Source organism: Ctenocephalides felis, unplaced genomic scaffold (genome assembly GCF_003426905.1).
Source record: "Ctenocephalides felis isolate EL2017-DRISC unplaced genomic scaffold, ASM342690v1 CF-g0.4_SCAFFOLD_03571, whole genome shotgun sequence".
In the NCBI taxonomy this organism is placed as follows: Eukaryota; Metazoa; Arthropoda; class Insecta; order Siphonaptera; family Pulicidae; genus Ctenocephalides; species Ctenocephalides felis.
Window position 1 is genome coordinate 8,993,073 of NW_020539725.1, and position 63,380 is coordinate 9,056,452.

The 63,380-nt window shown below is 29.2% G+C and overlaps 6 protein-coding genes across 6 annotated transcripts; 3 read left to right on the plus strand and 3 right to left on the minus strand.

Annotated features, from left to right (window-relative positions):
• Window positions 1-4,777: 4,777 nt before the first annotated feature.
• LOC113384934 (7-methylguanosine phosphate-specific 5'-nucleotidase-like) lies at window positions 4,778-5,814 on the plus strand. Its single transcript, XM_026622712.1, has one exon. The coding sequence runs from the start codon at window positions 4,883-4,885 to the stop codon at window positions 5,759-5,761; it is 879 nt and encodes a 292-aa protein (XP_026478497.1). The 5' UTR covers window positions 4,778-4,882; the 3' UTR covers window positions 5,762-5,814.
• Window positions 5,815-7,773: 1,959 nt separating this feature from the next.
• LOC113384935 (high affinity copper uptake protein 1-like) lies at window positions 7,774-17,346 on the minus strand. The gene is made up of 3 exons (XM_026622713.1): window positions 17,089-17,346; window positions 10,140-10,345; window positions 7,774-8,256 (listed from the first exon to the last, which is right to left on the minus strand). The coding sequence occupies exons 1-3, from the start codon at window positions 17,182-17,184 to the stop codon at window positions 8,055-8,057; spliced, it is 504 nt and encodes a 167-aa protein (XP_026478498.1). The 5' UTR covers window positions 17,185-17,346; the 3' UTR covers window positions 7,774-8,054.
• A 9,454-nt stretch (window positions 17,347-26,800) lies between these two features.
• Window positions 26,801-29,121, plus strand: LOC113385564 (7-methylguanosine phosphate-specific 5'-nucleotidase-like). The gene is made up of 3 exons (XM_026623415.1): window positions 26,801-27,337; window positions 27,425-27,692; window positions 29,027-29,121. Exons 1-3 carry the CDS (start codon window positions 26,801-26,803, stop codon window positions 29,119-29,121), a joined length of 900 nt encoding a protein of 299 aa, XP_026479200.1.
• A 3,172-nt stretch (window positions 29,122-32,293) lies between these two features.
• LOC113384761 (serine/threonine-protein kinase PLK4-like) lies at window positions 32,294-43,363 on the plus strand. The gene is made up of 16 exons (XM_026622520.1): window positions 32,294-32,464; window positions 32,576-32,674; window positions 32,945-33,136; window positions 33,629-33,760; window positions 34,168-34,407; window positions 35,180-35,469; window positions 35,741-36,294; window positions 36,860-37,000; window positions 37,944-38,108; window positions 39,064-39,171; window positions 39,244-39,364; window positions 40,100-40,323; window positions 40,410-40,546; window positions 40,744-40,908; window positions 42,307-42,489; window positions 42,978-43,363. Exons 1-16 carry the CDS (start codon window positions 32,426-32,428, stop codon window positions 43,224-43,226), a joined length of 3,039 nt encoding a protein of 1,012 aa, XP_026478305.1. The 5' UTR covers window positions 32,294-32,425; the 3' UTR covers window positions 43,227-43,363.
• A 663-nt stretch (window positions 43,364-44,026) lies between these two features.
• LOC113385222 (polyglutamine-binding protein 1-like) lies at window positions 44,027-46,971 on the minus strand. Its single transcript, XM_026623044.1, has 4 exons — window positions 46,751-46,971; window positions 45,682-45,997; window positions 45,412-45,616; window positions 44,027-44,370 (listed from the first exon to the last, which is right to left on the minus strand). The coding sequence occupies exons 1-4, from the start codon at window positions 46,821-46,823 to the stop codon at window positions 44,032-44,034; spliced, it is 933 nt and encodes a 310-aa protein (XP_026478829.1). The 5' UTR covers window positions 46,824-46,971; the 3' UTR covers window positions 44,027-44,031.
• A 1,719-nt stretch (window positions 46,972-48,690) lies between these two features.
• LOC113385565 lies at window positions 48,691-60,418 on the minus strand. Its single transcript, XM_026623416.1, has 5 exons — window positions 60,295-60,418; window positions 59,400-59,499; window positions 57,355-57,440; window positions 51,355-51,478; window positions 48,691-48,850 (listed from the first exon to the last, which is right to left on the minus strand). Exons 1-5 carry the CDS (start codon window positions 60,416-60,418, stop codon window positions 48,691-48,693), a joined length of 594 nt encoding a protein of 197 aa, XP_026479201.1.
• Between the last annotated feature and the right edge of the window lie 2,962 nt (window positions 60,419-63,380).

Consider the following 63,380-nt stretch of genomic DNA (forward strand, 5'->3'; position numbering starts at 1 on the left):
TTAGTTCACATAATTGTAGTAGATAAGATCTCTTTGACTGAAGAACTAAATTGGCCCTTGAACAAAATCGATATATTTTCTGTTGCTAAGCTATATTTGCGTTGCACATTTTTTATTGTAAACATCAATCAGAAATTAACGAGTCGAATCAACTATTGTGTGGCTTTATAGATGGTGGTTTTCTATCTTTGTTTGAAGAACTTATTATTAGAAATTCCGATACTGACTTCTTTATTGATGCAACAATACTGCGGATTTTCACTTGGAAACAAACTTATATATTTTCAATTGAAAACTGATAATTTCCGGAACTGAAGGCAATAGCTCTAACTACTGAGTCACGGAAAAGCTCACCTAGAATTTTCTGAATATTTATTCTGTTATTATTGCAACCATTATTGACCAGTAATCAGAATTATTCTCAGAGTTATCGCGCTGTTGCTTCATGTATTTTCATTTAGATAATTTTATTAGAAAGAACTTTTTGGTTGTCTGTTACCTTTGTGATGACTTTTTGCATACTTCAAATTTAGATATGTTAATGATTTATATTGTAGCAACGCAGCGAAAAACTATTTTTACTTAAGTGAATAAGAACATCTCTACTGCATGATATCATTTCGAATAATGATTGTAAACCATTTTCCTACTAAGTGATTATATTGAGTAATGAATTTTTTAACACTAGAATGACGGAGCGAGTCAATTTGACTCATTTGCATTTTTCATGTGATATACATAACAATTACAAGTCATTTTTTAAATTTTTTTTTTGGTTTTTCATAGTACAATGAACGGTATACATGGTATATACACATAGATAAACAAGTATAAAATTAATATTATACGTATACAAAAATTAATTTCTATTCCTCCCTTATCCCTTACCCAAATTGATTCTCAATCAGACAAAATAGGTATATAACTAACCACCGTCATTCTAGTGTTAAATAGTAAAAATTTTGAAACTTCTTAATGTTTATTATTACAATTCTTATTCATTATTGATAAACTCAAAACAGCTACAGCTTAATATTTTGTGCTTTAGTGTAAAATTTATTACTGATTATTTGGAAATAATTTCTGGAACCATGTAGAACTAGCTTCATCAAAAAAATAAAGTTATTGAGTGATTCTGATCAGCCACATCACAGTCGTCATTTAACAGTCTATGAATTCTTCTTGAATAAAGAGAGATCTTCTACAAAAGCATTTAAAATTTCAAAAAGCCGCTTGTTCAAATATAAAATAGTAATAAATGGGAGTCTGCCCGAAGGCAGGTCCATGGTCACCACAAATCAATTATTTCTTTACTCTTCCTTATCTATCATTACCACTATTTTAACCATTTACCACAATTTTACCGCCTTTTAACGCATTTTTTATGTATTTTTCTTTACAAACATCTGCTTCCGTGCCTCCTGGTCCTGCGCTTCGGCTTTCAGATCCCTGTGTTTTCTCTTCTCGCGCAAGTCGTCAATCATTTGTATTCTTCTTCTTCCCATTCCTTTCAGTCCTTCTATTTTACTAGCGACTACGTCGTGTAGTAGGTACTCTTTTTGCAGAACGGGCACGATCGAGTTTTCTTTTCTTTTCAGGATTGTGCTCAGCAGTCCTTTCTTTGCCCACTATTCTCAGGACTTCTTCATTTGTTATCTTGTAGGCTTTATCTTCTCCATACGCCTCCAGCACCAGATTTCAAAACTCTCCAAGTAGTTCTTATCGGCCTTTTTAGAGTCCATGTCCATGTCTCTGATCCTTACAGAGCAGCTATGCTCCAAGCATTAGTCATTAGTCACTTTAATAGTCTCTTCCGCAAGTAGAGACTCAGTTTGCTCGTCAGTAACGTTCTCTTCTTCGTAAATGCAGCCTTGGAGTTGCGATCCTTGTCCTGAACTCTCTCGTGCTTTATGCGTTTCTGGTCAGGATGCTTCCTAAGAAGTATTTGAAATAATCTACATCTTCCAATTCTTGATTTCCTACCCTTATCCTTAGGGGCTCATTTCGTTTCGTGATTCTCATCGATTCATGAAATATGTTAAGTTTAATAATTCATCTATTGGCGAGTGGGTTTTGGAACTGTCCAAAAAAAGGATGACTAAAGACATTTGAAGGATTTCTTGGCTTTAGACATAAAGTGGTGGAAAAACAATTTACGCCAGAAAAAATAAATAGACCCTGTACCCGTTAGCAAATAACCTCATTGAACCCAAGGTTCAGATTGGTTATAAGAAATAAATTTAAAAAAAAAAAAAAAAAAAAAAAATAGGGCGCATTGGATGATCTGGATCTATCCCGAAAACTGCTTCAAATTGCTTTGAAGGCGTTTTATAGAAAACCAATAACTTTACTATTTTTCGGACCGATACCGGACTATCAGTCATTCCGGACTGTTGGATGACTGACTAATAAACATCTACTGTTTATATATACTATACCATCTATATTATATATACACAATACCAGGGCCGTGTCTGGGAATATGGTCGCCTGCGTGCGAGCATATATATGGCCGCCCTTCAAAATAGCATAATAGAAAAATATCAAATATATATTTTATGTTTTCTCGACGTTTCACGTAATTTTGAATCGTTCGAGGCCAAATGAAAAAAAAGTGTGCATGAGCCGATTTTTGACATTTTAACAACGTTTTCTCAAAAATGGTTAAATCGATTTCAAAAATTTTAAAAATTTAAAACATTTTAAAATTTTTTGATTTGATATAACTCGATAATGACTAGCGTCTAGGAGTTTTGTGCAACGATCAATCAAGGCGTTTCTAATCAACAGAGTAGTGTGAAATTTTTCGTACACATTTTAGCCAAAAATCCTGCATCGAAAGATATTTGGGAATCGTGTTGATTAGTTTTGAGAGATTTATTTATGATGATATTTATAAGTTTTTGGCGATAGAGATCATGGTCTCAAATATAGGTAATTAAATATTTCGACCCTACGATAAGTCGCTTTTTTACGTGGGCCAAATTTTAATCTTTAGTCGACGTTGGCTTAAAAATGTAGAATCCGATTTGAAAAATCGATGAAATTCGATAAGCACTCGTGCTGGTTAATTTTGCCCTACGATCGGCGGATCCATTTCTTTAGAATTATCAAAAAGTGTCAAATTTTTCGTCCACTTTATATCCTAAATTCGTGAATCGATTTTGTAAATTCAAAAGCCATTACAAAGTCACCATTTGATAATCATGCTAATTAGTTCAGCCGCTTTTTGATTCTATCACGTTCTTAATACGGCCACCTTCGGCTGATTTTTACTATGGCCGTCTTTCAGTTTAGCGGACTTTCAATACGGCCAGAGCCGGATTCAGAAATTTGGGGCCCCACGGCACTGACAAAATTCCGCCCCATCCCTGAAATTTTACTAACTTTCAAACTTTTTTAAAGCAATCGCGCTACTTTAGCTGCGTAGAGACAAAATAAAGAAGCGCGTAAGCACCGCGTCGCAGTCTAACGGATAAAGAATGTTACATAGGGCATATATGTATATGTAAACAAAATTTATACTTATTATTAAAATATCTTTAAAATATATGATAATTTGATGTGCATATGTCTAATGATCACTATTGTCCGCTAAATGTTTCTTTTTCAATTTTTTTTATTGGCTCATCGAAACCGCTAAACCTACCTCCCACAAATTTAAGCAGTTATTTATTCTGTCAATACATGTAATTTTATTTGAATTGCTTCTCAAAAACTGAATTATCATTTTTGGCATTTTGGCCCGTATCTTCAGAACAGTTGGACCTGCCTTGGCCAATTACTAATCAGCACGTCTCCTTATCAATAGGAATTGAATCATTTAAATTGGTTGATCCGTGTTCTCGAAATCGACTTGAATAATTAAAAAAGTATTAGATTATTGATGGCGAGCACAGGCAGTTTCAGAAAATGGTAATTGAGTTTCGATATTTCTTCTCTGAAGCAGCTACGCAGCTCGATTGCTTTGCAAAAAGTTCAAAATATTCAAAAAAAATCAAAATACAAAAAATGTGATTTAAAAGTCTTTTTTTTTCATTTTTCAAAAAATTTTAAAGCTCTTTATAAAATGTAATTTTCAATACGTGAAGTTTCAGTAATTTGTCTTAAAGCACAATGCCATGCGTCACTAGTGCACAAACTCGTCATTTTAAGAGGACTGGAGAACTGAAGAACATATTTTTCTTAAACTTTTAGCTTGTTTACGGATCTGTATATTAGCCAAATTGCCAAATTTGATAACTTATTAACCAACTTGATAATTTACGTTTGGAGAGGCAGACAAGGCAAAATAATAAATTTTATTAATCGTTTATTTCAACCCAAATTTTGCATTTCTATAGTATTATGTTTTGTTAATTATATTTCTTGAAATTAAAAATGTTGTTAAAAAAAGTTAATTATATTGTATAGAATTTTTTTCTCACTATTCAAATTTTGCCGCCCCCAAAAATTTGCCGTCCTGGGCAGTAGCCCCGATTGCCCCTACTGTAAATCCAGCACTGAATACGGCCACAAATAAATTCACCGACTTTCAGTTTGGTTTCCTCTTAATACAGCGGTCTTGTAATTTGGCCGCCTTTTAATTCATTTGGCTTTTAAAATGAAGGCCTTTTATTGCGGCACGCTGGCCAGGCACGGCCCTGCACAATACTCATCATATACAATTTAGATTGCGCTGGTTACACTCGAATTTCCGAATACTTGCAATTAAGTTCAGAATCTTGAAAATTTGATCGCCATCTATGATGCATGTAGTAAAATTGACATTTCTCAATGACAGCTACTTGAAATAGAAGCGCGCCACAAGGTTATGTAGGTTACGTCCGTCAGATTAAAGTGTGTGTATGACTCAATAAAAATACTCGTTAAAGTTAATAAAATGTACGTGACATTGAAAGAAATTGAGGAATTGCAGTCAGAAAATGTATATATCAAGGATAGAGATTATGTAGAGAAGACATTAAACGCCATAATAACCGACGGAGCAAATAATTTGCAAGTGGTAACAGATTTTGATTTTACAATTACCAAACACACTTTGCCAAATGGACAACCTACTTTGTCAAGCTTTGGACTATTCGAACGCTGCCCCAGTGTACCTGAATCACATAAGAAAAAAACTGCTGAAATGTTAAACTACTATAAACCAATAGAAGTAGACCCTACAGTTCCACGGGAGACCAAACTAAAGCTAATGGTGGAATGGTGGGAAAAAACTAGGGACCTTTGTAAAGGCTTTGCATTTATTGAACAGGAATTAAAAGATTTAGCAAAGGAATACAAGGAATCGTTTAGAGACAATGCTAAAAATATGTTTAAAACACTGTACGACAAAAACATTCCTTGTCTAGTATTTTCTGCAGGGTGTGGAAACTCTGTTGATGCAATGCTAGAGGCTGCTGATGTTAAATATCCCAATGTTAAAACTATATCAAATTTTTTGAAGATTACTAATGGACTTGTGGATGGTTTTGTTGGAGATATCATTCATGTAATGAATAAAAATGAAGCAGTTATCAAAGACACAGAATATTATAATCTTGTTCGAGACAGAGAAAATGTTATACTTATGGGTGATTCTCTGGGGGATGCTTGCATGGCTGATGGCATATCACACAAAAAGAAGCTAAAAATAGGTTTTCTATGTAACAATGTAGAACAAAGCTTACCGAATTATAAAAATAATTTTGATATTGTTATAGTAAACGACCAAACAATGAACGTTCCAAACTCTATAATTAATTTATGTAGTAATTAAATTACTATGGAATAATTGACAAACATATATTTTATTGCACAAATGTTGTTAACCAAAGCCTTTTTTTAAATAATGAAAGTCATATAATTGTTTTAATATATTGAATGTTTTAATATTATTTATTGAATGGCATTTGAAATTATGCGAATGTTAGAGTACAAAGAAATAAATAGTATTTCTAATATAATTTGTAAATGATTTTAATTTTAACGGGTGTTAATGATTTGTGATAAATCAAATTGTACTTACATGTAAATAAATGGGTTTTAACTACTTTTTAACTGGATATTTTATTTATAAATGAAAAAGAAGTCAATTAAACTTTTTTTAGTCAAGAATTGTGCTGAAATCTAGGAAATATACTCTGCAAAAATTTAAATTTTGTTTAATGTTTTTTTTTCTCAAAATTTGAGAACCATTAGAACTAGAGAACAGAACATTAGAACTATTCAAATTTTACATATTTTAATAAAAAATATATATGTAAGTAAAAAACTTTTATTGAGAATAATACACATTTTAACATAATTAGTTTTTTTTATTTGTTTTGTTTGTTTGTGTGAGTATTATGTTTGTGATTAAATTATGCTACAAATTTAGATGCAGAAATGAGAGAGATAATTGTAATAATTCAAATTTATAAAATATATTTATGAAATTTTGATATTTATGTTTAATTTGTATCTACAGCGTTAAATTACATTGAATTCTAAAAATATTCAATTTCATCAATAAATTCAGAATATTTCAATGCAATTGTACAATCTTCAGAAAATATTTATCATATAATTAATGATAAAAATTAAAAAATATGCGATTACCTTCTATACAGCATTTGTAAGTCATTGCTGCTTTGCTTAGATAAGCAATTCATTAATTAGCTTAGATAATTTTTTTATATAAACTTTTATTATATATAAAAATTTATATGTACATATATTTGACTGGGTGCTATACTAGATAAATTTATTTATTACCTAAGTTATTTAAAAGTTTTATTTGTTTAAATTGGGTGTAATGATAAAGAGAATTAGAAACACATTATTATGATTCTAGTTGGAGTTATTGATTAGAAATCTCAATTTTAAAATTTTTATCTAAACTAAAATCGATATCAAATATTTAAAAAAATCAATTTGGCATCATAAAATTTAATTTAATTTTTTAAGCAATACTGAAATATTATATATAATATAATATTACATATAATGATCGGTACCGATTTTTGATGGTATTATGTCGCCTGTTATATGGCAATATCTTTGCTTTGCTTTATTAGCAATATACCTAATATAATATAGCCATTGCTAATAAAAATAATAAGTAAACCTTATAATTATTTATTCGTATTACTTTTTTTAAAAAATAAAAACCAATGTATGACAAGACCAGAGTAATCAGTAAGTTAACTTATTAAAATTGAATTATATATTTTTAAGAATGATTTTGTGTTTAATACATTTTTATTGTGAAAATTATTTCCTGGTGGGTATGCATTATTTCATTTATGTGATTTATTTGTTTGTTGTTACTGTATTTAATTAATGTTTTATATAATTATATTTGATATTAATGATGACACATATCTACAGTGTAATTATATTGTTTATCATTTTTATTAGACGCAGTGGCTATATAAATAGGAATAATATATTTTATACTCAAAAAACTTAGAAATACACAGGTAACCCACGTATAACACGGTAGATACGATCCAAAAATCCATCACAATTTTTTAATAAAACTTGTTATGTTTATTAATTTTGTTAAAGAATTAATGTTTATTACATGAATAATATGATTTAGTCATAATTAACAAGTAAGCGCTATCCAACGAGATCCTTTCTTTTGCAAGATATCCTCATCCTCTAAGCAGTTTTTGCATTATTTTTTGCAAAAAAATCTATAATTGCGTTTTCTGGCTTTTGGCGAAAAGATAATTATATATTTACTACATGCAAAGTTATCTTTATTAAAATTTTATACTCATTTTATTTAAAGGATCTTTGTTTAAGACTAATTGACTAACTGTTCGGATAAGCCTAGATTTTTTTCGATAGAACGTATGCGCTCGAATAATAAATATCAAATTAGTTATGTTTTAATTTTAATTTTAGATTAAATAAAGTTTGAATTTCATAGGTTTTATTATATTTTTTATTTTAATGGGGTTTTGCTCACTTCTCAAACCCTGTTAGATCGAATCCGTGTTATAGATGTACCATGTTATGCGGGGGTTCCCTGTATATATATTCTATAAAGATGGTTCTACTTCCGTACTTGATTTATATATTTAATGACAATGTTCAGTTATTTCGTACGAACTGTTCCGGATCCATCCGAACAGGAAATAACCGACAGCAGCGCCTAGCACAATTGCTAAGCATAGCCAAACGTTGTATGTCATGACTACCAACATGAGAATATATGATATCGCGACTTGGAGGAAGTGCAGCAGGGTTTGCACAAAATGGCGCCAATTTAAAATCGCAGCCCTGAAATACAAATCATTATGTTAATTATCAAACAATAAATTTGATTGCTAAATAATGTGATTATAAATCAAAATTAATCATTTATAGTTGACTGAAATCATAAATAATCTTATCGAAATTGCATTTACAAATATTGATCGAATCTTATCGGCCTGAATAAATAGATAGTAATAGTAAATACGACTAGATATATTTTGAATCCCGCTCAAACGGAAAATTACTAAAGCATATTAAATAAGAAAAGAAAGAAAAATATGAATGACTGACAATGAGAGTAATTTTTGAAAAAAAAAAACAAATAATTGTATACAAATAATTAATAATTGAATTTATATTTTAAAGTTTAGATCATTAAATAATTTTGATGCTAGATCTCAATTCAAATTCATTATAAGCGCATATAAATGTACATTTATTATATTTTTTACTGTTACTTTTATAGTATTATATGCTAGTTGAAAAACATTTTTTTTAAATCGTTTCTTGCTGTTTTCAAAATTATAAAAGATCTGTAAACCACTTTACATTTTACTATAATAATATCAGTTTCAATAAATTGTAGGATCTATCTATCAAATATCTACAAAAATGTAAGACATTCTAGTTGTTTTGCCAGAGAAAATTTGTGTATTTAATAAATGAGAAATTAAAAACTTTATAACTTCCGCAATAATTTATCGATTTACATATTTCATTTAACATTTTTTAGATAGAGATTTAATCTAACTAAAAAAATAATTGTTGAAAACAATTAAAATAGATACAAGTATATAACCAAATTAGTGTCTACCGAATGTCTTCGCACTAAAATGACAGCGCGGTCGCGCTGCATAGCTGCATAGCGTAGCGGTCAAAATGTTAATGTCTCCCATCACAACAGACATATGGATAATAGGAAAGCTTGGAGCTAGTTTTAACTTTTTTTAATTAAAATATCTTGAGATCCACTAATTGGATTTCTACAAAATAAGAATGGATAGTTGAAAGTTAAAATAATTTCACAACTGTTGTTCATTATTTCACCATTAATCATTTTCTAGAAATTACAACTAACCACGTGTTTAAGTTATAGTAATAGGTGAAAATCGAAAATATTTTTTTTTACATTTCTTCATGTTTTGAAGGTTTTTGAACATTTTGGCATATCTCAGAAAAAATGAATGTGTGTGTATGTAGGTATGGATACGGTTCAATCGATTTGAATGGTTCAAAATACATTGGATTTCTATTGATAAGGTAATGTGCTGAAGAGTTTTTGCCAAATGCAGGTCTAGTTTTTTCGGAGATACGGTGCAAAGAGTGCAGATAATAAAAATCAAATTTTTGAGAGAAGGGAGCACTTGATTTGAATGATCTAAAAAAACATTCAATTTGTAATGAAGGGGAGAATTGGTGATTAGTTTTTGGCAAAGGCAGGTCCAGTCGTTTTGGAGATATCGTGCAAAACGCGCAAAAAATGGCAGTTTTCGAGAGAACTAAGCATCCGGTATGAATGATTCAAAAATCTTTTTGCGTGTGTTGACGAAACAATTGCTTTTGGAAAAAAAATCCATTTTATTTTCTCTCAAAAACTCGTTTTCTATTTTTTGCACTCTTTGCTTTGTCAAAAACTAATCAGCATATCTCATTATCAATAGGAATCGAATGTTTTTTGAACCATTCAGATGGGTTTGTCCGTACGCCCGAAAACGTGGACGAAAAAATGCGGACTTACAAAACACATACACGCATCCATTTTTTCTGAGGTATCTCTGAGGTGCAAAAGTTTTATTTTCGATTTTCGGCCCATTACTATAAGTTACGGGAATTTAAAAAAGTGTAATCTTAATCTTTGAATTTAATTTCTGCACGATTGGGCAGTGCTAAAAAAATATAAAACTCACTTGACATTAGTAGGGGGTCCATTGCACTGTGGTCCACTGCATTCACCTTTTTCGGCACGACCCACGTATAGAAGTCGTTCTCTAAGATATTTTAGTCCTTCGTACAAAATGGCAATTATAAACATTGCGACACATGCTCCAAACATTTCTCCTGCTCCATCAACGTGCCAATCCCACAACATCACCACACTCGTACCAGTCACGAACTGTAAATAAAACGACAAACAATTAACAATATATAAATAAATAAAATTCCACCGTGATTAATTGGATTGTGTATAGTTATATCGGTTTGGGAATTGAAGTACAAACTGGTATTGTTTTGTAAAATATTATCCGTATGTTTATAGAAAACTTAAATATAAGAAAATATTGGAACATTTTTCAATTATCTTATTATAAGAAAGCTGCTTTAGTCGCTACGAGTAGATTTAATAGTTTTTTTTAGTTGCATTTTTTTTGTGCTTGAAAAAGCTTCTGAAATGTATTCATCGGTATTCCTGAAGTTTTCGCCAAAAAATCTGATATGCTATGTCTGTGCTTTCTCGACGACGCAAAGTCATTCTGAGTCATTTGACACCGAAATGGCGTGAAGGATTTGTGTGTTTGCATGTGATTCAAAACTGAAACTATTGTTCAAAACGACTTCAAAAATTTTAAATCTTTACATTTTTTTGATTTTGAAAATTCAAAGACTATTTGAAAGATTTTTATATTGTAATTTTTTACTCTTTTCTTATTATGCAAATTTATATGAAATTTGTTATCATACTTTAGTGCATTTTTTCAAAGGAGGGCCTATCAAGTTGACCATTTTTGAAAATTTTAAATTATTGGTGCAACAAAGAGTTTTAATTCTTGAAAACTTTAGGCAATTTGGTCATTATTTTTGGTTGTGGTCTTATAAACGTTATTTACGAGGAGGACTAAATGAACAAAATAATAAATATTAACCACAATAACTAAAACATGGTTACATTTTTACCAAACCTCTATGCTGTACCTAAAAGCTCATTATTTTCAAACTAAGTGAGAATTGTATCAAGACTATCACCTTATAGTGCAGTAAACGGAGCGTTTTAGGTCTGAATTTTTTTACGGTGCTCCGAATTGAATGAAATTTTGGAATTAGGTTCATCTTACCCTCAAGTTCAAAAGTGAAAACAATTCGGGTTGCGCCATCACCCCCCAAGGGGATGACACCCCCTCTCAATTGTGTAATTACATTTTTTCAAAATAACGTCGGAAATCGATAGAAGAACTAATTATAAGAAAAAATGTCTTTTATAGTTTTTCAAAAAAAACTAATACTTTTCAAGTTACTGGCCACTAAAGATTCATATATTTTTGGCGTTTTTCTTCGTTTTTTTGCAAATATTTCCTAAAATATACATTTTAACGAAAATCATGTAATGAACGAAATAATGTCAGTAAAAATCTTAATAAATCGGTATTACATAAATTTTTCTAGGAAAAATATTGAGAAAGATTTGAAAGAGCAAAGTTGTTTTTTATTTCGTTCAAGATTTAATTGTTGTATTTAAAGCCATCTAGTGTCGAGGTTTTACATTTTATGCGTTTCGGTGAAATTGGGTTTTTTAGTGCTCAACATAAGCTTTAAAATGAGTGCTGTTACAAGTTTTTTGCGTGTAAAATGAGTGAGCTATCGTGCAAATAAGAAGCATATACGAAGTTTTTTTCTTTTAAATCATATGGTTTAATGAGCGCCATTTCCACCAGAATGAAAGTAATTTACATACCATTTAGAATTCACTTCATTATAGACATCTTGATGGATTCTGGCAGATTCACTACTTTAGTACAAACTATGTTCAGAAAACTCACGATTTTATAAAAACTTTTTTTTCCAATTTTTAAAAAAATCGAAATTATTTTCATTATATCTCAAAAAAAAATAAAAGATACGTATAAAAGCATATAGATAAAAATCAAAGGGATCTTTCTGGCTTATTTTTGTTATTTATTATTTTTCTTTCACACAAAAATTGACAGAGTTATGAATGTTTAAAGACTGCGCGGCCGCGCAAATTGGAAAAAAAAGTTTTTATAAAATCGTGAGTTTTCTGAAAATAGTTTGTACTAAAGTAGTGAATCTGCTAGAATCCATTAAGATGTCTATAATGAAGTGAATTCTAGATGGAATGTGAATTACTTTAATTCTGGTGGAAATGGCGCACATTAAACTATGTGATTTAAAAGAAAAAAACCTCGTATATGCTTCTTATTTGCACGATAGCTCACTCATTTTACACGCAAAAAACTTGTAACAGCACTCATTTTAAAGCTTATGTTGAGCACAATAAAACTCAATTTCACCGAAATGCATAAAATATAAAACCTCGACACTAGATGGCTTTAAATACAATAATTAAATCTTGAACGAAATAAAAAACGACTTTGCTCTTTCAAATCTTGCTTAATATTTTTCCTAGAACACTTTATGTAATACCGATTTATTAAGATTTTTATTGAAATTATTTTGTTCATAACATGATTTTCGTTAAAATGTATATTTTAGGAGATATTTGCAAAAAAACGAAGAAAAACACCAAAAATATATTAATATTTAGTGGCCAGTAACTTGAAAAGTATTAGTTTTTTTGAAAAACTATAAAAGACATTTTTTTCTTATAACTAGTTCTTCTATCGATTTCCGACGTTATTTTAAAAAAATGTAATTACACAATTGAGAGGGGGTGTCATCCCCCTGGGGGGTGATGGCGCAACCCGAATTGTTTTCACTTTTGAACTTGGTGGTAAGATGAACCTAATTCCAAAATTTCATTCAATTCGGAGCACAGTAAAAAAATTCAGAGGTTATACCCTTTTTTCCTCTCCGTTTACTGCACTATTATTTCAGCTTCACGTTGAGTTCTAGGTCTCCCCGTATATATGACATTTTTTATTAGTTAGTGTCATTTTTTTAATATCTATAAAAATCTAGAGGCCATAATTAATTTTAAAACAGACGCCGTTGTCAAATTTATTTGGATGAAAACCAATGTTATCTTTCAAATCTTGACGAAATTGATATGAAAATAGAAAATTTGATTGCAAATCCGCAAATTGATCAAATATTTACGTTTCCATGCAACAAATCTTTAAATAGAATACTTGTTATGGATACAAGATATTACATAGTAATCATTGATAAAATAAAAAATTTAAATTATTGATTATATTAATTAAATATTCCAATCTATTTAATATCAAAATTAAAAATCGAAGTTAAGAATTTGGTTTTTAGAGTTTGGATTTTCAAGACTCATATATTAAATTAAATAAATTAAATTAACTATTAGGTTGAACAAATAAAAAAAAAGAAAAACGAATCAAACTATGTTGAGAAAGTTTAGAAATTATATTAGTATTCTGTAATTTAGTTTTAAATTATTAAATTTAATATAATAAATAATTAAGAAATTGTTTGAAATTTTTTAGGATTTTTACTAATATTATTTATTAATGAAATTTTTAACAATATTTATTAAAAATTGGCAAGGACTAGCAATTTCCTAACCAGTTCCATTCTTATGTCGCTTTTTTGCGTATAATTATTTATGCGGTTACATATTTATCTTAATAAATTATAATCAACCGTGATACATTTTATGGTTACATATTTGATATACATTTCCTGTTTTGCGTAAAAATGTTAAATTAATTGTTATTATAAAAATATTTTCAACTTCATTTAATACATTTCGAACAGTAAATCGACTTACTTACTTACTTATTTTTGTTCATATCACTAAGTAAGCTAACGAAGATAAGAATTTTTTTTCACTTTTGTTATTTTATATAAAAGCATATGCATAATTAATATATATGATGAAGATATAGAGGATATAGAAGAATATATAGAAGTACGATTTTTTTATATTTTTGTCAATTAAACCTTTCCAATCGGGAGTTCCGAAATTAATATGTATTTTATGGCCTATGGCATCCGAGTGGAAAGGATAATATTTATAATTGAAGAATAAACAATTTAAAAAGTTACTATACCAAATATAATAAATAAAAAAGTATCTCATTTCTAGTTATCTTAAAACTTGCAAGGTTCTTTACACACTTATAAACACATATTTAAACATTTTGTTGCAAAAGTTAGTTTATTATAATATTACCAAGAAATGATTACAAAATATTACAATATATGAAATTATAGAGAACTTAACCTTTAAAGACGCATTATTCCTATTATTTTAAATCATCAAACTAATCCAAACGTTTAGTATATATAAATCTATATATTTTAATTCACTGATATATGTTAATATTTATATTTCAAAACAATTTCATAACTTGTAAAACTAATTTTGTTTCTTTGGACTATTTTATATTTTCCACAGAATTGTTTCAAAAGTTACGAATAAACACATAAATTATTTGTAGGATATTTAATAAAAAAATCTACAATGAATTCAATATCACAAAAATATTTTTTTTATCGAATACATTTCTTTTTAAAAAAGAATATTTATAATATTAATTACTGACGGCCCTATTTTGATCTATGAAATTCTCAAAGAGTGTTTTATCAAAATTTTCTTATAAAAACGTATTTCTTATAAAATTTCTACTTATATATCTACTTAGCATATTGCAAATTCATATTAATTTAATTAAATTTGCGATTTATTTATATTGACATTCAAGCTCTGAAAATTTATTATTCATATAATAATTTTATCATTTGTTTTTGCTATATACGCGAACTAATATTTAGTATATGTTATTACACCTCGCAGACTAATTAGATTATTTATTTATATAAACGTCTATAACTATGTAGAGTAAATTTGTAATGTAGTACATATTGATAATTTCATAACTTAAGCTACTGGTAAGAAAATTGAATATTAACATGTAATATATATATTATGCCTTGATAAGCATTTTAAATATTGATAAGCATTTTCAATATATTGACTCATACTATCCAGATTTTAAGATCTGGATCTGGGAAAGTACGAGTCAATATATTAAAAACGCTTATCAATATTGAAATATTTCTACCGATGTAATTGATTTTGATCAAACAAATAAGTTAAAGAAATTGCAAGTAGTGAATTACTATAATATCACGAAAATTAAGCAAATCAGATTTTTTTTGGCAAAAACATAAACTTAATATGGTATCAATATATTATTAAGAAGTATAAGAATATATACATATCGTTATCTCAATAGAAAGTCCTTCGTGCCGCCCACGCCGTGATTATTATATTGTCTAGGGTGCCTCCTATCCCTATCACCTCGAAAGAATGAAATTACTTTTTATATGACTTAGGGTCTATAATACAAATAACAAAACCAGAGCAATTAAGTTGATAATGTCTGAAAACATTTTTGTGGTCATCAATTTCCACAAGAAACAATTGTTTTTACCAGAAAATCTGATATGCTAATTTCATGTTTTTTTGACATTTCAAGTCATTCTGAATTGAATGAGACCACTTATCAAAACTTGATAAGAACTAGGGTTGATTTGTTTTGCGCGACGATCGGCTGAGCTATTTCTTTATAATTTATCAGGAAAGTGTAGAATTTTTCGCTTACGTTTTTGCCTATAATCCTGAATCGATTTTAAAAATTCAAATATTGTTTTTGGTAAAGATCTGCCTGGCCGTTTCTTCGTAATTATAAGTTGAAAACGATGTACGCTCTGTGTTTCGTAAGTAGCTACTAATTACAGTTGACGTCCACTCTTAAATAAAATACATGTTTAGAATATGAAATAGTTGAAATGTAATGTATTAAACAAATTAATTTAATTTATACAATTACAGTAGTGTTAAGTAAGTTTAAAAGACAACAATTGGAAGTCGTATTTTTTTGTGAAAGCGAAAAAGTTATTTTTGAATTAATTCTAAACAGTTGAAAGATAATTGTTATTGATTAAGTCAATTATGTTTACGTATAAGAATGTTCCGCAACTTTCCTTTTAAACTAGCCAATAAAATTTTTAGAAAATCCTAAGAAAGCTTTTTCCATTTCAGTTCAATATAGAGATTCCAGCCCTATTTTAACCTTACAAATTAATTAACTTCCCGTAGGGTAATTTATAGTAATCGCAAAAAAATCGAAAATGAAAATTTTCATATCTTTACGTTTTAAAGGTTTCTGAACATTTTGGCATACCATAGGGAAAATGGATGTATGTGTGTGCGCGCGTGTGTGTATGCTGATACAAATTTTCGTTGACGATTTCGGGAAGACGGATCAACCGATTTGAATAATTTAAAAAAAAATCGATTTGTATTGATAAGGAGACGTGCTGATTAGTTTTTGGAAAATGCAGGTCTAGCAGCTGGTCCGAAGATAAGGAGCAAAAAGTGCCAAGGATATTTAATAAACATCAGCTTTTAAGTGAACGGAACGTCCGATTTTAATAATTCAAAAAAGAATACAAATTTACTTGTATTGACAAGATGAAGAACTGATTAAATTTTTAGGAAGGCAGGTCTAGAGATTTCGAGGATCTAGTAAAAAGGTAAAATATAATGCAATTTGGCGGTCAAAAATGATCATTAGACATATGCACATAAAATGATCAGATATTTATAGAGATTTTAATAATAAGTATAAATTTTGTTTACATTTCTATGGTTTCCTGGGTAACATCGTTTGTCCTTTAGACGCCGACGCAGTGCTTACGCGCTTCAATATTACAAAATAAAAAAAAATAAAAAAAATTCAAAAGTTTTTTTTCCAAATAAGTCAATTTTCCTCAAAAATTTAAAATTTCTCAAAAATCAAATTTTTTCAAAGATTTAATCTTTTTTTTTTTAAAAAAATTGTTACGGGAAGTTCCAGCAATTTGCCTTAAGACACGATACCATACACCACTAGTTTATATTTATATAAAATATGAATTACTAATTTTAAAAAATATATTTTAAATAATTGTTAGGATTTCTACCGTCATCTCCATGGAATGTCCTTCGTGTCCTCCATCACTTCCATGACCTTCATGGCCATCATGACCACCATCCCCGTGACCTTCGTGGCCTGACATCTTGCGTTCAAAAGACTCACTATTTCCAAAGTTAATTTACCAAGACGTTCGCTTGATGGCTCAACTGAGCAATCGCTTTTTGTTGAAAAACTATTGTTATTATTTTAAATTAAATACTACGATGTTAGATTGAAATGTGTACTACTGTTCACTGAAGTAATTTGTGGCTCTCTATATTATGTGCAATAAATTTAATTCAAAAACATATATTTTAACTAATTTTTATAGTTTGTTTTTATTTACGTGAGTTGCACAACTTGATATTTAATAAGTTTAATATTTTAAGGTGTTTGCACAAAAAACACGTGTCAATATTAATATGTGGTTTAGTTATAAATGTTTATTTATTATTATTTTATAATATTTTGACTCCTATTTCATTGTTATTGACACAAATGTTGCTTCACGCGGTCAGGTATTCACTTTATCAATTATGTTGCGGCAATGTGGTTTTTAGATTATCTATCAAAATTATTTATATACTTGAACATCCGTCTGATAAAATTTAAGGGAAAAATAGACAATATCTGTTTTTTCTTTTCTCCGAGCAAAAAATATAGAGATAACTATATTTGATTTCGATAGAAGCATTTGTGTAGCATTGTGTCATTAAACGATAGTAAATATTTGCAATTCCAATACTGCATTTCAGTAATATTCGAATTTTTTGAATAATTAGGAACAAAGTTTAATAAATATTCAGACAATGTAGGTATGGCTGTTTTAAAATGTGATAATACATTCTTTAAATTTTTTATTTTTCATTATTTTTTTCAACAACGATCATATTATGAAACATTTAATATTATTAATTACAAGTTATTAAAAATTTTGTAACTAGAAACCATAACATTTTTAACCGCAAAAATTTCCGGTAGAAATGTTTGTTCATGTCAATGTTACATCCATGATATGGATACAAAATATTAGTTTATATAAACTTTATATAATTTGAGGAGTCTTTCCAGTTTATTAGTAAGAGCTTTGGCCTTGAAGAGTCCTAAGATCACTATCCACCTCCTAGAACAACCTGATATCAAGTACTAATAAATGGTATTGGTTTTTACTTGAAAATATAGATTTTAAATATAATTAAAAGTAAAAATAACCTTTCTCCGGCATTCTTGCATAAAATAAATATGTATACATACAGATGCTGAGCATCAGAATTAAAGAAATTTTATTAACAAACATAGATAGGCCGACCGTTGGGTTGCCATCTAAAACGCCAAGTATTTAAGAGTAGTATAATCAAGACAGTTCATAAGACTGTATTCTGCAGCTCGTTCTCTAGAGATTTGCAGATATAAACAAAATTTATAAATAATGTGTGCAATTAATAATTGATAATTGATAAATTATAAAATCCTATATAAAACCTTTAAAAGAGAAGTTTAAAATAAATATATATGCTTGCAAATGCTAGACATCAGATTTAAACAAATTTTAATAACAAACATAGATAGGCCCACCGTTGGGTTGCTATCTAAAACACCAATTAGTTAAGAGTGGTATTATCACAACAGCTCATAACACTCTTTTCTGCAGCTCGTTCTCTATAGATTTGCAGACATAAACAAAATTTATAAATAATGGGTGTAATTTATATTTGATGATTGATAAATTATAAAACCCCACGCAAAACCTTTATAAGAAAAGTTTCAGCTTATTCCAAGAACCTAAAACATGATCAAATTTATTACCATTTTCTTCCAGGTGCGTGCAACTATGTCTTGAAATACTTAAATTTTTCAGCAAAATATGGTATCTAGATAATTAAATTGTTACCTTATATATATAATTTTTTTCTGTAATGATGTATGTGAATATACTTTTCTCAAACTTTTTTATTGATTTTTGATTTTTTTAGGATTGTATGTGATTATAAAAATTTAGTAATATTGTAGAAATGTTTGAATTTGAAATTATTTGAGACATTGTTTGGCATTGAAAACAAATGAATAGTCATCAGCCAAAAATTTTAATTTACTTATGAGCCATATTAGAATATGTATAATAAATTCACGATTATGAATAAGAAAAATAAAATTAAATAATTAAAAATAATTAAAATAATATAAAATACATATATACAGTATATGTATGACATATTGAATGATACACATATGAAGAGGATTTGACAAATTAATTCACTTAGAATGTGAAATTAAGTAATAATCAGGGACGGTCCTACCCCTAGACAATATTAGAATACCCCGTGTTCATCCTTGAAAGCGATACATGCAAAAAATGCGAGCGCACGCCTTAGGGGGCGCCAACACAAGATTCGGATATGAATTTTTTAATATAGTTTTTTTTTAATATCATTGAAGAAATATATAATTTCTTTGCATCATTTACTAATCTTTGCAAAATATTTTCAAAATACGTTAAAAATTTCACTTTAAAACAGCGAATGGAAAGTAAATATGAATACATACAATTCGGCCCTTACGATATCAATTAGGAGAAGTTAAAGATGCAATTTTGGATATCTTAAATAAAATTAAATTAAAATAATCCAACATGTAGTACCAGTGTTATGTTATGGTTATGTTCAATAATGATAGGCTAGAATTTTTTTGCTCTCTATGATTTGCTCAATAGAATAAAAGACAAAATGTCCATAATTCAAGAAATATAATATAATATAAATTCTTTACATCTTTTGCTAATCTTTACACAATATTTTAAAAGTACGTTAAAAATTTTACTTTTAAACAACAAATGGAAAAGTAAAGATGAATACATATGATTCAGCCCTTACGATATCAATTAGGAGAAATTAAAGATGCAATTTTGGATATTTTAAATAAAGAAAATTAAATTAAAATAATTCTAAAGAACTACTGTTATGTTTAATAATGAAAGGCTAGAATTTTTTTGCTCTCTATGATTTGCTCAATAAAATAAATCGTATAAAATGACCAAAATAAATAAGTAAAATTTTTGAAAAACCAAGTATTAATTAATGATAATAATAAACTGTTAAAACAGGTAAAATAATAGGAGGGGGGCGCTAGAAAAAAATTCTCCTGAGGACCCCAGGAACGTCCCTGATCATAATGTATATTAAATCATTACTAAGAAAATGTAATTTAAATATTATAATTATTAAAAACCAGTTAAAATATATAATACGACATTATAAAGAATATAGGCAACTTTATTCGAGCAATTATTTTGGGTGGAAAAATCCAAAATAATATTGTGCTTTTACCGCGGATACATTGTAGATGTGGGTACAGGACGTCTGTCGGGTCATCTAGTATATATATATAGAAACATTGTCAGAAGAATTGTTATCATTAAGTATCCGCTAAGCAATTGTTTACTTATCTTCATTCAATTGCAACCTGATAAATGATTTATTTCTATTGTGCTGGTGGGACAATTCAAAGATGTTTTCGAAACGTGTGCAAATATTTATTGGAACCGTGTGCAAAATTTGTACACTGTAAAATATTCTCTTTTTCTTATAGGGTAAATTATTGACATTACCGAAAAATAATTTTCGGTTTTATTTTTACTTTAGAAAATTCTCTGAAATTTTGGTACGTCTTAGTACACGGCTATAATTAGTTATTAATTAGATCCATACATGATGCCTGTTTTTCAGAGAAAGGATGAACCGATTTGGATAATTCTAATATGATTTTAATTATACTATATTTTGGATTTAATGGCATTCTTATAAGATTCACATTAAAAATTTCCTTTTATTTTACTTCTAAATTTCATTTAAATTAAATTTGCGAACGAAAACCATAAGTTTTATTCTATTTTAATTAGATTATGCTTCCCTGTCTAACAGGTCTAAGGTGACATTCCTTCCAGGGCAATTAAGGAGTATTTAATGAGACCACATCGCAGAGCTCAGCAGATTCTTTTGAGAATCTATAGTCAAGCTAATAAATAGCATTCTTTCATGTCGAATACGATCGGTAGATCTGCAAAACACATTGCAAACTATTTTAATAATTGATTGATTGAATCATGATTCGAATTTATAATATCTAATGTTCAAAGATATATAATAACCATGTATACTTAAACACCAAGCTGAATTCCAATTTTCTTTCCGTTTGTAGATGACTACCTATGTTTTCATTTTAATAAAAGTTTCATTTAATATTTTTTTATTCAAAAGTTATAAATTTTGTGAACTTCGTAACTTGTATTTTCTCTTAGGGCTAGGTTATGTGTTCTGCTGAACTATAATTATAAGAAATACTGTTCTAATATTTAGTCAGATAAAATATCAGTTTTAATTGCAACCTGATATCGAACAGTACGATATCTATTCCCATTTGATATATGTTTCCAAGTGAAAAAATAGATAAATATCAATTGATTTCCTATTCTCATCAAATACTCAAGGTGCCCTAATAGATTTAATTAATACCATCAGTCAGAACCTTGAGGAAATGATGCATACAGCCGCAATTTTGATTGATTTACAAAAGATTTTTGACACAGTGGATCATGGCATATTATTTAAAAACCTAATTGATTTAGGTGTAGAGGATTTGTCTTACAGCATTAAGATTTCCTCATGCAAAGGGTGGTAAGGACGAAGGTGGGAAATCTCACAAGTGGAAGATGTAGCATAAACTGTAGAGTCCTACAAGGTTCTGTATTAGGACCTTTATTATATCTATTATACACCGATAATCTTAAAGGCGGAAAACTAAAGGGAAGATACATATTATATGCAGACGATATTGCCATAGTATAGGCAGACAAGGATAAAAAAAGACTCGAAGATACTATAAACACGGATATGAAAATGTACTTCGAGTAGCACTGAAAACAGTACTGAAAATAAACTAACAATTAACATCGATAAAACAAAATACAGATATTTTAAACAAATACAAAATACCGGGAACACTAAACTAAATATTAAAGACAATAATACAGAAATAGAAAAAGTGGAAAGCATAAAATACTTAGGACTGATAATAAATGAAAAACTGATATGGACAGAACATATAAACAAAATAGTAAGAAAGATTGGAGCACTAACAGGGGCTTTGAAAAGGATCTACTCTTTCGGTAACATAAATGAGATATTAATTTTTAAAACGCAAATAATATCTATAATTTTATATGAACTAACACCATGGAGCCAAACAACTAATGCTAACCTAAATGACATACAGAGAATAATGAATAAAGATATAAAAATAGCATATAATTTTCCACATTTACTACCCACCAAATACTTACAGACAGAAACAAATAATCATTCACTAAATAACATAATTAAAATAGAGAAATGCAAATTATTACACAAAATGAAATATAACAGAATTAAAAAAAGTATAACAATAAAGATAAATCAATATATACATGAACACTACACTAGACAACACAAAAATTGTCACATTGAACATAATAGAAAGAAGAAATTGAGAGGAAATGTCATATGGAGCGCAAGTAAAATATATAATGATTTTCCAGACATTGCTTAAAAAATATGAGATTAATTATGATTTTTATATATATACTAGCTGACCCGGCAAACGTTGTTTTGCTAAATAGGGTATATTCTAAACCATTTCTAGAGAATCAAAAATATTAATACTTTAAGTGCATTAGGATGTGTTGTTTGAATGCTGTATACAATTAGGTATTATAAAAACAATAAACCCCATTAGTTTGTCTATATTTTGTCAATACAATCAAACTGCAAGTTTTATACACTTTCTATAGAAAACATCGTATAATCCAATCCGAGTCCTTTTTGGTCTTTCAGCTTATTAATTACGTTTCAAGTTTTTCAGATTCTTTTTGGATTCTGGATTTTGTGTATAATTGTAAATAATACTACTGAGCTTATACAAAATTTTCAAGATTTTGCGAGGAGAGTTAAAAAATGAATTAAGTATTTCTTCTTTGACCTGCTTTTTGAAAAGTTTCAAGTTACATTCGATGAATTAAAGTAAATTTAATAAAAAGTATATATGTAGTGCAGGGCGAAACACAAAGGTCCAATTTGACTTTGAGCAAATATAAACTATATTGTGAAAACCATAACAATTATATCACAACAAATAACACATATCAAACGAACAATTATCTGAGTACGTTAAGTAAACTGACTTCTACTTCATCATTGTAGAAATGTGCTTGTTTAATGTCTTCCAAAAATTTGTTATCTAGACCTTTTTATCCTATATGCGGGGTAACTTGTAACGGGCAGATGGCAAAAGGTTTAAAGCCTTATTATAATTTTAAAGGTATTTTACAAAATAATTACATTTTTAACTAATGCTAAAACTACCAACGGAAGAAAATACTTTTATTATGGATTTTCAAAGATTACCGTTTATCTCCCCCATTTCAAAGATTATCGTTTTCAAATCAAGTTTGTAGCTGGCTATACATATTTTTTCCTCTACTTTCAAATATTGTTGTCAAACAATGCTTAACTTTACTGATTTTTGGCACATCAGTGGTGGACCTTTTTAATCCCGGACCTTCATATATTACTATCTATTCTGCGATAAATTCTGGGAAATTATAACTGGAAAAATGTTATTCGACAAAATGTCTATTTGATCGATACCAAATTTAGGTTCTGAATTCAAATAAGATAAATAAAAAATAATATAACCTAGAAAATGTTTTATAAATACCAATGAGTATATAATTATACAAATGAGATCTTTCAGAGCACCGTGTTTGAGAAAAATATGCCAAAAAGTGCATTTTTATATTAAAATATCAAAAAAGTTTTTATTTTGAGTCTCTAGTAACACTTGCGGCCCGTTTACAAACGTTTTTGTATATAAATAAAACTACAAACAAAACTACTTACTACAAATTTATCATAAATAAATAATATTCGCGTAAAACATCCTATTAAACGTAATTGAACATCATCTGTCAGAAGCGTTTGACATTTCACGAAATTGCCACCGTCCATTGTTTTATTTAAATTACGCTTCTACAAAAATTTTCAAATTAAAAATGTAAAGTTTCTACGCGGATTTAAAATAATTTCTCACCTTTTGGACTTTCTCTGGATTGGCACGAATTTTTCAAGACTAAGACTGGCCCATTCGGTTTAGCCGTTTTCGAGTTTTACTCGGACATTTGAAAGAGAGCTCCATTTTTAAATATAAGATATATAATATATATATATATATATATATATATATATATATTATGAATTTTTCGAATATATTTTTAATTTTAATTCTTTTATTCAAATCTATTAAATTTAGTTAATAGTTGAGTTACCATATAAGCACTGCGTTGAAGAAGAATTTTGAGCTCACGTTCAAGGGACAAAATTACTGTAGAAACTTATTATATGTTATATAAATTATGAAGATCGATTCATTTTGCAGCGCAATTTTGTGGGAAAATTTGGAGCTAATTGTGACAGGGGCAAGATGTAACAGGCTTTCCAACAGGATCTGGAACGATATTAAATTTTCTAATTATGTAATCGTCCTGCATGCATAGCTACTATACTGCAGGTGTGTTGGCATGCAGTGTCGGTAAGCAGAAGTGTGCAGGTCCGTCAATTTTTATAGGTATCATAAAATGTCGGTTTGCGTTATTATAATCAAAAATTTTATATGTCTCATTAAATTCCCGTAGGATAAGTTATAGTAATGGGCCGAAAATCGAATTGAAATTTTTAGCACATCTTCACGTTTTATGGGTTTCTGAACATTTTGGCATACCTCAGAAAAAATGGATGCGTGTATGTTTTGTGTCCGCATTTTTTCGTTCACGTTTTCGGGCGCACGGATCAACCGATTTGAATGGTTCAAAAAACATTTAATTCATATTGATAGGAAAATGTGCTGACTAGTTTTTGGCAAAGGCAGGTCTAGCCATTTCGAAGATACAGAGTTAAATAAAAAAAACTGCAGTTTTTGAGAGAACTAAGCATCCGATTTGAATGGTTCAAAAAACATTCTGCTTGCTTTTACAAAATAATTGTTTTCATTTTTTTTTTAAAGAAATTTTCTTTTAGTTAATCGAAAATAATTAGAATTTTAATTTTAATGCTTGCTAAAATTCTAAAGCTCACTTATATTCCTTAAATGAATAATTTTAACTTTCTAATTCAGTTTATATAATTCTTATAAATAAATATTAGACAATGTTACAGTATTTATAATAATCTATTTGAAAACATTAAATACTCTTCGAACATTTGCCTTAAGGCACGATGTCATACACCACTTGTTAACTTCCCGTAGGGTAAGTTATTGTAATGGTCCAAAAATCGAAATTGAACATTTTTACATTTCTCGACGTTTTGAAGGTTTCTGAACATTGTGGCATACCTCAGAAAAAATGGATGTGTGTGTGTGTATGTATGTATGGATACAAATTTCCAGTCACGTTTTCGGGCGCACGGATTAATCGATTTGAATGGTTCAAAAAACATTCGATTCCTATTGATAGGGAGAAGAGCTGATTAGTTTTTGGCAAAGGCAGGTCCAGCAGTTACGGAGATAAAGAGCAAAGAGTGCGGAAAATAGATATCGAGTTTTTGAGAGAACGGAGCATTCTATTTGAATGTTCTAAAAAACAGTCAATGAGTAATGATTGGCAGAAGTGTTTATCAGATTTTGGCAAAGGCAGGCCCTGCCATTTCAAAGATACGGAGCTATATGTGCAAAAAATGGCAGTTTTTGAGAGTCCTAAGCGTCCGATTTAAATGATTCAAAGAACTTTCTGCTTGTCTTAACAAAATAATTGATTTTGAAAAAAAAATTTTTGTCTCAACTTTTTTTTTCAATTTTTTTTTCAAAAAAAAATTTTTTTGTATATCGAAAATAATTCAGATTTTATTTTTAATTATCATATTATCTAACTAAAGTTCTAATATACTTTGAACAAATAATTTCAACTTTGCAATTCAGTTTATGTAATTCTTATAAATATTAGACAATCTATTTCAAAACATTCAGTATTCCTCGAACATTCCGTTACGGTATGGGAAGTTCCAGCAATTTGCCTTAAGGCACGATGCCATACACCCCACTAGTTTTGTTTTAAATTTATCAATCTTAGATACAGAATATAATGAATGATTTAAAAAACTACTACGTTGAATTCTTAAAGCGCGAGTAAACCACCCACATTATATATACCCATAGTAAATTTGGTGCACCCATAGACATTACACTATAAGGTCTATGGGTACACCGGAAATTTTTGATATGATTACAAATCAAATTTTTTGATACTATATTTATCAAAACATTTGAATATATATATAGTTGTTTTGACAACTTAAACTCAAATTAATGATTTTCTTTATATTTTGACCAAAACGACGGATGTAGTGTTATAGTGGTTGTTCAAGACGAGATCATCAGGATAACAAAGCTGGAGTTGTTGAAAAATTCATAAAGTTTCATGAAATACGAATTTATATTCGATTGGATAAAACACAAGTTTCATAAAAGGAATAACCAAAAAATTACTACATATTTTAGTTTGATATAAAGATGCATGGTTACGAAATGTAATAATACTGAAAACGCACCATATTAAAAATATTATTGTCAGTTGTGGTACAAGGTATATTATATAAAACTCATATTTTGGTTGATTATCAACCAAAATTAATATATTAATGCGCCGGTTTAGCACGTATGTGCAAGTACCATTAAGTAGCATAAAAGAACTAAGGGGCACGAATATATTCATCAGACACAGAGAAAGTGTGGAAAAACTACTAAATAACATATTTCGTGATGGAGCCAAACATTTGCATGTGATCACGGATTATGACTTCACGATCACGAAGCATACACTCGATAATGGCGAACCAACTCCATCCAGCTTCGAACTATTCAAAAATTGCCCCAGCGTTCCTGAAGATTACAGAACCATGACACATAAATTTAAAAAGATTTATAAAAAAGCAGAGTTGGACACATCGCTTCCTAAACAACTCAGAGAAAAATACATGCGTGATTGGTGGACAAAAGCTTCTAACATTACGAAAGGGTTTCCTTTTCATGAACAAGAATTATTGGATATGGCGGAAAGGTATAAATATTCCTTAAGGGATAATGTGGAAGACATGTTTAAAACTTTGCATGACAGAATGATTCCTTGTTTAATATTTTCAGCTGGACTGGGAAATACCGTTCATGCAATGCTAAAAGTAGCAAAAATCAATTATAAGAATATAATTATCATATCAAATTTTTTAAAAATTACAAACGGTTTGGTCGATGGTTTTGCTCCTCAGTTAATACATGCAACGAATAAAAATGAATCATTATTGAAAAATACGGAACATTATAAATTGTTGGAAGGACGTGCAAACGTTATTCTTATGGGAGATACTTTAACAGATATTGAGATGGCTGAAGGAATGAAACATAACAATGTATTGAAAATTGGTTTTATTCCAAACGCCATAGCTAAAGAGAATTTATGTGAATTTGTTAAGGCTTATGATATTATTTTGGTTGATCATAGTTCCATGAAAGTACCAAATGCAATACTTTATCTATGTAAATAATACATGAAATATAATTTATAGGAACTTGCAAATAATTTTTAATTTAAAGTACCATAGAGTGCTCATTCTATAAAGGTTGCTTTATTTATTTGATGTTTTTGTATTGTAATTCATAATGGAAATATTAACTTCCCGAAGAAGAAGTTTAAGTTTTCAGGTAAAAATCCGATTTGCTAGTTTTATGTTTGTTTTCACGACGTTTCTGAATCAAATGGGATCAAATTAGAAAAATTATGTGTGTGTGTGTGTGTATGTTAGCCGATTTTTGACCTGTCGTCAACGTTTTATAATAAACGGCTAAATTGATTTCAAAAATTTTAAATCCATTCTACGTAGCTCGATAAGTGCTAGCGTTTGTCAGTTATTGCAATGACCGGTCAAGTCATTACTTAACAGAAAAGTGTAAAAAAATTAGACAATTTTGAGACCACAATTTTGAATCGATTGCTTATTTTTGACTTTGTTACACGTGTATAGTCATATACATTCTACAAGTTAAATTTACAATTTTATTTTATTAGATTGTATATTTATATAGCGCACCATATATTCTTTTTTTTGTCAGCAATGTTATAAAATGATGTGGGAGGGAGATTTTTTATCATACTAGCTCCCTCCATAGTTCTTGCCTACCCTTTTCCTATTTTTTGCACTCCATAATGGCGTGCTTTTATTCCGCCTTAGTCACTCCACATAAGCAATAGCAATTATTATTGGTTGGGAATCGCGTTGATTAATGTTGGATAAAAATCGTTTGGGCCGTTTCTTCGTAAATAAATGTTGAATAATTGTTTTTGACGATATTGTTGAAACTTTGTATGATGATAGATAGCTATAATATAATAATTTCTTGAATAGTACAGCACTCTGGCTACGTTTTAAATCCGACATGGCATTTGATAGAGCTGTGGAAAAAATGGAAGAGATTAAAAGCCATTTCCCAAAATTTCCATTTAATAAGATATTGTTTTTTTATGGTGAGTTGAAATTAACATTTTATAATAATAATTTATATAGATGATTACATAAAACAAGATTGAGACAAAGGGAAGCAGAGTTGCACTCAGATGTTGGTTTTGAGTATGATAATCCTCAGCAGGGGAGAGATTGGGCAAAAGTATAACACTCATCCTTAGATCAGTGTAATGGTGACCACCCGTTTCTCATTTTGTTTCGTGGGCAAGCTGCAGCAAACAGGTAGAAAGCGGGTAGATATTAACAATGGTAATTAAAGCTTTCTATATACTACATGGTATTTAAAATATTATGTTACTATGTAGTACTAATATATATTTTTTTATAATGCTGATATTTCTATCCTGCCAGCTTATTCGCCACCCATGCATCATTTTGTTGCAAAAGCAGGCTGTAACAGCACACAGATTGAAAGAAGGGGTGAAGATGTTAACAATGGTAATTAAAGCTTTCTGTGTACTGCATGCTATCTGAAATATTATGTTACTGATACAAATATATTTTTTATAATGCTGACATTTCTACCCAGCCGGCTTCTCTTTTAGTTTCTCGAGTGTTTCTGAAAGAGAAAAGGGTGCGGTTGTTAAGCATTGAGAGTGTCCTCGACCATATGAAGGAGTTGGGTTTTAGGCCAATGACATCGGCCCAATTGAAGATCTGTTGCTATGCTTTCCACTACGTTCTTTGGAGAACTTTGAACATGTGAGGCTATTTTTTTTAACAAAGATGTGAAAACACAATTGGTAATTACAAGTTTACATGAATTTATTTTTATTAATTACCTTTACTATAAACTAAACCAAAATTTTTTAGATTCTGTATTTAGCACGGACAGGCGGAAAAAGTGCCAAATCCGTCACAGTCCAGCTGCTAAAAACCATTTTTGATGATGGTTTGGCCAAAGAATTTAGCTGGGCAAAAGGAAAAGGCAAAAACAAATTTTGTGAACTTGTGCTCTGCGATGTCATTACAGGTAATTTATAAATCTATATTTATGCTATATTATAAACTATGAATAAAACTAGTATATAAAAAATTCCAGAAACCGTTCTGGATAATTTGCCGCATGAGACAAAGTTTGCTGTTTCAGAGGCATCAAAAAGCTGGCTGCTCCAATGAACGTTGTATTTTGTATATTTCATCTAAAAAGTAAAAAAAATCTAACATAATTAAATCCTATCCGACACGGATGCTACATTCTAACTAACATTCAGGATAAGTGCTTTGTCCTTAGGATTATAGCACCGACAATGGCTGCTTGTAGATATCCTGCAGACATTTGTCAGGACATCTTCTGCCGTTTAGAATTTAGCCGTGCGCTAAGGGATTCTAATCAGAATCTATGCCAAATCCGTTATAAGAATAACACTGACCTTCTAAGAAAATAATTACAAGCCCAAATAAAATGTAATTATTTATTTTCACTAATAAATTATACGAATTGCACAAATTATATATTTAAGTTGACAGTGTACATATTTTACAATTAGTGCCGTGTGCAAATATAAATATATAAGAACAAGTTTATCAATTTTAAAGTATTATTGTCTGGAGTCAAAAAGATTTTGTGATATATGAATACCATTGCGATATGGTATTAAGTGCATATATGAAACTGATAACTAATCTATTTGAATTTTTTTATTGTTCATAATGTTTTAATTTGTTGCTATGTAGGTATCTACTGAGTATACTGATGTTACTTGTTTGAAGCCAGTAAACTTCTTATCACAGATATGTTTTTTTATACAGCAAGGAATAAATCAATTAATCGACATATGAATCTTAATATTGAATTGTAATTCTGCAGAATATATCTTTATGGTCCTTGTTTTTTAGATTAATTAATGTAAGTAAAGAAATTTTATCATTTTAATACATATGTGTATTGTTACTTCTAAAATTCAGAGATAAGATATTCAAAGTTTTCTAATTAATTAATTAGTAATTTAAATTACTATAATTTTTCAATAGTATTTAAATGATTTTAATTTTTATGAAAAATAAGTATTAGAAAGTTTAAACATTACACTAAATGTATATATTGTCGGTTGAAGATGTTGATAACCAACCAACTCAATACAAGAGTTGCAGTTTAATGTTGCTCGCGCTAAAGAATTCATTTGAGGTTTTTAAATTTTCAGCTTCTGTGTAAAATTTATTAACCTTAATTATTTCCTGCCCATGTGCATCTTTCAAACATTTTGCAAACAATATTTCTTGGAAAACTTTCACGAGTATTCCCGTTATGAATTTAAATTGCCAAGATTTCTTCAACTTTTGATTTGTACTACCTCTAAAAATAAACAATATTTTGGGTAATATAAGAAAAATCTAAAGGCTTTCGAATGATACTAATTAAAAATTATTTTAAATTATATCGATAATTCTTACGGTTTAGAAAAAGTACATAGAAAAGTGAGTTTTCGCATATTTTCAATGATATCTCGGCCAACTAATGAAAAATGGCATATCGAATTCTTTAACTTCCCGAAGAAGAAGTTTGTGTTTTCATCAAAAAATCCGATTCGCTAATTTTATGTTTTCTCGACGTTTCAAGCCATTCTGAATCAAATGAGACCTAGTTTGGAAAAAATATGTGTGTGTGTGTTTGTGTGTGATCGGATTTTTTACCGTAAATCGACGTTTTCTCAAAAAACGGCTGGACCGATTTCAAAAATTTAAAAGCCATTTGATGTATCTTAATCTTAAGATTAATGAGGACTATCGTAAGTTTTGTGCGACAATCTGCCGAGCCGTTTTTGTAATTTGAAAAAAAAGTGTTAAATTTTCGTCTGCGTTTAAACTCATATTCCAAATCGATTTTAAAAAATCAAAAACTGTTTGAAAGATATTAGTTGTGAATGATACTGATTAGTTTTAGGTAAAAATCTACCGAGTATTTTTCTTGTATCATAGTCTTATAGAACTTACTGAAATATTACACAAGTACAAGTAGTTTAATTTAAGTTTGACAAAATGAGTGTTTTTTTGATCTTATTAAACAAAATAATGGTCTTAATGATCTTATTAAACAAAAAAAGTCCTACGGAAATTGGTTCAATTATAAAAATGATTGATTTTTGAAAATTTCCTTTTAGAAAATACTCTGAGATAACGTGTTCGATCGTTTTCGATGTGTAATAAATCCAGTCGGAATACTTTAATCACTCATAAATTAATTTATTTTTTATTGATTAACTCGATCATTTACACATATCCGGACATATCATGTAACTTACCTCAAGGCAAAATACCAATACCAAGTAGTTCATGAATCATGATTAATATTTATTTTAACTGAATATCTTTCGAAATTTGAAATAACCGCTCGAATTCAAAATATTTTAAAAGCATAGATGAAACATAATTCAAAAGTAGAGAGCATGGGGATTGTAAATTCGCTGTGACGATGCGGCAGCCTGACATATTAACAATGTGATATTTTATTTTAAATCAATTTGATTATACAACATTTAGATGCCTATTAAATTATATAAATAAAAATTCAATAAAAAATAATAAAATTCACCTGTCACAAAAATGCGGCAACATAATTTCTTTCAGAAGTGATCCTCTCGAAATATGCTTTGTTTAACATCTCTGGCGTAGGTTATGGCGAAATGTCTATAAACATCAAATATTTAAAATGACCAAGTTTTTATCAATTTTTTCTACTTTTTATACTAGAGATTAAATATATTTTTATAGTAGTTTTTAATGTTTTACAATTTTATATAATTTTCCAAGATGACTAAAGGAATAATTAGTTTTAGTGAAAGAATTGATGTAAGCATCGTTCCGATGGCCGTTAAAACACTTGTTGATGTCAAACTATGTGTTGATGTGTTTGAGTTTTTCTCATATAATTCTATTATTTAAAGAATATTATGTTTGTAGGATTACGATATAGCGAAAGAGCCTCTTGGTAAAGGTGGTTTTGCAACAGTATATAAAGCAAGATGTCGACAAACAGGAATAGAAGTTGCTATCAAAATGGTAATTAACATTTAGTATTTGATGTCCCATATGCTGTTTTCTGTCTCGATTATAATATTAGTTATTACCCATTTTATTGCCATATCAATATTATATTTATTATATTATTTTAATTATATTTAGCATATATAAATCAACATTATTTCAATAAAAATATTTTATTAATCTTTCTACAACGTACTTCCTAGAATTCTTTCTAATGGAATGATTATTTTGAACCTTGTCAAAGTGTCATTATTTCAATTTTATTTATTACAATTCAAATTTTAGATAAACAGAAGATTAACAGAAGAAGCGGGTATGGTTGAACGTGTTCGAGAAGAAATTAAAATTCATACTCGCTTGAAACATCCTGCTATTATTGAGTTGTATACATTTTTTGAAGATTCACAGTATGTTTATCTTGTACTCGAACTAGCTCAGAATGGAGAATTACAGAGATATTTTAAGAAAAATAATATGGTACAGCAGTAAATTTGTAAATCATTTTGATATATATATATATATATATATATATATATATATATATATTATAGTTATATATTAGTTATAGTTGTATTTGCATTTTGAACAAGAAACCTAAATGAAAATAAAAAGGTTTCTTGAAAGTTAGTATTTATTTTAAATATTTCGGAATTAGCTATTATCCATTTTTAGGCTTATTGTCTAGAATAAGATATTTTAATATTATAATGAAAAAATATAATAAAAACATAATTTAAAAAATTCTAGAACAATGAATAATAAACTTTAAATTATAGTGTAAGATGTTACTTGTTTTTAAATAGTTTTTTTAACTTTCAATCAAATCAAAAATGAAATTTATTTATTATTAAATGTCTAATAAATATAAGTAAAATAATAAGTAAAATTTGCATAAATAAGTAGAATCTTGATGAAATAACAAATTCATTATTAATGAATTTAAGATATATAATAAGACTTTTTTTGCAGGTGATGTCGGATGTTGAAGCATCCCGTATAATGAGACAGGTTGTTGATGGATTGTATTATTTACATTCACAAGGAATTCTTCACAGAGATTTATCTTTATCAAATTTGTTGCTATCCCATGATATGCATGTGGTAATTTTCTGCTTTCTTAACATTTTATATATAATAGGATATCTTTTGCAAGTATTTTACATAATTTTAATCACCCATCTATTTCTAGTTTTCATAGTTTATTTTATTATTTTCCAAAATTATGAAAATAGATTAATATAAGTTACCTTTATATTCTTTCAATAAAATTAAATCTACCAAATGCATTTTTAAAAATGGTATATTTCATGAGTTAATCTTCATAAAAGGAATCAAATTTTAGCTAATATTTATTTTACATGATTCAAATATAATACATTTTACTAGATTCATGAACAGGCTTGGATGCTTAATTCTTTGAAATAAAAACATTTGGTATTAGTTTTCTTGAAATTTCATATCAGCTATATTTTAAATATATTATAGAGATACTGATTTCTTTATTTTAGAAAATTGGAGATTTTGGATTAGCAAAACATGCGAAACCTGATACAACTCAGAAAAATTTTACTATGTGTGGTACACCAAATTATATTTCACCAGAAGTGGCATCTAGAACATCGCATGGGCCAGCAGCAGATATTTGGGGCCTTGGTTGCATGTTGTACACCCTGTTGGTTGGGCGACCGCCTTTCGATACAGAAACAGTCAAAAGTACTCTAACTAAAATTGTTATGGCAGACTATGTTGTAAGTAGAAATATATAATGAATTACTTACATTCTACACACACACACACACATATATATATATATATATATATATATATATATATATACATATATATATATATATATATATATATATATATATATATATTAGGGTGGTCCTTAAAATGGTCATTTTCGAATTTCTTTGCTCCCAGGGTCTCAAATGGTTCCAAATAGATAAAAAACAATTCTCTGAAAGTTTTAGCTCTTAATATTAATGTTTAGATAGAGCGCAATTCAATCAAAGTTTTGTATGGAAATAGCATGGAAAAATTTTCAAAAATTTTAAAAATGTTTTTTAGATGTAATTTAGCAAACAAATGAATGAATAAAACTCATTCATTTGTCGCTAAGTTATACCTAACACATTTTTTTTTAATTTTCAAAATTTTTTCCATGCTCTTTCCATACAAACTTTGACTGAATTGCGCTCTATCTAAACGTTAATATTAAGAGCTAAAACTTTCAGAGAATTGTTTTTTATCTATTTGGAACCATTTGAGCCCCTGGGAGCAAGGAAATTCGAAAATGGCCATTTTAAGGACCACCCTAATATATATATATATATATATATATATATATATATATTTATTCATTTATAACTATATTCACACATAAATAAATATAATGTAGTCAAATTATTTCTATGGTAATGATAAAAAACTGCTTCAATTATTAGTAATATAAAGACAAATATTTTAGTTACAAGAATTGTTCAAACATAATACTCACCTTTTTGTTTGAATTTTCAGTTGCCATCACAATTATCATCAGAAGCAAAAGATTTAATTCAAAAGTTATTGAAAAAAAATCCTGTGAATAGGATAACCCTACCTGAGATTATGGTCCATCCTTTTATGACAAAGTCTGTTTCTGCACACAAAGTATTTTCCAAACCATTGACAAAAGATCAGCGTAAGATTTTGCAACAACATCAAAATACTAATTCTTCTTCAAGTCAGGATAGTGGAATGCATACAATGAGCAGTGATGGTTACTCCACAAACAGATATGGGGATTCAACTAAATTTGGAAGTTGTCGGTAAGGACAATAGCACTTGCAGCTTTATTCAATAGTGAATACATTTATTAAATGGTTCTATTTTTTATGAATACATTTCAACATTTAAAGTTGAACAGAAATCTACTCCAACAATAATAATTACCTCTATATTTAATGATGATTTCTTGATTTTTTAGTTAAAATTTTATTGGGTTTTCAAGGCTTATATAATATTTATCAAATCAAGAACTATATTCAAAATAAAATTTCAAAAGAATATATAATATATAATTCTTTATTTGATTTTTAGGTCTCAATCAGAAGAATGTTTAACAATGTCTGAAGCAAAATCAAATATGCTATATCAATCTAATTGCAAGAATGAATATTCTGTAGGTTCTTGTTATGGATCATTAAACAATAATTTTTCATTAAATCGACAAAGCAATTCCTTACACCGAGAATTCATGAAAAATAGCCAACAATCAAATAATAATATGGGATTAGATAGATATGGTTTGGATGCACCAAAACAAACATCTGTACCAGGAAATAAAGTTAAAACGACTCACTCAATTCATCAGAGATATTGCGATTGTGATGACCCAATTTGCAAAACCAGAAGACAAATTTACAATAAACCAGATACAAATGAAGTCAGAGAAGTATTTACTAGACAAAATCCTAGTACTGGTATGAATAAATATGACTTTTGCACTAATAAAAAACAAATTGATCCTGGTGGAATTGCGGCTCTTGGAAAGAAGTTTACTCAAAATGCTATTGTTAGTGAAAGAAAGATAAATATTGGGAATGAAGTAAATTACTTTGGAGAGAACATAAATATTGACAGTTGTATGCAAGGTAATTATTATTTGACAAAATCTACTTATTATTGAATTAATATCATCATATGTCAATAACTAACAGTTCACAAAATGATTATGGAACTCTGTAGAATTATTTTGATTTTCATCTACAGTACTTCCTAACATTATTAATGTTTATTATCTGTTCAGAATAAACTATTAAATTCTCTATACTTATTAGCTTAATGTTATGAGTCTCTAGGATCATAATAAATTACAGTAAAAAATCATTTAACTACCATTTCTGAAACTTGATAATGTATTTCATATAAAATAAATAAATAACAATAAAATTGTAAAACCAAAGTTCCAATGCACAGAACTTTTTTTTTATTTGATTTAATTAATTTGTTTTATCATAATCTAAGGTTTTTTTTAATTATTTTAATTTAGTGAAGATATAAAAGTAATTTTAAATTTTTTTCAAATTTTATGTAAAATTTTGCATTCGTCAGTATTATTTCATTTGTTTGATTACTTCACAAAAAACATCTAAAAATTTGTTGTCAAAAATTACTTTGGTAAAATTTTTAGTTATAATACAAATTTTTATTATTCAGAGACGCCAAGAATTCCTCAAAACAGATTTCGAGCTAAAGATGCTAAACCGAATTGTTTAGAAGGCAAAATGCAGCATTATAAGCAACATAAACACTCTAGTGAGCAAGCAATTGCTTATAATAATGCACAGCCTGTTCGTGGTGAGTGTAAAATATATTTGAAACTAGTTGTAAGTAGCATTTTGCTATTAAGAGAAGTTGCATGAACCTTTCAATATGCTTAATAAAATTTGATTAATTTGGAGATCTATGATGGGAGAAACTATTGCTGATTATTCAATTTTGAACCATTTTTTCTTAATAAACATTATTGAAAAATTAACACATATCTTATCCATGGGCTTTTTTTAAAATACTAGGGTCGATTAATCCAAATTTTAATTAATTTTTATAATTAATTCCCTTTTTTCTATAGGGTCACTATAATATTTTAGTATGTTCATTAAAGTCAGTCTATCGTTTCATTAAATTCGCCGAAAAAAAAAATTTTAAATCAATTACAAGGAAGCGACTTTAATGATTTTTGTCAAAAACTAATCAGCACGATCTAAAAATGATATCTTTCAAATAATTTTTGATATTTCAAAATCGGATCAGAATTTTTGGCTAAAACGTGGACGATATAATTTGCTATTAAAAAACGGCAAGGCCGATCGTCGCGGAAATATAACCAACGTGTGTCCATACTGCGTTTTATCGAATTTATTGGCTTATAAATTTTGTGTAGTCGGTAAAGCTGTTTTTGAGAAAACATCGATGAAAGTTTTAGTTATGGATTACATACACAGACACAAATACTTTGCCTCATTTTGGTTTCAAACGATTCAGAATGACTTGAAATGTCGAAAAAAAAAACTTAGCAAATCGGATTTTCTTGCGAAAACAAACTTCTACTTCGGGAAGTTAATTATTATGAGTTATTGCAATTTGTAAACATTTTTGGTATTTGTAAATATTATAAAAATGCATATTTAAGGATTAATAATTAAAATTTATATCTCATTTTACGCCAAGTCTCATTTTTGTAATTTATGTTAATGTTTAAAACCTTCAAATTATATTTAGAATTATTATTTTATTACAGGTTACGAATCTGAACAACATATGTTAAATGTTGACTGTAACAGTATCGGTACTGTTCCATCAAGTACCACCCAAGGCTATGAATCTCAACAAGACCAACACAACTTCAATAGAGATTGTGGTATGACTCCTGGTGCTACAAGTTCCAATGAAAATTTTTCTGAAGGTAAATTATATTATTATATTATTTATTTTTTGGTATAATGTATGTTGTGCCTAAAAGAATTATTTCTATAGATTTATGTACTTGCTTCTGTAAAAATTAATATGTGAGGTTGATTCTTATTGATACTCGATACAACATATTGACCTATTATATTTAACAATTACTTTGACCCTATTGTAAATGTTTCTACACTTTATTTTAAGTATTTAAGGGTGCTCTTTACTTGCGGACATCAAATGATATTTAAATATCTCAAATACACCTAAGTCTGTTTTTACAAGGAGATTGGTTCCAGAAGAATCCGTGTAAAAAAAAAACGTGTAAAAAAAGACATTGATCTTATACAAAAATGGGTGATTTGTTCCTAATCTCTAAAACCTATTAAAATTGGTGAAAAACAAGAATTTTTAAGAACAAGAATTAAATTAGTGCTATTCACATTTGCTTTGACTAGTAAAAATTGTTTGTACGCGCTAAAGGGGAATTCACTTAAATCTTTAAGCTAGTGTTCGCAAACTATCGATACTATCGATGGTTTCAGACTTTTTTCTTTCATAAATACTTTTTTGTGATATGAACATACTTCGCAAGAATTTAATTTGACAAAAAAAATTTAGGTACATAAAATTTCAAATCGTGCTAAATGGAATAAATTCGTGTAAAAAAATTAAAAATATTCAATTTTCAAACCGTGTTATATCAAAACCGTGTACAAAAAGACCGTGTAAAAACAGACTTAGGTGTATATTAACATGTTAGTTACCTTTTTTTCATATGATCTATTTCTAAATCAACTGATAAACAGCATGACATATAGTGAATAGGCATCTAATTAATTAATAGCACCAATATCATTTACAAATACATTATAATGGATATGTATGTACTTGATAAATTTAATTTGTTTGTTTGTTATTTATCAATTAGTTTTCTATAAAATTGATTTTTTTTACAGACGATTATCCATTTAATGAAAGAATTGGTGTGCCACCTTTAAATACAATACGATTACAGGCGACAAGGCATAGAACAAAAAATGCCATACTTAGTATCATAACTACAGGTATATCCTATTCTATAATTTTATTTATTATTATAATACCAAAATTATACATATCTCTAAACCGTGTTTTAGGAGAAGTTGTAATTGAGTTCATTAAAAAAAGAGGTCGCACTAAAGAGGAAAAAGTTACTGATGTTTGTAGGATTTCTGATGATGGACTTCGAGTGGTTTTGTATCAACCTGATGAAGGAAGGTACGTTAAATATGAGTATGATATTAATTTGGATGAAAAATAATTAAAATTGGCATTTGTTATTTGAATAAGTTAAAATTACTTTTTAAAAACTAACTGCATATGATTTCATCAATATTTTTAGAAGATTTTCAGTTGCTTAAGTAAGTGCCTTTATTGCTATAAAATAGAAGATATTTAAGTTGAGTGCTAATAAAAATTAAGGTATTATTTATCTTAATTTTTTTTTTATTATCAGTGTAAATGCATTAAGATATTCACTTTAAAATCATAGGTTATTCTTAAAAAGAAAAATAAGTTTTAGTTACACTTCCTATTTCTCTGTTTAGTTGAGGTTTGTACTTATACTATTATGTTGGAATTTATAATGATTATTGTTATTATGTAGTTGTGAAAATTAAATTTCAAATTACTATTACTCAGTTGATCACCATCTCAAAGATAGTTTAAATGACTTTCTTTCAATTCAATGACTTATATTTGATTTCCATTCGATGAACTTTATAAACACCCACATTAGTTAGTTTTTTTGTAAGAATTATAGCCATAAACTTTTAGAAAACTAATGCTATTTTTGTTGCCATAATTCATTTCAAAATAAAACTTGAAATCCAGAATAATTACGCTTAAAAACTGATTTTGCAAAATAAATGTAGGAGACTTTGTAAAATGTGAAAGAATTAGCATTTACAATATTTTAATATTCTTCAATATAATTAAGTTGAAATATTTTAGAGGTGTACGTGTTTCTTCTGAGCCTCCGCCTTTGCCTTCTTCTGGTACTGATTCTTTGTTTGGTTATGAAACTCTACCTGATCAGCATTGTCGTAAATATCTTTATGCAGTTCGATTTATCAATCTTGTTAAGGCTAAAACACCCAAAGTCACATTTTATAGCAGATTGACCAAATTCCAATTAATGGAAACTGGAGCTGATTTTGAGGCTTGCTTCTATGATGGTAAGAATTTATAAAATAATTTTTTAATTATTTAAATCCGAAATTATTATAATGTTTATTTTCTATATTATTCTTGTCTTTTATAGGTAGTAAAATATCTAAAAATGCTGTAGAGGGTATCAAAATTACCATACCGGATCAATGCCCATATTTATGTCCTTATGACCAGACACCAAACTTATCTAATCCTGATATGAGAAACATGTGGGAACACTTTCTTGAAGTAAATAAATTTATGTTAATTTTCAATTTTTGCAAATTTGTTTTAGTTGAATTTTTGAATATCTTGGCCATGAACCTAATTATTGTAAATGGTTTCTTTTAATGGTGTAAAACTATAAAACAAATTGTGGTTTGTGATCATTATTCCTGGTTATTCTAATTCAAAACAATGATATTTTATTCTTTCAATGTTTTCAGTGCATGAAACAGTGTCAGCGTTTGGATTCTCTCTTATCATGGAATAATCCTTGTGGTCAAAATTTTCCAATAGTGGTAGGTAAACGACCACCAGCCAGTACTGATAAATTGGATGCAAATAAAGAAAATTTTCCACATTTGGAGCATAAGGATTTAACTGAATTTGTAAGTATATTTTATTAGTAAGATTATTATTATATCACTTCTTGTAGATTTTTACTTTAATATTCAGCAATATAAAAAAATAATGTATCATTTTTTAAAATAAACTATTACATAACTATTAATAAACAATAAACTATTAATAAACATACATACAATCAGCTTTTGGATGAGTATTTGTAAATGGAATGAGAATGATAAAATATTTCTCATGTGTTTGTGAACCGATTTTTTACCCTTTTGTCAACGTTTTCTCAAAAACGGCTGAACCGATTTAAAAATTTGAACTCCATTCGATGTAACTCGATAAGGATTAGCTTTTTTATCAGTTTTGCGTGACGTTCGGTCATGCCGTTTCTTTAAAATCAGCTGAAAAGTGAAAAATTTATCGTCCGTTTTTATCACGTAATTATGAATTGATTTTAAAATATGTTCGAAAATAGTGGTTAGGAATCATGCCGATTAGTTTTTGGTAAAGATCGGCCGGGCCGATTTCTTGTAATTAAATGTTAAAAAACAATTTTTTGTCGATTTTTATGAAACATTTTTTGGCGATAGATATTATGGTCGTATAAAACATACTAAAATATTACTATTATCTTTCATCGACAATTTTTCTTTTGAAAAAATGGTAAAACCGATATCAAAAATTTAAAAGCCATTCAATGAAACATGATAAGCACTCGCGTTGGTTAGTTTTTTTATGCGACCGGCTCAGCCATTTCTCTAGAATTAGCAGAAAGGTGGGAAATGTTTGGCCATGTTTTAGCCAAATTATGAACCGATTTTGGAAATATAAAATTGTGCTGATTAGTTTTCGAATCGGTTAAAAAATATATTCAAACTTGATTTGCGATTATGTACCAGGTCTTAAATAAAAATTCGAAAATATTACAGTCCTATCAAAAATGGTTTAATTACAAAAATTAATTAAAGGTTGGATTAATAGGCCTCGCTTTAGAAAATACTCTCTGTATGTATTAGGCATGTTCTATTTAGGTGTTAGGAGTTCGTTTTTCAATAATGTGTAATAAATAAAATTGATCTATATTGAATAATCTGCAATAGTTTTTTACATTATAATGCTTTACAGTAACTAGGTATACTTATAAATCACTTGTATATTTATGTATTGATTTCTTATTAAGTTTATTATTTATTAATGTGGGAAATTTCATGCAACTTGCCTTGAGGCAAAATGCCACAAGTAGTTTGAATAAAATTTAATTTTGGCGTAATTTAATTAATTGGTGATGCAATTAATTATTGAATCCTTTATATATATATATATATATATATATATATATATATATAACAATGTACATATTTTATATCTATTACGTTATGTAGGAGTACATTCACTGTGTATTGTAGCAAATGAGAAAAACTAAATTATTACAGACAACGCCTCAGTTTTGTACGACATCATCCACAGTGAGTGCAACCCGTTCTGAGCCTCCAAGTAACTTTGCAATAACTGCCGGTATGTCCAATGTTCGCAATCAAGCTGCAAGAAGAGTACACCCAACTCACACATCTTCTCCTAGAAGCGTACAAGTACCTGGCATAGGCGTAGCAACACAAGTAAGGAATGTTTATATAATTAAATCAGTTAATTCATAATCTATCACCTTTTTCTTAGAGGAAGTGAGTAGTAAACTGTTTTTACAATTGTTACTAATTTATTATACAATAAGATTATGATAATACTTCTGAAAACAGAACTTTCTGTGGAAGTATTTTGATTAAGAATATTTTATGGTTTTGAAATATTTAGTCATATGATACACAAAGAATTATTTAGGAACACAACAAAACATAAAATTTACAATGTTTTTAATCAATTCAGAGCATATAAATTTCTCTTGAATATTAGTTCATTATATGATCTTTCTTTATAAATATAAATGGCTAAGCACAAACAACTCTGACTCAATAAAAGACAATTATTTGTTTATAAAGAAACATGTTAAAATAATAATAATTCAGGATAAAAAAATAATATGTTATAAAAATTAGTTTATTATAACCAAATTTTTAATACTCAATTATCTGATTCTTATTTTAAACAGCTGCTTTCTGGCGAAGTTCAAGTTCAATACAATGATGGTGCTGTTCTAACAGTACCTCCAATATCTCCTGGTGCTGGTATTCATTATGCTGTTGGTGGGTATGCGGCACATTTTAGGCCAGAAGATGATCTACCACCTAAGTTGAGAGAAAGATTAGAAAAAATATCAACTGTTATTGAACATTTGAAAATGGCTCAACCTGCACAGCCGACACAAGCAACTAAACGAAGACCAGGCTTAAGAAATTGATTGCAATACTAATATATAGCTAATATAACTGGGGAGCTTATACTAAATGGTTTGATCTCGTACTATGTTACAAATTTGTTCAGGTTTGGATGCTTATGTATTATCAAATTTTATATTTTTTTATCTCTGAACTGTTTTATTGAACAATTTTTAACTTGAGCATTTTGATGAATTTTATATATGGAAAAATATGCAACAATTATATTATAAGTTTATGTAGAAAAATATACATTGAAAAGAAAATAAAATGTAATAAAGAAATATAATGAAAAGAGAATTCAATTTAGAATTATTAGTAGATTTTGATTTGGAATGTATTTTATATGTTACTAAGTATTAATAATTAAACTTGTTATTGAGTATATTGAACAATTATACATACATTGGAATGTTTTTTAAAAGCACAAAATCAATTAACCTGCACTGCTTGCAATAATTCTGAAATCATATTAACGTATTATATCTTCTAGTATTTGCAAGAAAAATAATTTCATGTTCGGACACAAGTGGATCTATAAAGCCGGCCCTCAAATTGCTTTTAGCATTTCTATATTTTGAAATAATAAATTACAAATGAATCTTGCATAGTGACACAAACTTTTGTTGATTCCTGCAGTTATTAAAATAATTATGCTCTACTTTTTTTAGCATATTGAGATAAAAATATAGTTTTCAAATGGTTTCAATTTCAAATAAATATATTTTTTAATACTTAGTACACAGTATTATACACACAAAAAATTATCTATAACAAAAACTCACTTAAAAATAAATATTTATTTCACATTATCTAATCTTTTACATTTTAATCGTCATCTTCATCAGGTAGTTGTGGATACATAATTGATTTCTTTCCACTATCTTCAGCAGGAGGTTTATTTTTATTATTTGCGGAAAGGATAGCTCCAGGACTAGGATATGGCCTCATTTGATATAGTGAACCGCTGGCAGTTGTGTCAACACCAGTTTTTGCTTCTGTCTGGTTCTGAAGTCCCGATGCCCAATTGCCTCTAGGCACATCAGAATAGGAAGAGGGATCCATAGGATCTAAGGGCGTACTTTTTACTCTTTCTTGTTGTCGGGCGCGTTTTGAAGACTTTGACTCTTGCTGCGGGGGGTGCGGCCTTTTGAATTCTCGACCAGACTGTTGGTAATGAGGTAATTTTCATTATTTTTACTTCGAAATTTATTGAAATAAGCAAAAAGAATTAAATATTTATTGTAATAACAAACAGTTTGATATTATTAACTTCCCATAGGGCAAGTTATAGTAATCGCAAAAAAATCAAAAATGAAAATTTTTATATATGTTTGTTTCAGAGGTTTCTGAACATTTTGGCATACCTTAGAAAAAATGGATGTAAGTGTGTGTGTGTGTGTGTGTGTGTGTGTGTATGTGTATGTACGTACGTATGTGTATGTATGTGCTGATACAAATTTTCGTCGACGATTTCGGGAACACGGATCAACCGATTTGAATAATTCAAAAAACATTCGATTCGTATTGATAAGGAGACGTGCTGATTAGTTTTTGGTGAAGTCAGGTCTAGCCGTTCCGAAGATACGGGGCAAAAAGTGCCGAAAACGGTAACTCAGTTTTTAAGAGAACTGAGCGTCCGATTTGAATAATTCAAAAAACATTTCACTTGTATTGACAAGATGAAGAATCGATAAAATTTTCATGAAGGTAGGTCTAGCGGTTTCGGAGATATGGAGGAAAAAGTAAAAAAATGAGCCATTTGGCAGTCAAAAATCATTATCACATATGCACATCAAATCATTAGACATATGCACATCAAATTATCAGATATTTTATAGAGATTTTAACAATAAGTATTAAATAATAATAAATTAAATTTTTTTTTTTAATTTTTTTTTTTAAAAAAGTAATTTTTTGTCCAATTTATAGTTTCTCAAAAATCTTATTTTTTCAAAGTAAATTTTTTTCAAAAATGTTAATCGTTTTTAAAAAAATAATAATTTTTGGTACGGGAAGTTCCAGCAATTTGCCTTAAGGCACGATGCCTTAATTGCCTTAAGACAGAATTCCACTTACAGTTAGTTTTTAAATTTTCAAGCACGAAGGCAATTTCATTTACATTGAATATTTTGCATTTTTATATATACCTAAACATATTATCAATAGTATAGTACAATTGTTATTCTTTATTTAAGGATAACTTACCTTTTCTTCCCGTTTAGAATCATATTTGGAAACGGTAGATTCCTCCTCACTACTGCCTGCACCGCTGTCATCACTTTCATCACCTTCTTTCATCAACCGCTCCTCTCTTAATGCTGATGCACTTTCTGTAATTATTGCTTTTGGATGTGCTGGTGGCAACCAGGACACCAAGTCATTTGATGTGTCCCAATAATAGTGTCTCCCACTAAGAAAATAAAAAATTATGTTGATAAGTACAATATAATTTTATTGTTCATATATTGTACTTACACTCCTTTGTCATAAACTTCTTTCCAATTATCTGGCAATGGATACTTCATAAGCATCCTCATTTTCTTTTCCAAATACTTTACATCAGGTTCTGTATGACCGTTTTTCCACTTTTTTACACAATAATGTGAACAATCGTGGTAAATGTTGTATTTATTAGGACAATTTTCATATCCTTTTATTTTGAAATTAATATCTAAATCAAATTCATAATCTTTTTCTGCTGGAATATATGACTTTACTGGAATTTCTTTTTGTGGATTTGTGGGTGCAGTTTCATCATAATCCTCGGCAATAATTTCTTCAGTTGGTTCAACTGGATAGAAATTAATAAATTTTTGAGTTAAAAATGTGAAATAATTAATTATCATTCTCTACATAACAATCACAATTATTTGTACATTTTAGCATAAGTTTGCTTTTTTTATTGCAAACTGCAAAATAATAAAAGAAAAATATATATACATGTTAGTGTGGTCCTTAATAAGGATATTTTGGATTTTTTTGCTCCCAAGGGCTCATTTAAAATGATACAAAAAAACTCTCTGAAAGTTTAACTTTAAGATAGTCTGCACTCCAACCAAAGTTTCTTATGGAAATTACATGGGTAAAATTCCAACTTCTTTTTAGAAATCTATAACTTAACGACAAATATAAGAAATTTTGAAAACAACGTTGTATTTGTTCATTTTGATCATAAATAAAAAATTTATAACAAAGTTCAGAGCTAAAACTTTCAAAGAATTTTTTGTTATCAATTGGGAAGTATTTGAGCCTCTGGTAGCAAAGAAATTCGAAAATATCCATATTAAGGACCAGACATTAAGTGGTAAATACATTTATATATTTACTGTTATAAATAACTTTGAGATTTTAATTACTTAAAATGAGATAATAAAGTTAAGAGATTTTAGTACGTACATATATTACATACTTCTAAAAAGTGTGATCAAATTCAAATTCTTTAAATTTTTCTACTTCACCTTGTTCACAATAACCGTGATTACATGACTTTCTTGCGTTAATAAATGACAAATATTTCATTTTTTTATTCAGAGTTCAAACATACCGGGTTGTTCATTTTGTGGTACAGCTATACCCCGTTTGGCTAATCTTGCGGCTAAGGCTGGAGGTAATGGCATATTGAGAATTGAATCTACAATTTAATATTCACCAACTCTAAATAACAATAGATGAACATTTAATTGAAAAATATGTAAAAGTTTATGAAATAATGTGTTTACTAGGGGTGTTTACTTTTGGCTACCATCGTAACATACATCTGTCAAAATGCAGTGCTACCATAAATATAATAATTTAATTTTTTTTCATTCTTTAACAATTGAGTTACCCGATTGCACACAAAATATCACGTCCATGTGTTACTTATCCATATGTTTACATATCTATGATCATGGTGGTACATTAATAAATCATTCAGCGTGCTTGCATATCCGTTCCATGTCAGTCGCCGTTCAGCCATCAATTTAAATGTTCAATTATTTCGTTCTAGCACGACAGATTTATTTAAACATTATTTATAATAAAGTAAATACTACGTGCTAGTTTTATAAAGATTTCGTTAAAATATAACACTTGATAATTTTATGTTTTCATGGCGTTTCAAGTAATTCTGAAACTTTTGAGACCTAACTTGAAAAAGTATGTGTTTATACGTACCAATTGTGGCTACAATTGTACCATTTGTGGACGTTTTCTCAAAAACTCGGACTCTCGTTGATTAGTTTTTCGCGACGATACAATTAACAGGTATGTACCAAAATTTTGGTCCATATATTTTTGCAAAAAATTCTTAACCGATTATCAACATTCAGAAACCATTTGAAGACATCATTTGGAAATAGTTCTGATTAGTTTTCCGTAGTAATGGTGTGGAATAATAGACCCATAGGGTAGAGCTGGGCATAAAGGTCCAGTTTGACTTTAAGAAATTTTATTGTGAAAACCAAACTATATATCACAATAAATAACACATATAAAATGAACAACTATTTGACTATAATCATCATCAGTAAAACTCCGAACAATAATTGTAGAAATATGTTTTTTCTGGTGTTTTTCAAAAATTTGTAACCCTATTTTATTTCAAAGGGATTTTACATAACTAATAGCTGCATTATTCAATAAATGTAAAATATAAATTTCAAGGGTTCATTTTTCTACAGAGTGCATTTTTTAACATTGTAAATCATCTTGATCTGGTATTTTGTCAGAAATATTAATCAGCAATACTGGAATAATTATTTATTTACTTTAACTCTTGTAAAATTGCATTTTTAACTTAACTTACTTTTTTATTTCCTATTTTTTTATACTTTTTACTCCTTTGCCAATTGGTCCTTTTTACCCCACCAACGTGTAAGCTTTCATTGAGGTTTTATTAAAAAAAGCGAATCTAATTTAAAATTAATAAAACATCTTATAAAACAAATAAATAACGTACACTTAAAAATAATATTAAGGTCATGTAAACTAAACAACAGTGCTCACAACCAAATAAAACTAAACAACGAAAGAAAATACTTTTGTTTGAGATTTTCAAACATTACTATGTATCTCGCGATATCTCTTTTCCTCTACTTTCAAATATTGTTGGTAAAAGTTCCTGACTTCACTAGTTTTTGAGATATCGGTGATGGACCTATTTACCCGCGGACCTTTAAACCCAAATCTACCCTATCTGATGTTCAGAAGTTTCTCCAACTCGCCTTAAGACATAAAGTCACTTACATCTATTAATGTTTTTCAAAATAAGTTAGAAACTAGTAATTTTTGGGTACGAATATATCTTTACAATTTAGCTGATGTAATTATGTAATAATTCGTTAAATTAAGGCGGATTCATTTCGTGTCGCTATCACACATATTCCAAATACATTTTGATACCCAGAAATGGTATCATGCACATTTATGGCCTATTTATATGAAAGATATCAAAACTAGTAGATGAGTAGATAATTTTTATTTTTTTGTAATTTTAGTATCAATCTACATATCAAACGCCATAGAAGCGTCCATGTCGCCAGGAACATCCATTGTGTGCATCGCATCAGCAGCTTTCGGATCGACTGTTGTACTTCCGATTCCGGTCGAAGTTTTTCGACGATTTAGTTCGGCTTTTCTCAACCACGATTTGAGCTTTTCATCCCTGCAACAGTTTAGTTATATTAATTACATATGTTTTTAACTTTCCGAATAAAGTATGTACGTGTGTGTGAACAGATTTTTTGCCGTAAATCGACGTTTTCTCAGAAACGGCTGGACCGATTTTCCGAAAAGCCATTCCATGCACCTCGATGAGGATTATTGTTTGTCAATTTCGTGCGACAATCGGCCAAGCCGTTTCTTTACAAAAAATGAAAAATTTTTCGTCCACGTTATAGCCCGCAATTCTGAATCGATTTTGAAAATTCAAAAACTGTTCGAAAGATATTGATTGGAAATCGTGCTGATTAGTTTTTGGTAGAGATCGAACAGGTTGTCTTGCTTGTAATAAAGTATCAAAGAAATTTTTATTATTATTTTTTTGACGGTAGATACCATAGTCTTATAGAATCTATAAGACTATTATAGAATCTATAAGACTAATCTATAATATAGATCATACTAAAATATTACGGCAACTCGTTTAACTTTAAAAATTCGTCAAAGTTTGCAAAAATTGGTATCGTTTTTGGCATTTGTCAAAATTAGACCTTTCATCGCCGTTTGCTCAAAAACGTCTGAACCGATTTCAACAATTTAAAAGCCATATTTGATGCACCTCGATGAGGACTATTGTTTGTCAGTTTTGTGCGACGATCTGCCAAGCCGTTTCTTTATAATTCGAAAAAAAGTCAAACTTTTCGTCCACATTTAATAAGCTCATACTACCGAATCGATTTAAAAAAATCAAAAACTGTCCGAAAGACAATAGTTGGGAATTATACTGATTAGTAGAAAAAAAAAAATAAGCCGATTTTTATGGATTTTTTTGGGGGATATTTTTCATGGTCTAATAGAACTTACTAAAATATTACGGCCTCACTACAAGTAATTTAATTTTAAAATATCATCAAAGTTTGAGAAAATGAGTATATAGTTTTTTTGACGTTTGGTTAAAATAAAAATTAGACTATTTACTTGGTATAACGATAGAGTACTATTGGTCTTAATGAACATACTAAACCATTAAAGTCCTACGAAAACTGGTTCAATTATAAAAATTGTTGATTTTTGAAAATTTGCTTATAGAAAATTCTCCGAGTTAACGTGTTCGTTCGTTTTCAATTATGTGTAACTCGGAATACTTTTAATCACTCACAAATTAATTTATTTTTTATTGATTAAGTCGATTATTTACACGTATCGGGAAGTTCATGTAACTTGCCTCAAGGCAAAATACCAATACCAACTATTCTAATATGTGTTAGAGAGGGGTAACTCCGGAGTGAGTTATATCCGAGGATATAATGGAGTATATCTACGCGGAGTTGTATCGGAGATTTTGTCATATCCCTTCCCTAAAGTCGTACTAAATCTATTATATATTAATACGTACAGACATTTGTTTAAGATTTTTTACTAATACAAAGATTTGCATCTAAAAAATCGGTCACTCTTTTGTCTCAGGCAATTTTATGACTTTCTGAGGTGTAAAATGGCCGAAGATAATACAGTTTTGTATTTTCCATGAAATAAAAAATATAACTGCAAAAGTATAGAACAAAATTGAATTGTGTTCAAGTTTAAATCAATATAAAAATAGTCAAATGCTTACTTAATAAATCCCTAGATATATGAGCAACATACTATAGAGCACATTTATGTTGAGTATTAGGTTTCGAATTCGTCGTAGTCATCGGAGTTGTTAAGTGGATATAATTTATTTCTGAAGCGGAATCAAATCCTAATCGATTCGGCTTTGGATATGATAAGACCAACTCTAATATGTATAGATCACTTGCCCAATTGATAATAGCGTTAAATAATAATTTGATGTTTAAATTTACTACAATCTCTAATTACAATACCGAATATAAATGTTATTGATAGATAAGAAGTTTATATTTAAGCTTAATGCTGATCTATTCATATTATTTGGAATTACTATATATAAAGTTAACTTTGGAATATTGAATTTGTTTTCAAAGATACATTAACTTATGTTTACAAAAATATATTTTAATTAATCTGCCCAAGCTTTGCAGAGTACAGATTTTTAATGCATGAGTACTGATTTCTCAGGTTTTTTGGTTTAGTTTTCAAAACTTAACATTCTCGATACATACCCATAACATGCATACAAAAATATATATATATATATATATATATATATATATATATGTTGATTGACAAGAAAATAAGTAGTAACCAACCCAAATTTTGTGCAAACAAATCAGCCAATTATCATAAAGATCTCTATTATTTCTCTGAATCTATTGAATTAATATATGGTTTCTAAAACACATATTTGTTATCAAAATTAAGTATTATTTCACAAACGAACAAATGAATGTGCTCTCAGTGCTCTGTCAAACTCGAAAAACAATGACTCTCATTATATCAAAGAAGCTGTTTACAAGTTAAATGGCAATCGAATTGAAAATCTAGTAAATATTACTAAAATAGATATTTACCAATTTTTTGATATGTATAATCAAATTAACTTACTGCTTTTTCATGTATATACAGTACAATATTGCAGAAAATCCGACTGTAGCCATCATTATCATAGCTATACATCCAGCAATTACGACATAATGAAATATATAATCAGCTTCTCGTTCAATTCGACCTGACAAAAAAAAATACATAAGATTAAAGTATATTTATTTATTTATAAAATACTCTTTTATAAAGGTTACAGTTTAATTCTTCGATGGAATCAAAAAATATAAAATTAATAATAAAATATATAGTAAAGATTATAAAAGTACATATATAAAACGAGATCAACACTGTCACTTTGACTATGACTATGATTTTCAACTAGCATCGGTGAAAGTAAATAATATACAGTTTCTTAAAACGAATTTATAACGTCTCCTAATCCTCGAAGACGTCTGCACAAATACATGTCAATGGGCATCAAAGTAACACTTCTTCGGTGAGCTGTGCACAAGTAAGCGTCTTCGAAGAATTGTGTCATATAAATTTCAATAGCTTCATGTAAAGCCTCAATAGCTGTTGCTGAAAATCTCATATCATTTGCTCCTAATATTTGTAGTGTTTCTTTAACAACTCTACAAAAAGCGGCCTTCGGAATAAGTAAATACGTGGTTTATTGTAACTTCTTTACTTCTCTTAACCATATTTTTTACGACGTCTTTTTCGAATTGTTGAATTATGCACTACAGGTGCATTCTTAGGTGGTGCGGTGGTTTTTGTTTTTTCAGGAGTTTTCTTAGCTCTTGCCATTTTATATATATTTTATTACAACAATTGTTTAAAATAATTAAAATGGCCGTTAAAATAACCCTTCTTTATCAAACCGTCCAGCCTGTCACCAGTCAAGGTTCGGGCGCGAATTTAATATTTTGACATGACCATGACATGACCGTTTTAGTAACAGAACTACTGGCACATTGACACTTTGTATAATGAAGCGTATTCAGTGGCTGCCAAGTGAATGTTTTTTTTAATAAATAAGCGGGGCGCATGGCATTGTGGCTTAAGGTAAATTGCTGGTACTTCCCGTACCAAAAATTATTTTTTTAAAAAAAGATTAACATTTTTGAAAAAAAATTACTTTGAAATAATTAGATTTTTGAGAAACTGTAAATTTTTGACAAAACTTTTTGAAAAAAAAATGTTTTCTTTATTTTGGAAATTCTGAACTTTTTTTCTAAGCTATCGTACTGCTTTAACAACATAAAGACGAAATATCGAAGCGCGTTAAGCGCCGCGTCGCTGTCTAACGGATAAACACTGGTACGGAACCCATAGGAATGTAAACAAAATTTATACCATAGATAAACAAGTATTTATACTTATTGTTAAAATCTCTATAAAATATCTAATAATTTGATGTGCATATGTCTAATATTTTGATCGCCAAATGGCATTTTTTTTACTTTTTTTACAAGAACTCCGAAACCGCTAGACCTGCCTTCATGAAAATTTAATCAGTTCTTCATCTTACCAATACAAGTAAAAATTATTTACAAGGAAATTATATACGAATTATTAAAATCGGACGCTCCGTTCTCTTAAAAACTTAGTTAGGGTAAGGCCGGGCTAATTGAGCATAGGGGCAAGTTGAGCAATCGAAATATCTCGAAAACTATTCACCCTCCGTTTATGCATTATATGGCGGAAAGATAGAGGTTTGGGAGAAATAGACATCCCGCGATCGCTAGTGGCCGCTCGACAAATGAATGAAGCTGACGGGCGTTTTGTTTATTTTGAGACAAAAAAGTAAAAAAGTCATTCATCACGAGTTTTCGTTTGGTTTAGTCAAATGTTATTTATTTTTAATCAGGTAAATGTTATTCTCCCACATAATTATAGTACTTTTAATATGCACAGAGATTCTGTGATGATTATTTTGAAATTCCGAGTTGGGGTTAGTTGAGCATAGTTGCTAAACTTGTTCTGTCACTAAGACAATTACCAATAACTTCCAGAAATTTATTATTTTTAAGATTTAAGCTAAGTCTATGAGTAATAATATAAAGAAATAATGATTTTAAACAAAAATACTGAATATAATGGTAAAATAATTCCTAAGATACGATATTGTTTTGTTGATTCTACTTTTCGTTAATTATTCAAAGCAAATTACTATAAGTTTTGTATTCTTTGTTAATAAAGACTGGTTATTAAAAACTTATTTTATTGCATTATTATCGACATTAAACCTATGATTTCATTATACTTTCTTAGTGCTCAACTTGCCTCACCTATGGGGTACATTGAGCATACGTGACTTTTTGCATTCAAACAGCTGTAGCTTTTAAATTTTACTTATTACCATAAAATAGTATTAACACTTTTGTTAAGCGATAAACAACAAATCCATTAAGCCGTATAACAATTTATTGAGACTTTTCATTGAGAAGCTACATCCGTTTAAGTAAAAAGTTGCTCAACTAGCCCCGCCCTACCCTACCGTTTGTGGAACTTTTTGCCCCGTATCTTCGAAACGGCTCCCTGCATATGTCAAAAACTAATCAGCACGTCTCCTTATCTACAGCAATCCAATGTTTTTTGAATAATTGAAATCGGTTGAACCGTGTTCCTGAAATCGTTGACGAAAATTTGAATCCGCACACACACACACATACACACACACACCCTCATACATCGATTTTGTGTAAGGTATGCCAAAATATTCAGAAACCTCTGAAACGTAAAGATATGCGAAAATTTTCATTTTCGATTTTTTTGCGATTACTTTAACTTACCCTATGGGAAGTTAATTATATGTATGATATAATTATATTCATAATCCTTTCACTTTTCTGTATATTCTCTTCTCACTTAAGTCGTCCAATATTTGCATTCTTCTTCGAGCTTTTGGTCGTCATATTTTTTTTCAATTTTTTAATATATCTTTTAATTTTACAATCAAATCCAGTAGAGTTGTTATCATAGATAAATATATATCTTGCCGATCCATCCATCCATTTTATCTTCTCTAGCCCCACTACCCAAAAAGTGTATATTCAAATAGAAGGTTGTCAAATATCTCCCTTCCGCCTTTTTGTATTATAAACCAAGAGCAAAAAGCGGAAGGGAGATATTTGACAACCTAATATACTTATTACAAATTTCTTTTATAAGGTTGCTGTATTTAAATAAAAATTCATGGATTTATTATTTAAATCCGCCACTAGTAGCTTATGCAATATTATATTATACTTATAATTATTCTCTATATACTTGTGAAAATGTAAACAAATTTTCTTAAAATTAAAATAATTTTTATGGCATAATTTTGAGAAAATAAACTAGTGGCGTACGGCATTGTGCCTTGAGGCAAATTGCTGGAACTTCCCGCAGCGTAACGAAATGTTCAAGGAACTTTCAATGTTTTCAAATAGATTATTATAAATACTGATGTTAAATTGTACAATATTTATAAAAATTATATAAACAGAATTAGAAAAGTTAATATAATTTATTGTTAAAATAATAAATAATTAAATATAATATATAAGTGAGTTTTAGAAATTTATCCAGAATTAAAATCAAAATCTGAATTATTTTCGATATTCAAAAAAAAAAAATATTTGAAAAAAAAATGAAAATAAAATGTTTAAAACAAAATTTTTTTCCAAAACAATTATTTTGTCAAAACAAGCAGAACGTTTTTTGAATCATTCAAATCGGATGCTTAGTTCTCTCAAAAACTGCAATTTTTTGCACATTTAGCTCGGTATCTTCGAAATGGCTGGGCCTGCCTTTGCCAAAAACTAAACACCACTTCTCTCTCTCTCAATAGAAATCGAATTTTTGAACCATTCAAATCGGTTGATCTGTGCGCCCGAAAACGTGGACAAAAAATTATATCCATACATACATACGCACACATCCATTTTTTCTGAGGTATGCCAAAATGTTCAGAAACCTTCAAAACGTGAAGAAATGCAAAAAAATTCAATTCCGATTTTTGGACGATTACAATAACTAACTCTACGGGAAGTTAATAACATGCATCTAAGGTTCTATTATAAGAATTATTACCAGACTTTAGAATTAGATCTACTACATATTAGATCTGCCGGAAAGTTATGTCAGTTTATGGATGTGATCAAACAAATAACTATTTTTTCTTTCGCCAATTAATTTTATTGAATAATTTAATTGCCATTATTATTGATGATCTCTTGTCAGCGTGAAGGAAATTTGTCTTTAGATGCCAGAAATTGAACCAATGATAGACATCTTTATTTTTTGACGAGTGCCTAAAGCAGGCGCATGTGGCCTGGTGTTATCGTGTGCAGTATACATGGTCTGTTCAAAAAGTACCCGGAATTACTAATAATTAAATTTCGCGGGTCTGGAGTGTCTGATTGTCAAAATTTTTTTTTATTGTGTTGGTATACATGCCCCTAAAGTATGATGAAATTTTCAGCTATATTCACTGTTTACTTTGTCTGTGGTAGTCGCTAAGGTTCGACGTGTTTTTCTGAGCTCGGCGATTTTTACAATGGAAGAATTGAAAAGTCAAAGAATTTGTATTAAATTTTGCGTAAAAAATGAAATAAAGTGTTGCAAAGTGCAAAAATTCACCAGATATGGCTCCGTGTGACTTTTTCCTATTCCCAAAGTTGAAGAGACCCATGAAAGGACGGCGGTTTTCCTCGATTGAAGAAAATCGCTGAGAGTGCTCAAGGACATATCAAAAAGTGAATATCAAGGGTGCTTCGAAAATTGGAAAAAACGCTGGCATAAGTGTATTATATCTGGGGGGGACTACTTTGAAGGGGACCACATTAATGTAGACGAATAAATAAATATTTTTTTGAAAAAACGAAAATTCCGGAAACTTTTTGAACAGACCTATGCTCCTTCTTCGGACTTCTGTCTTCAAATTATCCAGTTGCTGACAATACTTTTCCGAATTTAGTTTTTTGTTTAATTTTGAAAGTTGATAATGTATTGGTCCTTAATTCAGACTCTTTGGTTTAGACTTTAGAGGCTTAACGTCCAGGTTTTCTAGGTTATGCTAGCATGCCATTTTTACAGTATTGTCGTATTTAATTCACTTGTTATCCTCAGTTATCATCTGATTCAAAAAGGGCCCGATTTTTATTTTTTTTATTTTTTATTTTCAAATTATAACTGTCCAGGAGGCATTCAGTAATTATGAGTAAAGTAATAAATGATATTTTAAAATACCAGCCATTGGTAGTATTTTAATATGCAGAAAAAATTATAAATCTAAATTGTAAATTAACTATGCTGAATCTAATGGGTTTAATCTTCCTAATCTCCTATAGTATATTTGTGGAGAGCAAGTTTTTCTAGTATATTTGTAGAGGTAAGAGAGATGTACATATGACAACTCGATCATCTAAATTTTTCTGATTTCATTCATGGAGCACTTATGTTGAAAACTAGCATTCTAACTCTATTTTCCGAATATGACCAGTAATGATTTGTTGAGCCGAATTAAACTTATCTGCATTCTCCGATGATGCCAGTAAATCATATTTCTCCAACATTACTTTAACAACATCGTGGTCGATCAAAGATGCTCGACCGGTAGGTACGTGGCTCAACATAAAGTTTGAAATCACCTGTTTTAAATTATGCATACCATCTTTTGCATGTCCTATCACAAACTGTACCTTCACTAAACACTTTAAATAAATTTCTACTGGCTTCTGTAGTATTCCTTCCTCATTAGAAATTATATAAAATCTTAAAACTTAGTTAGTCGCCACGGTTATACTGAAGTTTCACACTTAAGGCTAATATGCCGGCATGCAATAAATGTGGCAAAAATGATATTATAGATTAGGACAGACCATCTCGGTAGACCTAATATACCTATTGAATTTATATTGCAATTCTAAATGGACTGAAAAATATGATCAATAAGTAAATTTAGTTCAATTGGAGGTAATAATCGATGATTCTATTTTTACTGATATGTTTAAGAATATTTTCAAAATTATTAAAAAAATAGAATTAAAATAACTGTTGTAATAAACTATTTACCTTCATTATCTTCTTTCTCTAATAATGATTCTAGTTGATCGAAGGAATAATCACATTTTTCAGTAGTTCGATTGTAAGCTCCAAACCTTGTAAAAGATAATTTCAATTTAGACCAAAATTATTAAATGCCAAAATTCAGACATATATAAAATTATAAATTCACGATTCAATATATATATAGTGACTAGTGAGAAATGTATGTATGTAAATAATTCACTTTCTGATTCACATAGAAATGGCAACTAAATAATTGATATTCAAACACGAATAATTAAAAAAAAATATTGCAGAAAAGTTGAGGTTTCGATTAACCAGTTAACTGTGATCCACGAATATAAATGTCATGAAGAATTGGCAGAATTTTGTGTATTGACGAGTATAATCGGCATTATACATATAAAACATTACTTAAATTAAATTTTAAAACATATAGGGTGCTGTGGACGGAAGTAAGCCACGTTTTTATTTTTGGTTGTTAAAAATGAAAATATTTTTTTTTGTAGTTGTAGTTTTAAAATGCAATGCAGATGCTTGCAATTATCTTTGGAAGTATATCTTTTGTTGAATGGCAAAAAAGTGTATTTACCGTGTTTTCCGAAATTGTAGGGAGCAATGAGCCACCCAAATTTTCATCTGAAAAATGCTGCTATTTGCTACAAATTCTTACCCTGAGGGTTTCCAAATGCGCCGATTACGATCCGTTATCAAATTTACAAAATTCAAAATAGTTGACACGAAATGTAAATCAGTAATAATGTTCATTTAATGTCTGAAAGAAAGGATTATAAAGCTGGAATGATAAAATTGCCGACAAACATTTTGCAACATTCAAGCACAGATTATATGTGCAATTGGTGCATGTAAAGACGGTGCAGTTCGTCATATCGTCGCACTTTAAGTGAAAGGGCCTGTCGCAGTTATGGCACTCGGTAGAGTTTTTGTCTGATTTACCGGCATCAATTTAATGCAAAATATGCAAAAATCCATGTCTTTATTTGAAGAAACTGAAGACTTTCATTTTTGCCTTTTTTTAAAGCTGATTGCAAAGTATTGGCCTTCTTTGAAACTTTTGCTGATACTTGCAATTTTTGACGCTGTGCTGCTTCTTCCGCGACCTCTCTGTTTTCGGAGGATGTACTGATACTTTTAAAAGACGATCCGATATTTTATTTATTTTCACTTCATTCCTAGCAATAATCAATTTTTCATAATTCACAAAATTCACATTTGGGAGTTCCCTGTCATTTTAGGAGGCATGATGACCGAAGTGATAAAAATAAGTAAATAAAACGTTTCAATAATCGATAAAAACACTATACTGTGCAGAGAACGGCATTTCTCAAGTGGCCCATGTCTGTCTACAAATAGTGGCCCACTTCTATCTACAATTTGTATATGCATCCCACAAAAATAATAGGTATCTCTTTCGGCAAAAGTCACTATGCAATCGGCAAAAGTCACTATGCATTTCGAAGATCATATGCCTATATAATAAATTGTATGTTTACTTGAATTTTTCTCGTTAAAATTCGATGACAAATCGCCTAAAAGCGTACAAGGGTAAAAATTTCTCGGCGAAATTCTTAGCACGTATCTCTGTACAGTGCTAAAGTAGGTTTATAACCTCCAAATGCTTTTTAAAATTGAGCAAGTATCAAAATATGATAAACGTGTGCGCGGTTCGAAATACATGTCACTAGTTTTAGAGTTATTCGAGTGGCCCACTCCAACCTGTGGCCAAAGTCTGTCCACCGCACTCTATATATGTATTTTGAAATATTTGGAATATTTTGAGGCTATGACGGTATAAAATAAATAGTAAGTGTAAGGTGATCATACGTCCCGGTTTTCAACCTAGTGTCCCGGATTTGCCAAAAGAAATGATTGCCCTGGATTTAGAACATTTGCCCGGGTTTTCGAGAAGTATTGATTCATATTGAAACTTCACAATTACTACAATAAAAAATGTTAGTAAAGCCTAAAGTTTTCTGCAATGCACTTCTTTCATTTTGCAATGATACAATTCATAAAGCATTTATTAGTACCTCCCACATTGGCATGTAGTCGGCCCACCCTTTTCAGCGGCATAGCAAAACAGTCCTAGACATTGAGATTCTTCTTGGCAGGGATTTCCAAAGGTTGTTACTTAAATAAATATTACATTGATTATTATTTTTATTGAAATTACTAATTAATATCTACACAAGCGTAAATATAATAAAATAAAAAACACATTTTAAGACAAAATTCTTTTTTTTATTTAATATACTTTCTTTCGAGGATGATTTACCAAATAATACCGGATTATAGCAAACTTCGAACTTTTTGATACCATTTTTGTTCCATGGATATAAAATAAATTCTTAAAAAAAATTTGTTTTTTTTTATTGATGCTATGTCCGATTATTAGACTTTCATAATACATATGCCAACATCTATTTCTATATATCTTTGTGTGTTTGTGTGTGTATGTATGTATGTATATCTTTAAGAAACGCTAGAAAAGAGATGGATTAATTTGAATGATATCAAAATGTTTGATTCTTAAGGACAAGGCGCAGACTTTACTTCTCATTGTTTTTGAATTGTCAATTTCAAAAATATGGAAAAGTTGCTATTACAACAAATTTTAGTAAATATATATTTATATTTTCTAAATTTAAAAACTGACTTGTCTATACAAACAAAAGAACCATAAAGTTTTGGAAATTTGTTTGGTACTTTTAGCTCATTTTGTTTCCTGCTTGTATAAAAAAATATCCAACACCCATATAAAATTGTTACAAAACAAAAGGAGTAGAAACGTTTACAACAATGGTGATTTTGGACAAACAACAATTATTATTGAAACCTAGCTTATAGCATATGACTGATATAAAAAGTCAATTTATTATTAGAATCGGAAAAACAATACTACTCAGTACTTATAAGCAGACTAACCATTATAACAGAATCCTTCGTGTTGTATCAGACCGGCTTTGCAACGGCAATTTCCAAAACTGCACCACTGTAAAGGGTTATTGCAATCAGTATCCTCCTCGCACTGCGTTCCTAAAGAAATCATCAATTTGCCTCATAAAGGCAATACTTCTATCTCATGCTATTTATAATATGGTGTTATGTTATGCAAAAGTTATAGATTAAATAACAGAGTTATTGTCATTTTAAATATATTTCTATGATTTACAAATTATAAGTTATTTTAGTTATTACTTTAAATATTTTTCAATGTAGCAATCAAGTAATACCCCGCATAACTAACTTGTTAAACGTTTTTAATTCGGCCCAGTGTATAATGGTTGAAATTTTGGAAGAAATAGTGAAATTAGCGAAACAATCCCAATTGGATTAGATAAATTGGAATTTGTTGCAGAAATAGTTCAAGAAACAACAGCTAGTCCATGGCTAGTTCTTCTAATGATGATCTGAAGAAATTAAATGAGAATGAAGAAAACAACAATATTAATTTTGAAGAAGAGTGAAAAGAACTTTCAATGGTATTTGTAAATGGATCTTTGACCAATGATAGAAAATATAGAGCATTTTTTTGAAAATTATAAAGATTTTGACATAAGTTGAAATGTAAGATGAGGTGTTGTGGATACTTATTGTCCAATCATCAACAACTTGTAAAAGAACCCAGAAAAAACGCAAGTTGCGTTTGATGTCTTCTTGCCAAAAAGGTGAAAAATGGGAAACGCAAGCTGAATGATCTAACTGAATACGAACACACACACACACATATACAAAACTCAAAAAATCGAAGAGAATGGCAGGACCTATATAACGCCTGAGTGCTTTAAGGATTGCTTGCGCATTTTGCACAATATCGGAGGAAGCACTGTGCGTCATTTCGGAACTCTGCCTCTCTTAGTCTTAGCAGAGGAAAGACGGCCAATTTATCATCGAAGACATCAACATCTGAGTCCTGAAAAGTTGAGAATAGAAGAACGGCAGAATAGCATTGACCGATGGCAGCAACTATCGGATGTCGCATTGAAGGGCAGATGGACGCATCGTCTCATTCCAAATGTCAAAGTCTGGCTCAATCGCAAGCATAGGAAAGTAAATTAATTTACTTCCCTATGCTTGCGATTGAGCCAGACTTGTCAATATCGCTTCAACAACAGTATCTGAAGTAATTCTTTGCCTCATCGTCCCGTAGAGCACTAAATTGCACTAATAATAATTATTATACTACGCAATTGCTATCTGGGCACGGCTGTTTTCGAGCCTACCTACACCGCTTCAAGCACGATAGCTCGCCGGATTGCTCATATTGTTAGGGCGAAATCGAGGATGCTGAGCACGTGTTCTTCATGTTCCCGCGATTTAGTGCTCTACGGGACGATGAGGCGAAGAATTACTTCAGATACTGTTGTTGAAGCGATATTGACAACTGAAGCTGCTTGGAACGCCATAGACAGATTTGCGAGAGATGTGCTAATTGACCTGCGATCTATGGAAAGAGAAAGGGCAAATGGGACTTCGCACAATTACAAGCTAAGTATAAAATCAAGATAAGAATTTTAACATTCTGAATCCTTCCCCACAAGTAATGCTGAACGGCGGTTTCCATGGAGACAGAGGCAGGCCAAAGCGGAGGTTTTAGTCGGTAATATTAGAGTCCGACATACCCAGTTAAACACCAGCCTGGGATGCATAAAGGCATTTTTTTTTCGCTATACAAAAAACGCACATATACACAAATCCCATTTTCTCTCTGAAGTATGTCAAAATGTTCAGAACCTCTGAATCGTAAAGATATGCAAAAATTTTCAATTTTATTTTCGCCTATTACTATAACTTACCCTACGGGAAGTTAAAAAGCAATAATACATAAAAAAATAAAATTAATATTTATTCTAACTCTGATAATAAATTCTCCTGACAAAGTTTCATGTAGTGAAAATTGTATCCATCAGTGCGTTCTTTATAAAAATGTGCCCTAAAAATATGTATTTCAAATAGAAGGTGTATTTATCTCGATTTGTATTATTGTATTTCCAGAAATAATGAGTTTGATTATAATTATGATAATAAATTGATCAGATCTGATCAGATCAAATCAATACTACTAAAATAAGTTTTATGAAGTGTAAGAGTTGTAATAAAAATGCAATTATGATTTTTATTTTGTCATTTAAATTAATAAAATCAAGAGCATCGCAATTATTGCATAATGTAGTTATCAATCTATAAAACTTTTTTAAAAAAAAATAAAATAAAATGATGAATTTTTTTAACCAGGTGACAATTTTTTAAAAAGTAACTAAAAAATATATTTTAACAATGATGAATTAACTGAGAGTTTTAATGAACACTTAGTCATGTTTGTTTAATGTGTGTTATTTGTTGTGATATAAATTAATTGGTTTGGTTTTCACAAAATAATTGCTCAAAGTCAACTTTTGGAACTTTGTGCTCCGCCTATTCTATGTATCTTAGTTTATATTATTTTTATTAAGCATAAAATAAATATTTGGCGCTATTTTTATTAAAATGCACAATTTTTCGATCAACCAATCCCTAATCCTATTATACTGCATGTTGGGGTAGCCCCGCTAGCGCTTTTTTGCTTTACGCTCTACTTATAACGTAAAACCCGCGCGTTTTAAGCGGATAATCACTTTACATAAGTTTGTATAATAGTTAATTGAAATTAATTAAAATAAATGATAAAGTTAAGGATTATAATAAATTTTATACTTACAACGAATCGTGCCTGCAGTTTCCGCATGTATTATACGCACATACAAAAGAAGCAAAATCAAGCTATTTTTAATAAGCTAGAATAGGACTCTGCTTGCCTGTGTTACATATATGTTATATATTTATATATAATCTGTTATATATACATATACATACACGTTATATATATATATATATATATATATATATATATATATGTAGGTATTATACATTCTTAGTAGTTTACTGTATATGTGAGAGTTTGCATACGTAATAATTAATATCCATGCATGTGTTGATTACTGATTATGAGTTCAATCAAAACTTAAAATAAA

Bases quoted from the DNA above. Each gene is read 5' to 3' on its own strand.
- LOC113385222 (XM_026623044.1), bottom strand. From the start codon at position 46,823: ATGCCATTACCTCCAGCCTTAGCCGCAAGATTAGCCAAACGGGGTATA. The intron at 45,998-46,750 runs GTATGTTTGAAC...ATTTCTATCCAG, and splicing joins ACCACAAAATGAACAACCCG to TTGAACCAACTGAAGAAATT. The intron at 45,617-45,681 runs GTAAGTACAATA...TTATTTTCTTAG, and splicing joins GAAGTTTATGACAAAGGAGT to TGGGAGACACTATTATTGGG.
- LOC113385564 (XM_026623415.1), top strand. From the start codon at position 26,801: ATGCGCCGGTTTAGCACGTATGTGCAAGTACCATTAAGTAGCATAAAA. The intron at 27,338-27,424 runs GTAGCAAAAATC...TTTGCTCCTCAG, and splicing joins CCGTTCATGCAATGCTAAAA to TTAATACATGCAACGAATAA. The intron at 27,693-29,026 runs GTAAATAATACA...CTATCCTGCCAG, and splicing joins AAATGCAATACTTTATCTAT to CTTATTCGCCACCCATGCAT.
- LOC113384761 (XM_026622520.1), top strand. From the start codon at position 32,426: ATGACTAAAGGAATAATTAGTTTTAGTGAAAGAATTGAT. The intron at 33,137-33,628 runs GTACAGCAGTAA...CTTTTTTTGCAG, and splicing joins ATTTTAAGAAAAATAATATG to GTGATGTCGGATGTTGAAGC. The intron at 37,001-37,943 runs GTGAGTGTAAAA...ATTTTATTACAG, and splicing joins TAATGCACAGCCTGTTCGTG to GTTACGAATCTGAACAACAT.
- LOC113384934 (XM_026622712.1), top strand. From the start codon at position 4,883: ATGTACGTGACATTGAAAGAAATTGAGGAATTGCAGTCAGAAAATGTA.
- LOC113384935 (XM_026622713.1), bottom strand. From the start codon at position 17,184: ATGTCAGGCCACGAAGGTCACGGGGATGGTGGTCATGATGGCCATGAA. The intron at 10,346-17,088 runs GTAGAAATCCTA...TTTTATTTACAG, and splicing joins GACATTCCATGGAGATGACG to TTCGTGACTGGTACGAGTGT. The intron at 8,257-10,139 runs GTGAGTTTTATA...TTTGTATTTCAG, and splicing joins GGACCCCCTACTAATGTCAA to GGCTGCGATTTTAAATTGGC.
- LOC113385565 (XM_026623416.1), bottom strand. From the start codon at position 60,418: ATGATTTCTTTAGGAACGCAGTGCGAGGAGGATACTGATTGCAATAAC. The intron at 59,500-60,294 runs GTTAGTCTGCTT...TATTTATTTAAG, and splicing joins CGAAGGATTCTGTTATAATG to TAACAACCTTTGGAAATCCC. The intron at 48,851-51,354 runs GTAAGTTAATTT...AAACTGTTGCAG, and splicing joins TGTATATACATGAAAAAGCA to GGATGAAAAGCTCAAATCGT.